This window comes from Camelina sativa, chromosome 5, assembly GCF_030686135.1.
Source record: "Camelina sativa cultivar CO46 ecotype springtype chromosome 5, ASM3068613v1".
NCBI classification, from domain to species: Eukaryota; Viridiplantae; Streptophyta; class Magnoliopsida; order Brassicales; family Brassicaceae; genus Camelina; species Camelina sativa.
Window position 1 is genome coordinate 32,523,743 of NC_141884.1, and position 71,421 is coordinate 32,595,163.

Sequence of the window (71,421 nt, forward strand, 5' to 3'; positions counted from 1 at the left end):
ATTGGCATGTCACCATTTGAAGCGATGTACGGAAGGCCGTGTCGAACGCCTTTATGTTGGACCGAAGTTGGGGAGAGGACAAGTTTCAATCGCAAACTGATTGATGAGACGACGGAGAAGATCAAGTTCATACAGGAAAGTATGAAGAAGGCACAAGACCGCCAGAAGAAGTACGCAGACCGTAAAAGGCGGGAAGTGGAGTTTAAAGTTGGGGACATGGTGTACTTGAAGGTGGTACCACAAAAAGGAAAGGATTGATTTGGTAAAGTGGGAAAGCTCGCGGTAAGGTTAATCGGACCATACCCGATTGAGCAAAGAGTTGGAGAAGTAGCCTACCGGCTAGCTATGCCAGAGATTATACGATTGCATAAAGTCTTCCATGTTTCACAACTACGGAAGCACGTACCAGATCTTAACATGATTGTGCCCGAGCCTATCGAGGAGTTGGAGTCAATCTTACTTATCCCGAAGGACCGTTTGGGATAGGACAAATAAGGACTCGGAAGTTGAAGAATAGGAGCATTCCTCAAATCCAAGTATTTTGGGGAAAGCAGAACCGTAAGGTCACCACTTGGGAAGACGAGGATAGAATTCGTGCCAAGTATCCTCAGTTGTTTGCCGAAGAAGATGAGGCAGGACCGTCGGAACCCTATAGAATTCGGGACAAATTCAATTAAGGGGGGGAGAATGTAATGACCCTCACCAAGAGGTAAATTACAAAATAAAATCCCAAGGCCAAAAGGTGAGAAAGAGAAGCCAACAAGGAAAGAAGGAAGTTTAATGAAGAAAAGTCCGAGAAATTCTGTATGGATCGAGAGTTGGCCGAGTTGACCAAGACGTGTCGCCCGTATCGTCCGGAACGTACCGAAGTGTATCGTCAGAGACGTATTGTCCGGGAATGCCAAGACGGACCGAGTATTGCCGAGAGTCGACGAGGATCGACCGAGACACTAACCGATTCCACCAAAAATCATCTAAGTCAAGAAAAGTTAGTGGAATGATTATTTTAATCATGAAAAGTTAGTGGAAGTTAGTGGAAGATTATTTTAATTTTGAAGGAGTTAGTGGGAGTTAGTGGAGGAATTAAATAATTCAAGGTGGATTAGTGGAGCTTAGTGGTGATTAAAGAATTCAAGGAGGAATTTAGTGGAATTCAAGGTGGCTGATCGACATCCTCACAAGTGTTGCTCCTCATCTCTCTCATTTTCGCTCCTCATCTCTCTCATTTTCGCTCAAGTGATCAAGGATTAGGAGAGAAAAACTTGAGAAAGAAAAGAAAGAAGTGAGAGAGAGAGAAGAGAAAAAGAAGGAGGGTGTTGCCGCAAGTGAAGGAAGAGAAGAAGAGAGACGAGACTATCGACCAAGGTTAGATCGATAAGGAAATCGATTCTAACCAAAGAGAAGATCCAAGTGTGCCGCGAGAGAAGCTTCACCAAAGGAGACCAGTCATTGACGGTTTACAGTGAGTTCAGGCACATACTTTGCCGGCTTAGATGGAGAGTTAAAGACATCCATCTAGTGCGCGGTTGGCATGAATCATGTAGATGCATTTACTTGAAATTCTTTTATGTTTTCTTGTTAAGTTGCATGCGAGGTGAGGTTATGCCGGTTGCTAGATCGGAATGATCTAGTAACAGGGGCGATAACTAGTAAAATACTTGAAAGCTTATGAGCGTAAAATCATATAAACTCAAGTATAAATTTCGATGAGGTTAAAACGCGTATTAGTCCGCGAGAAATTCCGGCTATGCGTAATATAACTTGGTATTGTCATCTTTCCCATTCCGTATCACATACAGCCGCGACATGCAACCCATGTTCGTGTGTGTTTAGGATTGGTTACGAAGAGCTCGGAGGTTACTGGGCTCGCTACCCTGGCCGAGGCTGTCTACACGACGGTGTGGCTTTGAGCAAGAACTTGTTAAAAACTTATGTTTTATTTCAAGTTTAAATTGTTGCATTTTGTGTGTTCATGCTTGCATGTTGTTGCATGTCATTGCATGTAGTTGTGATTGCTTGTAGAATAATGTTGCTTAGCTTATCAGCTTCCGCAGGTTATCTCTGATGGTTGTTGCGTTGTGTACTTGCTTGGAAAATGTTTATTTCGCTTGCATGATAGTTCTTATGCTCGCATGTTGATTAAACTTGCTTGCATGTTGATTGTCTATATCCGCAAGTTGATATTCATGTTTGCATATTATTCTATATGCTTGCATGTTGTTTATTGATGGGGTTTGGGATTAGGATTCTTTGCAGGAACCCTGAGCTCACTAAGTAATCTTAGATTACTTATGATAATATTTTGTTCTGCAGGTAACCCAAGAGGGAACTAGAGGACGTGGTGAACGATAGGGCTCCAGAGTAGTTTTATTTTGGTGTCTATTGTAAAATTAAAGTATGTTTTATTTCGAACCAAACTTTGGCACTAAGCCTTGTCAATCTTTTGTGTAATCGTTTAAAGTAAAACTCTCTTAAGTATTAATGCATGCGGCTTTCTTTAAGTCGAGCGAGTCGTACTGATATAGACTTTGTCCGAGTCGGCTCAACACACGGCGTGACTGTAGGGTTGCAAAGCCTTAAGGACGTGTCCTGTGGTCGGGAACCTCACCGATGGACTGGCCGAAGGGTCTTGATTTGTTCTTGTACTCGGCTGGATCGTCAGTGGACGTTTCCATAGTGGCGTCTCGGTGCCGTCCGAAGGCCTTCGTGGTCCTAGTACGGTTCAGGGGCGTTACAGCCGGTGTTATTTATTAAGAAGAAGGATAGGAGTTTCCGCTTGTGTATTGATTACAGGGGCTTGAACCGGGTCACTGTGAAGAACAAGTACCCTCTTCCCAGGATCAATGAGTTGTTGGATCAGCTGAGAGGTGCCACTTGGTTCTCCAAGATAGATCTGGTTTCGGGTTATCATCAGATTCCGATAGATGAGGTAGATGTGAGGAAGACTGCATTCATGACGAGGTATGGGCATTATGAGTTTGTGGTGATGTCTTTTGGGTTGACTAACGCGCCATCAGTGTTTATGAGATTGATGAACAACGTGTTTCAGGAGTTTCTGGACGTGTCTATCATCATTTTTATCGACGACATCCTGATTTATTTTAAGAGTCCTGAGGAGCATTCAGTGCATTTGAAGGCAGTTCTGGAGAAGCTGCGGGAGCAGAAGTTGTTTGCCAAGTTGAGCAAGTGTAGTTTCTGGCAGCGTGAGATAGGTTTTCTGGGTCACATTGTTTCTGCAGAGGGAGTTTCTGTAGATCCTAAGAAGATTCAGGCTATCAGAGATTGGCCTAGACCGCAGAATGCCACATAGATCAATAGTTTCCTTGGTTTGGCAGGTTATTACAGGAGGTTTGTTCAGGTGTTTGCGAGCAGAGGATGTCCGATGACTAAGCTGATGGGGAAGGATGTTCCTTTTGTCTGAACACAGGAGTGTAAAGAGGGCTTTCCAAGCCTAAAGGAGATGTTGACTACTATGCCAGTATTGGCTTTGCCTGAGCAGGGAGAACCCTATGTGGTTTATACAGATGCATCCAGAGTTGGTTTGGAGTGTGTGTTGATGCAGCAAGAGAAGGTGATTGCCTACGCTTCGCGACAGTTGCAAAAGCATGAGGACAACTATCCTACTCATGATTTGGAAATGGCTGTTGTAGTTTTTGCCCTGAATATTTGGAGATCTTATCTTTATAGTGCAAAAGTGCACGTATTTACAGATCATAAGAGCCTGAAGTATATATTCACTCAGCCCGAGCTGAATTTGAGGCAGAGGCGGTGGATGGAACTGTGGTGGCAGATTATGATCTGGAGATAGCCTATCACTATGGTAAGGCTAACTTGGTTGCAGATGCTCTGAATCGGAGTCGGAAGAAGGCGTATTCGGTTCAGGAGCAGGATATGAAGTCTCTGGTAGGAGAGATCAGTGCATTGAGGTTGTGTGTGGTTTTGCATAATCCGTTGGGTTTGGAGGCGGCTGATAAAGCAGATCTTTTGAGCAGGGTGCGGTTAGCTCAAGAGAAGGATTTGGAACTGGTGAATGCATTTAAGGATGTTGATTCAGAGTACCAGGTCTTAGCTAATGGTACTATTTTGGTGCATGGGCGGATTTGTGTGCCCAAGGATGAGGAGTTGACGCAGAAGATTATGAGGGAGGCTCATGCGAGCATGTTTTCCATTCATCCATGAGCGACTAAGATGTACCGTGACCTCAAGAGGTACTATCACTAGGTCGGGATGAAGAAGGATGTAGCTATTTGGTTCGCGAGGTGTGATGTGTGTCAGCTAGTGAAGGCTGAGCATCAGGTTTCAGGCGGGTTGCTGAAGAGTCTGCCCATTCCAGAGTGGAAGTGGGATATATGATCACGATGGATTTCGTGGTAGGATTGCCAGTGTCTCAGACCTTTGATGCTATTTGGGTCATTGTGGACCGGTTGACTAAGTCGGCACATTTTCTGGCCATTAAGAAGCTGATGGAGCAGCGGTCTTGGGTAAGAAGTATGTGAAGGAGATAATCAGGTTGCATGGGGTGCCAACGAGTATTGTGTCTGATAGGTAGCCCTGGACATTCGGGTATCCGATCGGATTCGGGTTCGGATGTTCGGGTTTTTGGATTTTCGGATGTAGAGATATAAAACCCGATCGGGTATTTTATAATATCGGGTCGGTTTTGGGTAATTTGGCTTTGGGTTCAGGTAATTTTGGGTTACCCAAATTCATTAAAAAAAAAAAATCTTTTTTCTTCTGCCGTGAAAAAAAAAAATTACTTTCTGCCTCTCTCTTCTTGTCTCCTTCTTCTTCATCTCTCTTTTCTTCAGCCAAAAACCCTAGTTTTGTTTATCCATGGCCACCACTTCAAGAATCAAATCCTTCAAATTCTCTACTAAATCTAACAATATCTATAGAAAATTTTATTATATGATTCATATTTATCTTCCAATCTCGCTCACTCCTCAAACCCCACAAAGTATCACTTTTTTTTTTGTAGATTTGCTTGTCAAGTTTCTAGTAAAATTGATTTGGGTATTGAAAAAATACAATTTTGGATTCTATTGATTGAGAAAGAAAAATACAAGTCAATTTTAGAATATATATATATATATATATATATATATATATATAAATAAATACTTAATGTTTTTATATTATGACAAAATAATCAAGGTGGCAAAATGGTTTATGATAAATCAATTAATGTCAAACCAACTTAGATGCATTTTTGTATTTATTTTGGGTTGATTCGGATCTACTTTGGATATTGGGTAATACCCAAACCCGAACGGGTATCCGAATTTCAAGAAAACTAAATCTGATCGGGTATTTAATACCACCCGAATCCGAACCAAACTGCCCATTTCGGGTCGGGTTCGGATTCGGGTTTCGGATTCGGTTAAAATGCCAACAACAATTACCAAGAGAGTATCAAGATGGCTCCATATGAGGCATTGTATGGGAAGCCATGTCGTCCACCGTTATGCTGGACTCAGGTGGGGGAGAGAAGCATGTATGGTGCTAGTTTTGTTCAGGAGACCTCAGAGAAGATTCAGGTTCTCAAGCTGAACATGAAGGAAGGTCAGGATAGATAGAGGAGCTATGCCGATAAGAGGAGAAGAGATCTTGAGTTTTAGGTGGGAGATAGAGTGTACCTTAAGATGGCAATGTTGCGGGATCCGAACAGGTCATTGACAGAGACTAAGTTGAGTTTGAGGTATATGGGTCTGTTCAGAGTGATTGAGCAGGTGGGACTGGTAGCATATAGGCTGGAGTTTTCTGAGGTTATACACGCGTTCTACAAGGTTTTTTATGTGTCGATGTTGCGGAAGTGTCTCCATGAGGATGATCGGTGGTTGGTTAAGACTCCTGAGGATTTTCAGCCTAACATGTTGGAGGTGGGACCAGTGAGGGTTCTCGGAAGGAGGATTAAGGAACTTCGGAAGAAGAAGATTCCTTAGATGAGAGTCCTTTGGGACTGTGATGGTGTTGAGCAGCAGACTTGGGAGCCAGAGGCAAGGATGAAGGCAAGGTTTAAGAAGTGGTATGAGAAGCAGACCGCGACTTGAGCTTGTCTAGCCTGGTCCCAGCTGTAGTCCGTGGCTGGAGCGGGAATGGAGTATTTCAGCCCATATCTCTTGTTACTTTGTCACTTAGGGGTGGTTGGTTGTGCGACAAAGTAACAAGATGAGGTGGTGTGTGGTGTACAAAATTTTCGTGAGTCCGTGGTTTTGAGGGAAGTTCCCTGAAATAGAAGTTTCTAAAAGTGGGAAGTTTCCAAAAGTGGAAAGTTCTAAAAATGGAAAGTTTATGGGATTTAGAACTTGTCCTTTTTAGTGGTTGTGAGCCTTGGAGGGGCTTGTGTGGCCTTCGTGGTGGACTTTTGAGTTAGTGTGTGCCTGTGGTGGCGGTCTTTTGAGACATTGTGTGGCCTTTGTGGCGGGCTGTTTAGCCAATTGTGTGGCCTTTGTGGTGGGCTGTTTAGCCAATGTGCCTGTTTAGGCGGTCCTTCGGGATGTGTGGTCTTCGTGACGGTCCTTTGGGACGTGTGGCCAGTTTAGGCACTCCTTCGGGATGAGAGGTCTTTGTGACGGTCCTTCGGGATGCATGGTCGTCGTGACGGTCCTTCGGGACGAGTGGTCTTCGTGATGGTCCTTTGGGACAAGTGGCCTTTGTGGTGGTCCTGTTTAGGACATTTGTGTGGCCTTGGTGGCGGTCCTGTTTAGGACATTTGTGTGGCCTTGGTGGCGGTCCTGTTTAGGACATTTGTTTGGCCTTGGTGGCGGTCCTGTTTAGGACAGTTTTTTGGTCTTTGTGGCGGCCCTAGTGGCATATAGATGATCCTTGTGTGGCCATGAGGTATTCCAGTGAGGGGATATGTGGTTGGTAGGACATGGTGTTGTTTTACGCAAGCCACGAGAAGGAAACCTGATTAGGGGTAATGCTCAGACGTGATCAGAATTGTTTGATCGCGACTCTTGGGAGACTTTAGTTCTCCTAGTACTGCCAGATTCTGAGACTTAGTGTCTTGAGAGTATATCGACTTTGGATGACGATTCGGGGGCGCGCTGTAGGGTGGCATTCCAAGAGATAAATATTGGACTTCCTTATATATTATGGCATGCGGGCTTGGGCCTGATGAGGAGCCAATATTATGGCATGCAGGTTTCTGCCTGATGAGGAGCCAATAAAAACTCAAGGTTAAGGTCTATGAGTAAAGGAAAGTCCAAAAGTCAAGAGCAAATAATGCCTGGAACGTGAGTCTATCGACTAGACGTAACCTTCGTAGAACGGTCGGACGAAGTGCGAGCCGGGGAGACGGTTGCACGAGAGTCCTTGGCTGATGGTTATTCGAGTTTCAAGGACGAATCTATGTTGGTGGGGGATAATTGTAACAACCGCGTACCGAATTCCCGGTTTAAGGGATGCATAGGTCGATGCACTATTTACATCGATCGATGCAAGGTTGGTTCTGTGTGGACGAGTTTAAGTTAACCGCTGCGATTTGGGTTAGGAAAACCCTTAAGTCGTGTTTAATAGGGAATTTTGTCGTCACTAGCGAGTTTAGCCGCTTTTGACAGAAAAGAAGGAGGGAAAAGAAGTTGTTGCTGTTCTTGAGGATTTGGGGATTTTGAGGCTGTTCCTATAGAGATCTATAGCTCGGATCGTTGTAGGATCTTCCTAGGAGCGCTTTTTTTGCTTGTTCAAGGTTCAGAATCTTCTTAGCAAAGGTGAGTGAATGCCCATGGCTTATCTAAGCTTGAGATTTCTCGGATCTGCTTGTTGTTGTGTTGTTTGGCTTGTTAGAACGTTATTTGAGGCTTTGTGAAGCTTTCTTGTTGCTTGGGATCGAGTTTGATGATTTCAGGAATGAAGATCTGGCGAGAAGCTTCGAGGAAAACGATGTTCAGCATGTGCGTCAGTCGATGCAAATGCAAGGACGGCGCGATTTGACCTAGGAACATCGGTCGATGCCATTTGGAGGCATCGGTCGATGCAACTAGGGTTTTTCGTGAAATGTCGAGCATGCGTCGGTCGATGCAAGTGAACATTGCATCGGTCGATGCAGATCAAGCGTCGGTCGATGCAACCCCCATGTTGGTGTCGGTCGATGCAAGGTTGGCGTCGGTTGATGCAGTGCCTGGTTTGTTTGTTGTTTGGTGGTTAGAGTATCTCAATTGCTTGTGTGTATAGCCTAGTAGATGGGAGAGTTGCCTCACTAAGTGTTTAAAAAATACTCATGCATCTCAATTTGTGTTTTTGGTGCAGGTAAAGACAAAGTGTGATCGTTGAATCAAGGCAATGAAGAGGAGGATGTTCTAGTGACTTGCTTGGTTGTTGTCTGGCTTCTGTTAGGTTGCTATAGTTGAGTTCTAGAATGTTGTTTAAGATTGCTGGTTCTCTGATTTATGTTGATTGGAACTTTTAGTTTATGGTTTTGGAATTAATTTGATATTAGTTATTGGTTTATTGGTTATTTATACTTTTATTTCCGTTGTTTGATGTGTTTGTGGTTAGGTGGCTAGTGGGTATGAGACCACTAGCTTAGTTATTTATTATATTTATTATTATTGTTTATTATTTATTATTATTATTTTTTTAAAACGGGTCGGATCGTTTCAAAAATCACTTTAAAATAAGATTTAACTTTAAACAAATTTAGATTTTTTTGCCTCCTCACAAAAAACTCTTAGTTTTGTGTGTTAATAAATAATTTTAAATCTTTCAAATGTGAAAATATAAGAAGCAAAGAAGGTATTGCAATAATTGTATATATATATATATACTCATCTAGTTAAAGGAAAGATTGATGACCACAAGTAAAATAAAATGCAATTTTCACAGAAATTATAAAAGTAATTTTTATTTGTATATTTGGCACATTTTCTATTAAATTTCAATAATAGAACTATGTTTTGAAAGCTCATTGGTCCAATAGTTAACCAAGGATTAACAAATACTTATACACTAGGAGGTATGACGTTCATGTTCCATGTGATGCAATTGATTAACAACTATGCAGATTAATGGAAACAATTTTACATAAAATCTTCATCGATGTGCAATTAGAACCGTTAGCCGTGATCCAAGGTGTCCATCATGAGCATGGAAAAGAAGGAGTGTCTGTAGTGAATCTAATAGGGTCGGAAGAAATTGTTTGTGGTAGAATCGTCTATGTAACAGTTCTCATAATTTACGATAAATAATAAATCGAGACGTTTTAAAAAATCTTACCCCTTAAAAACTATATCCAAAGTGTAAAATAGGCAACTCAAACCTAAAAAAACAATTCTAAAAACATATCAGAACACCGCAGTTAAGCATGCTTGGACGAGAGTAGTATTAGGATAGGTGACCTCCCGGGAAGTCCTCGTGTTGCATCTCTCCCTTAAAGTTGACAAAAAAAATATATTTAAAATATTATAATTGTGTCAACTAATGCTATTTTTGAAAGTTTGTAAAGTGTGGACTATAATTCTCAATAAAATCTTGTTTATTGATATTTTAGTGTATTTATCTAAAAAAATAATTAAAAAAAAACATAAAACTTAAGCTAGATTCAATTTTTAAGGATTTGTTTTTATATATTTCAGTTTGAAAATGTTTTTAATGCTCATCCATATACAGTAGGCTATCTAAACATATTTATTCTTCTTCTTTATTCTTCTATTACGCTGGTTTTTCTTTCTTTTTCTTCTTTTTCTTTTTTTTTCTCTTTCTTTTTCTCTCTATGTCTAATCCTTTCTTTGTTTCATTTTTTTTCCCAGATCTCGCTGTTCGAACCTCCACCACTGCTTTTTTGAGCCACCGTTCACCACCACCACATAGTGAGACGTTCAGCGGCGTCGTGATGGAGTCCGATCCAAGTTCCGCTTGCTGCAATTTCTTTAACGACAATGGTGAAACCATCACCATCTAGCCACTACCATTTTAGAAGGAAGAACAAGAAAGTTTCAGATCCTAGTTTTGTTTCCCAACAAAATCCTCACCCTCCAGCCACCACCACCATAGAAAAGAAGAACAAGAAAGCTTCACGTTCTGGATCCGTTGCCCAACGAAACCCTCACCCTCCAGTCACCACCAGATCCGACGCCACAAAACCACCGGAGAGACTTGAAGGAAGAAGCGCTGCTACTTCTGTTGAAACCTTTTTTATTTAATTATGTTTTAGTGAAAATCAATTTTGTAAATAAATTATTTTGTTTTATAAATAAATCATTTTTTAGATTTTAATAAATAATTATGGTTTTTTTTGTTAAATAAAAAATTATATAACAAAGTCACAAATATTTATGTGACAAAACCGTGGTAAATCAGCTACAAATATGCGTGATAAAACCGTGACTAAGTAGATAGCTACGAAAAAGTTGCAAAATAAATTGGCTACGACGCTATACCAACAATTTTTTTTGGTGACCAGTCGTGACTATTTCATCATATAGACACAAATGTTTTACCTCAGGCACTAAAATATTTGTGGCTATACATATTATTTTTTACTAGTGACTAAAATTCTCAATAAAATATTGTTTATTGATATTTTAGTGTGTTTATCTAAAAAAATTAATTAAAAAAAAACAGAAAACTTAAGCTAGATTCGATTTTCAGGGATTTTTTTTTTTATATACATATTTCAGTTTGAAAATGTTTTTAATGCTCATCCATATACAGTAGGCTATCTAAACATATTTACCTTTTAAATTTAAATCAAATATATTAGTGGAAGAATTATACAAACTCAAGTTTATTTGTTTTATTTATTATTTTCAAGTAATCATCTATGTAGTTTTGCAAAATATAGTTTCTGTAGAGTAAAATATCTATATAGAGAAATATGTTTTGAAAAAGAATCTGTGCATAGTTGTTCTTGTTTTAGCATAGCGGATTGTCTAAATTTAGTTTTGTTAATACCTAGGGGTCTGCAGTTTTATATTCCGTAGGAAATGTTAAAGTTGTTTTTAGATATTTTTGAAAGATAAGACTTTGTGTAAGAATTTTTGAAAATTGTATACTTGTAAATAATTGTAAGATATTTTCCTGTCTTTAGCACCAGAAGAAAACTAAATTTGGCAAAAAAAAAAAAAATAATTTGAAATTTGGATATCAAACACGCACGTCACTTCCCTTAGCCCCTCACACTCACACTCATACATTTATTACATAATTTGGTTAGATATATACTTTTAAACTTGATACATGGAAGCTCCGTCCGAAGGGTTAAGAAAAGGTGCATGGACTGCTGAAGAAGACAGTCTCTTGAGGCAATGTATTGATAAGTATGGAGTTGGAAAATGGCATCAAGTTCCTTTCAGAGCTGATATATATATATATATATATATATATATATATATATAATTTAACTAATCACTTATATGTATTCTTATATACGTATTGATCTAAAAGGTTTTCAAATTAATTAACAAATGGTGCACAATCAGTTTGTTCATGCTTTAAGGTAAAATCCCTTTTGTTGCCCACATAATTGGAAAACTTATATGACAGTGTATTATTTATATTTTACGTTGGTTAATACTTAATAGCATCTTAGACATTGTATTATTTTTATTTTTATTAATTTACCTTTTATAGTAAATTTTGTGTACAAGCATTAGAGGTTTCGTCTCGGAAAAAAAATAAATTCTCTCCCGACAAAAGACGATGACAGGAGCGGCGGATCTAGGGTTCTAAATGGGTTTGACTGGTTCTGCTTCTGGTTGATACTGATTTATTGAGGTTTTTGGTTTCACGGATTGTTCTCTTGATTTCCGCTACGGTGCAAAGGAAAGAAAGGGATCGGGTGTTTATTGCAGATACATCTTGCGATTGTCATGGGGATATGGTTTTGATTTGGTAGATTGGGTTTGTCTGGGATAGTGGTATCATCTATGGAAGATTTTCTCCGATATGGTGGTGGCTCGATTCTCAGATTTTGGGATCTCTCTTCCTCAGGGATTTATTTGGTTGCGCGATTTGGATATAACAGGTGATACCATAGGTTTATTTACGGAAGGGTTTTGCTTGGTTATGCTAATTAGATCACATTCGATTGATTCTAATTGCTGGAGGTTTCGAATTTGGTTTCCTCTTTTGGGCGATTTACCGGTACCAGATGCTGAGATTCTAGGCAATGAAGACTCGAAAATACCTAGTGATGGTCTTGCTTGGGCTACTGCGGTTCCTGATGGGGAATCAGTTGAGACAGAGGAGGATCCTATGGACACATCTGTTCACGTCGATAACCCATCCCTTGCTGATCCGGGTGTGGATAAGGTTCGTAAGTCTAAGCCTTCTTTGGCCCTTAAAGAGATAGCTTCCAAGAAGATCAATGTGTATCTGCACAACACGCAAGGAAACGTCCTGCACCTAACTCTTATGATTTGGTTGGTGAGGGGCCTAACCCGAAGAACCAGGAACTGGAGAAGGGAGCAGCTAGTGGGTCAAAGCCACCTAAACCACATTTTAATAAATGAGGATTTTAAGTTGGAATTGCAAGAAGCTTGGGAATAAAGCGATTATTGGATATCTTAGGGACTTATGGAGGAAACATAAACCAGATTTCTTATTTCTTTCTGAAACTAGGCAATATTTTTCTATTTTAGAACCTTTTGTTGGTCATTTTGGTTATTTGGATTTAAAAACGGTTGAACCTATTGGTTGTAGTGGTGGTCTTGTACTTTTTTACAATAATAATAATAATAATAATAATAATAATAATAATAATAATAATAATAATAATAATAATGTTACCATTTTATTTGCATCCAACAAACTTATTGATGTAGAATTTTTTTTACAAAGGAAAAATAATTTACTTTTCTTTTTTCTATGGTGATCCAGTTCCAAAGAACCGGGATTTGGTGTGGGAGCGGTTAACAAGAATTGGTTTAAGCAAGGATTCTCCTTGGTTTTTAATTGGGGATTTTAATGAACTGAAAGGAAATCATGAGAAGAGGGGTGGTAAATTACGCCATGCTTCCTCCTTTGTACCTTTTAATTCAATGATTCGACATTGTGGCTTACTTGAATTTTCGTTCCTCGGGGATTAGTCTTTCCTGGAGAGGATGGCGAGATAAGAAGCCAATACGCTGTCGTTTAGACCGGGCTCTAGCGAATGAGGCGTGGCATGATTTGTTTAAAGATTCTTTTATAGAATATTTAACAATGATCGCGTCGGATCATAAACCCCTTATAGCGGTTATTGAGGATAAGGCCCGATGGGGAAAGAGTGGCTTCCGATTTGATAGACGGTGGTTTGATAAGGAGGGTTTCTATGGTGCGGTGGCTGAGGGTTGGGATTCTATGGTGGGCCCAGCAGTCACTAATTCTCTGGTGGATAAAATCACCACATGTCGGCGTGCTATTTCTCGCTGTAGGAAGGCGCAATCCCCTTATGGGCGGGAGACAATTGAGGATTTAAAATCCAAATTAGCTGCGACTCAAGAGAATGATGCTACTTCGGTTGAGGAACTCACGGAGCTTACTTGGCGGCTCCAGGAGGCCTATCGGGATGAGGAGGTTTATTGGTATCAAAAAAGCATGAGTCGGTGGATGAGGTTTGGTGACCATAATACCAGCTACTTCCATGCACAGACAAAGCAGCAATGAGCTCGGAATCGCATTGTTGGTCTGCATGACCAGCAGGGTATTTGGAAGATGGAGGAAAGTGATATTCAGAATATAGCAGTGTCTTATTTCCAGGATTTATTTACCTCTTCGGACCCTTCGGATTTTGAAGAGATGTTAGCCGAGTTCAGCTCACTATTACTCAGGAAACAAATGAATTTTTAACGCGCGGGGTTACTGAACAGGAAATTAAAAATTCTTTGTTTATGATGCATCCGGATAAGGCCCCGGGTCCGGATGGGATGACAGCTCTGTTTTACCAAAAAGCATGGAATACGGTTAAAGCGGATCTGGTACTTTTGGTCAATTCCTTTTTGCAGGATGGAGATTTTGACAGAAGGCTAAATGTGACAAATATTTGTCTTATCCCGATGGTGGATAAGCCGACCAGGATGACGGAGTTACGCCCTATAAGTCTCTGTAATGTTGGGTATAAAATTATCTCTAAGGTTTTGTGTCAGAGATTGCGTACTATCTTACCATCTCTTGTCTCAGAAACGCAATCGGCTTTTGTGGAGAGTCGTTTAATTTCAGATAACATCTTGATAGCTCAGGAGATGTTTCATGGACTACGCACCAACCCTTCTTGTAAAGGGAAGTTTATGGCTATCAAAACGGATATGAGCAAGGCCTATGACCGGGTGGAATGGCCTTTCGTCGAAATTTTGCTCAGGCAGTTTGGTTTTTGCCAGAAATGGATATCTTGGATTATGTATTGTGTGAAGTCGGTTCAATATAAGGTTCTTATTAATGGCCAAGCACATGGCTCTATTATTCCTTGTCGGTTCAATATAAGGTTCTTATTAATGACAGGGAGATCCTTTGTCACCCTATCTTTTTATTTTATGCACGGAGGTACTTATTGCACATTTTCGGAAGGCTGAGCAGATGAAGCTGCTTACCGGTATTAGGTTCTCGACTGCTAGTCCTGCCATTTCTCATCTCTTATTTGCGGACGACAGTCTTTTTTTCTGTCGGGCCACGAAAGAGCAATGTGAGGTGGTATTAGGGATCCTCAGGAAGTATGAACGGGCCTCTGGCCAACAAATCAATTTTCAGAAATCTTCGATCCATTTTGGACATACGGTGGATAATGATCTTCGGGAGGAGTTAAAAGGAATCCTGGGGATCACAAATTTGGGTGGTATGGGATCTTACTTAGGTATTCCGGAAAGTCTAGGTGGGGCTAAGACGAAAAATTTTTCGTTCGTTCAAGGCAGGCTGCAATCTTAGGCAAGTGGGTGGCCAGCAAGACTTTTATCAAAAGGTGGCAAGAAGGTAATGATAAAGTCCATTGCTACGGCTGTTCCTACTTTTGTGATGTCATGTTTTCGGTTACCTAAGACGGTTACAAGGAAGTTAACTAGTGCAATTTCTAATTTTTGGTGGAGCTCGTCGGGTCAATCAAGAGGGTTACATTGGATGGGGTGGGATAAACTATGTAGTGGTAAAGATGCGGGGGGTTTGGGTTTCCGGTGCTTGGATGATTTTAACACCGCTGCTGGCGAAGCAGTTTTGGCGTTTGATCACCGTACCGGATTCACTTTTTACACGGGTGTTTAAAGGCCGCTACTATCGGCATTTCGATCCTTTGGATCCAATTAAATCTTACTCGCCGTCTTATGGGTGACGGAGTATAGTTTCTGCTCGCTTTCTAGTTAATAAAGGACTCATTAAACGGGTAGGATCTAGTGCTTCCATTTCTGTATGGAATGACCCATGGATCCCTGCTCAATCCCCGAGACCAGCAATGAGCACAGGATTGCCTTCTGATCCTCTGCTCCGAGTTACAAACCTTATTGACAGGAGTTCTAATTCCTGGGATATGGCTCAGCTTACCGCTACTTTTGTAACGGAAGATGTAGCTATGATTTCTGCCTTACCGTTGCGACAACTGGATAAACCGAATCTGCTGGGATGGCATTTTACTAAGTCTGGTAAATATTCGATTAAATCAGGGTACCATGTGCTTCGTTCAAATGTGACGGCTACTGCTGAGCCGAAAGTATTTGGGCCGGACATTGTACCTCTCCAGGCCTTTGTGTGGAAAATTAGGTGTCCACCGAAGCTTCGTCACTTCCTGTGGCAAGTACTTTCGGGTTGTGTGGCGGTTACAACTAATCTACGGAAATGCGGAATAAGTTGTGATGCCACTTGTGGCCTTTGTGGTTTTCACGAGGAGACGATTAATCATACCCTCTTCGAATGTCCGACAGGTTTGGGCTTTGTCGCAATTCCCGACGGCCATGGGTGTATTTCCTTCGGAGTCAGTTTTCACAAATATGGATTTTCTATTTTGGCGATTTCTTGATGTTCCAACACAGGAATTCTTCCCTTGGATTCTGTGGTATATCTGGAAAGCACGCAATGACAAACTTTACAGTAATTTGGATTCCAATCCCCTTGCTATTCTGCGGTTAGCGGAGGATGAGGCAAAAGCATGGGCTCTGGCTCATACAGAGGATATGGTTTTAGCACCGGATATTAACAAACACCGGCGCCAAATTGAAACAAGGATTTTTTATGGGTGATGGATGTGATGGAATGAGATATGAATGATGATGAATGAATGGAGTGCAGGGTGTTTCAATTCCCCTTATGATGTTGCAGTATAAGAGGTGTCAGTCCAATCTGAGTGTTTGCAAGCAATCAGGATGTGCATATATGTCTAAGTCAAGCCAAATATGAAGGATGTTTGTCACTAACAACCTATTGATGAAATGTAAAATGCAGAAAATAAAAGCTACTAAGATAGATGCTAAATGTAAAGAGAACAGACTAATCAAAGCTATGATGAAGCAAGAACAGAAATAGAAACGATAGTAATGCAAGTAATGAACTAATGCAAGGCAAGTAATGAACAGGATACTAAGTGAATACAACAGAAATGCAACTAAAATGAAACAGGAATTGAGACAGGACAAACACAAAGCATAAACAAGAATTATGGGGATGAGCTCGAGCAAGCACTCGATCGAGTGTAGATCGCGAACAGGGTCGAGCTGGACAAACGCGAGAAACAGAGCAATGCAAGCAAAACAGAGCAATAGAAAAGCGAATCAAACAACGATAAAAAAACATGATTTAAGCTAGGAAATCATCTTACAAGGAAGGTCTTAGGGATGGATTCATGGGTTGGACTTTATATTGTGGTTATCTAACTTAATCAACAAACCTCAATCAACATGAGCTAATCTCTTGACAATGATCTCCAAGAACATGTTAATCCACTCTCATGGCAAAAACAATCAAGCTCATATAATTCTAGATTTGTTCTCACAAAGTAAAGAACCTATACAAGCAAGAATTAAGAAATATGTCAAAAATCAAACAAGACCTCTAATCTCTTAGCAAGCCTAATGATAGTCTCTAGATCTAGCCTTATCTATGCACCTTAAACATTGGTGTGATGCTAAGGAGCTTGAGATCATACCCTACCCCTCTTGGTTATAGGATCAGCATTAAGAATATCAACCCTAGAAGAGATCTACAACAATCAATCTTGACCAAATCAAATAACCACAACATCCATCCAACCTAAACCATCCTTAAGTGCTAAGGAAACTACTCACAATCACACATGATTAACAATAAAGTCATAAACCCAAAAAATACCGAAACTTGCATCAATAGAAAGATAAATCAAAGATCTACAATATTGAAGAAGGAATCAAACTCGAATTCTCAATATTTTGAAAGTTATGAAACCAACAAATATGAGGAATCTCTTGTTTTTCTCCTTCAAGGAGGTACAAGATCTAAGAAAATAAAAGTGCAAAAAGAAATAATTCCCAAAAGGGTAAATACTAGGTTTAAGAATATCTAAAAAGCTGGACTCCTTGATGGCTGCAGGGTACAAGGCCTTATATATGAAAAGTAGTGGAAGCCCTAAAAATGCTAAAAGACAAAATAGCCAGGCGGCTCGGCCAGCTCGACCTGGTGCTCGGTCGAGTGACCGGTCGAGTTGGCTCCTCTTGTGCATCTTCCACTCGGTCGAGTCCATCTCCGCATACTGTCAAGTGTCTGGTCGAGTGGGCGGTCGAGTGGAACTATGGACCTTGTTTCTTCAGCCCTAACTCCCTTGCTTTCCTCTCTTGATAGCTTCATTCTTCTTTAGCATTGCTTCCATGCTCCTTAGGCTCAAAAATCACCTGTTTATGCATGAAAAGATGCAAATGCAATGCAACTATACTCTAATGCATGAACAATCCTAAACCTATGCAATAATGGTCAAAATGGATAGCAAAATATGCAAAAGATGTGAATATACTAAGGGAAAAAAGGGTAAAATATATGAACATCAACACCTCCAAACTTAGTCTTCGCTTGCCCTCAAGCAAATAAACAAGACATAAGAAGGTAGGTGAGGTTTGAAAGTGGGATCTCAGCTCCTAAAGCTTGCCAATAGACCAGCTATAATCAATGTCCAAGTTACTAGTACTATGATGCAAGTTGAATGAGCTGTACTTAAAGATTTTAGACAAGCCTATCGCAACCTTTACTGATTTAAGCCTTAGATGTCCACATGCATTCAAATCAACCATTTCCTTTAACATTCATTAATCAAGAACATGAATCAATTCTATGCAATGCTTAAACTCATTTGGCTTGGAGATAAAGGTTTTGAGACAATGGTGGTCTCTTTTTAGAGTGGGGCTTATCAATATCAAGGTTTTTCTCATAAAAAATGGATTGAGCTTTAGAAGAATGCTAAAGGTAAGAACACTTAGACACATACAAGAACAAAACCTTGTCTACCCAAAGGCACCCAAAGTGTTTGATCCTAACAATCTACACCCAAATGGTATTAGTGCTAACCTTTAACTTCTTCACTTCTCTTTCACCCTTTTCTCTTTTGATTTTAAAGTCTTAGGAGAGGTTTCTTATTTGATATATCTAGTGGAATGGGGGATTCTTACTTATTTGCTATGGTTCTCTTTTCTTCTTATTCTTAAGACATACAAGCATTTTGCTAAACTCTTCTTTTCTTTCTTTTCTTTTCTTTAACTAGAACCAAGTTAAACATTTTTTTACTTCCCATCCTTTCACTAGACTTTGATTTTGCTTAAACACATTTCCCTCCTAAGGACTCTACCTTTTTCTTTCTCTTTTTCTTCTTTTCTTTTCAAAACAGCCAAGTCCCAAACCCAACAAGTGAACCACCTAGTCCTATCTAGTTTGAAAAATGCAAACTAGAACTACACAAGGCTTTACTCTTGTCAGTTCAAACCTAACACTTTATACCAAGCTCAATCCCAAAAATAGACCTCACATACACAAGAATAAACATGGCTTGAAAGAAGGGTTGGTTATGGGTAGGGGAAGCTGATTTTAATGGTTTAATCAGCTACTTGGATCAACAAGAGTGATGAAAAGGAGAAAGATGATCTAAATATGTATATGGTATCCATGAGTTTAAAGCAATGCACACATTGATGATTGAAAGTCAATATTAGGTTCTTATAAATAGGAAATGGTATCAAATCACAACATGCTTCAATTTAGACCAAATTCAATGCAGGAATTCAAGGCTTGGTTCAATCTTATGCTTCTAACTACTCAACTAGCATCAAAGTACTATTAACTTGGGCATTGATCCTAGTTTGGTGAATCTAGCAAGCTAACAAGGCAAAACTCATCATAGATCCCTAATGCAAATATTTAACAGTCCTACATGAAACATGCTAAACAAGATCCTAATATACAATGCAAACTACATGAACACTCTTTTTTTTATATAAAGATTTTTGCAAAAAAATTTCAAATTTTTAGGGTTTTTCTATGCCTTAGATGCTATGCAAATACTAACATGATTATGCTAAAAATTTGAAATAAGAAAACAAAACACAATGTCAAATGCTAACTCAAACCCTCCCCCAAACTTAAATCACACAGTCCTCTGTGTGAAAGAAATTTGTAAGAGGATTCAAGACTTAAAACAAAACACAATATGAAATGCTATGGTATTTACAAGGAAGGTGATAGTGGTACCTCAAGGATTGTGGAAGAAGCTGTCCACATCCTCATTCATGCTGTCAAATGTGTAGTTGGGGTCTTGTTGATGACTTGGAGAAGGAGACTGGGGCAACTCGACGATAGCAATCGACTGGCACTCGGTCGAGTGCCCGGTCGAGGGGGGGGGGGGTCGAGTTGGACTGCGAGTGCCAAAATTCTGACCTTGCTTCTGGTAGAACTGGTGCAAGAGTGTTGGATCCATGAAGTATTGGGGTGGGAAGGGAGGGTAACCTGGATATCCTGGATAAGTAGCTGGAGCTGGGAAGCCAAAAGGTGTTCTGGGCTGGAACTCGGCCGAGTGCATCTGGGGTGCTCGGTCGAGTGGGTGCTCGGTCGAGTTGGTGCTCGAGTGACCCGGTCGAGTGCCTCTAAAGTTGTTGTTCTCGGCTACTTGAACTCCTCTTCCTCTGAATTGGCTCGTACATTGAAGCTCTAGCTGGTTCCACAGGATTCTCAGCTCTTGAAAGTACTCTAGTTGAGCTACTACTCCTCAAAGGGCTAGATGGTGTTGGTGAATAATTTCCACTCTTCAACTCAGCAACCTCCTTCTTTAAGCCCTTGTTCGACTTTGCTATATTGCCCACCTTCTTCTTTAGCTTATCAAAATTCTTCCCATGCCACTTGTTCCACTTTTGTAGGAGTGTCAACCTCTTGCTAGTCTCCCTCACTCCTCTACTATCTCTTGGGTTGGGCTCATAATCTTCAAAGTAAAACTGCTCCTCCCCATCAGCCATTTGCACATCTCCAACTTCATCAACTCTAACTTGAACTATCCCATCAAACAAGAACTCATCAGCTGGCCAAAAGTCAATGTTTGCTCCTTCTTGAATGGCGGTGAGCTCTTGGTTAGGTAAGATAAACTGTTTTTTCCCAACTGTTGGAAGCTCAAAGTTGAAAATGTGATTTCCTTGGTGCATCTCCTTGGCTAGTATGAGAGTAGAGGTGAGATAGCTTGAATCAATCCATCTTGGCAAGACCTTTTCTCCTCTAAGTGGGACCTTAGCAGCTTGTAGAATTGGAGTGATGATGCCTCCAATGGTTAGGGCTCCTCTTGAACCTTTGTTTTGTAGCTTGCCTACCCAACTTTTCAAATATATCATGTTGTCAATGAGCACCATTGCAAGTTCAGTCTCTACAGTGCTCCTAAGAATGATGGTTCCATCTCTTGCGTTAAGGATGATTCCATTGAGAGCCACATCAATCATCTTCAGCTTACCCTCATTGAGATTTCCAGTTTCCTTCCTAGCAAAGAAGGTGTTTGCTAAGGCCTTGTGGAAGTACCTTAGGAATGAGCTCCTTATCTTGGAACTCTTGGTCTTGGAGGATGAGTAAATGATGTTGTCTCGAATGGTTTCCCAAACAGCAAAGAGTTCTTCTCTTGGTATCATTAAGCTCCTATTACTCCCAACTTCAAAGCCAAAGATATTGGCTATCTTCTTCATTGGAAGCTTATACTTCTTCCCCTTGATAGTAAAGGCAATATGGCCAGCTCCCAACTCATCATCCTTCCTTATGTAGGTGTGCAACTTGACTGTGGCTAGAAACTCACAACTTTCTTCCTTATAACCCTCCATGCAAAGCCCCATGAACTTGGTTAGGCAGCTCTTCTCAAACAGATATTCCACATCTTCATCAATACCTAGCTTCTCCATGGTTTCCTTGTGTGGATATCTAGTCCCCAAGAAGTACATCCTCATGAAGGCTTCGTAAAGTTGCCTTTTGGTCAAACCACAAGATTCTGCTTCTCCATCATCTTCTCCCTCTTCTTCTTCATCTTCTTCCTCACTCTCACTTTCAACCTCCTCTTGTGGAGTTTCAACTGCTGGCCTCTTGCCTTTGGCTTTGTTTCTCCTCATGAACTCCCTAAGAGTTGGCTCCCTTTCTTCTTCACTTTCAGTTCTCTCAGGATCTTCCTCAGCTGACTGATTTCTTGAACTTGGCATCCGACTCGATCGGCTACTCGGACGACCACTCGGTCGAGTGCTTGCTCGAGTGGGGCGTCGAGTGGTTCTTTCAGTTTCTCCTCTTGATTCAAGACGAGCATCACGACGATCCAGGGAGCTTTCAGCCGCTTGTTGAGACTACCTAGTAATCCTTGAAGACATTTTCGAATAGAACTGAGAGGAATAGACTCAAAGCTTAAAGTTAATAGGTGAGTGACCCAAAAACTAAAAGAGCTAAGCTTGAGCAAAAAGATGAACTTTGAGAGAGATTTTGAACTTGAGTTTGATTGTTTTGAGCAAATGAGAGTGTGTGAGAGGTATATGATCGAATCAAGCTCTATTTAAAGAAGCAGAGACGAGAGTGGAGCATCCATACCATTAAAATTTAAATTGGGAATCTTTGACCTGCTTTTTTGCTGCCACTCAACCCCACACTCGACCAGCACGTGGTCGAGCTCCTTGACCAAAGTTTGAAAATTCAAAATTTTCTTCTTTTTCTTCCCTCCACTCGATCATTCTAGAGAAATGGGAATCGAGTGGGCCTTAGTTCTTTGCCAACTCGGTCGAGTACCTCTCGTGGGCCTGTCGAGTGGGCTTGAGAATCTACTTCTCCAAGTCCAAATCTCTTCATACCCATCTACACTTTCATTGAAAGGCCTATCCAACACAAACATAGAAGAAAACACATCAAAACTACAAGCAAAATAAAGCATATATACAAAGATACCTTAGGGACTTCCTCCCTAGTGAGCTTGTTTAGAGTCACTGAGCTTGACTTTGGTTGCCTTCTTAGGCTTGTTCTAGATACCAAGGAAGTGATGAAATCCTCCCTGGCACCTCTTGATAACTGTGAAGTTGATCCTTGATCACTTCACCCTTAACACACAAACCATATTTCTTCTTGATTTTGAGCCTTGGTCTTGCCTTCTTCAAAGACCTCTTGCTTAGCTTAACTTGGAGATCCCTCACCAACTCAGTCAACTCTTGAACTGAACCCTTAAGATTTTCCACTGAATCCTCTTGAAGAGAGAGCTTATCCTTTGGAGTTGCCACTTCACTTAAGCCTTAATGACCACCTTTGTCCTTGATAGTAAAAGGTTGATCATCAATGGTAGGAAGGTTGGTTGGGTTATAGATGTCAAACTTCATGACTATACCCTCAGCAATGTTCAAGGTCACAAGACCTTCCTTGACATCAATAACTGTTCCAACAGTGGCTAAGAATGGCCTCCCTAGAATGATAGGATCTTCAGGTTCCTTGTCCATCTCTAGAACCACAAAGTCTGTATGAATCCTTGCTCTTCCTATCTTGACTGGAATGTTTTCTAACTTACCAACCACATCTCTGTTTGACCCATCAGCTAGGCATATGGGAAGGTTGGTGGCCTTGAAAAGTGTGCCCAAGCTTTTGTGCTATAGAATAGGGCATCACACTGATAGATGCTCCCAAGTCACATAAGCACTGGTTGTAGTGAAGATAGCTAAGTGTGCAAGGCAGATAGAATGGACCTGGATCCTTAAGCTTAATTGGGATGATAACTCCTCCAAGGTCTTCAAGATCCTTCTCATCTTGAGCTTGAGCCTTCTTCTTTGACAAATCAAGCAAAAAATCCCTATAGAGAGGATATGGATCATACTGTTCCAAGGCAGGTCCTCTCTCTTCTTCTTGGTGAGCAATGATAATCTCTTGTATGGCCATCACTTCCTCTTGTTTCTCAATCACAACCTCTTCCCTCAAAGCTTTCTCATCCTCTTGTTGCAAAGCCAACATTTCTTTCTTCTCAATGATTTCCCTTAGTTCCTTAAGTTTCTGTGCTTTGAAACGTCCTGGGAATGGTAGAGGCAGTTTGTAAGCAGGAGGAATGTACTTAGCAGGCTTGACAGCTTCTGACCCTTCAGCTCGATCGGCCACTCGATCAGGCACTCGGTCGAGTGCTGGCTCGAGCACCTGGTCGAGTGCAATACCGGATTCAGTCTGCTTTGCACAAATTTCACTCTGAACTTCAAGAAATGACCAATCCTCCCCATCTTGAACATCACTGTCCTCAGTGACTTCTTCATCAAAGATATGAATGGCTTTGGCAGTGAACTCCTTGGGTTTTGGACAGCTTTTCCAGGGAGTTGGTTGGGCTTAGGAGCTGAAGTAGAGGCAAGGTTGCTCTCCATAAACTTCACTCTAGAGTCGAGACCTTCAAACTTCATGTTAAGGTCATTATACTGGGATGTGAGCCTTTGATTCAACTCATCAAACTGTTTCGTTTCCTCAATCTTTCATTAGTTTGCCCAATCAACAGTTGTTGCATCATGGCTCTTAAGTCTTGTTCCTGGCCTTGGTTAGTCTGAAACCCTGGTGGGGGACACAATTGGGGCTGGAACACTTGATGCTGCTGCTTGGGTGCATAGTTGGTTTGCTGTTGAGGCTGTTGAGGTGGATAGACTTGATCTTGGGGATTAGCTACATTGGTGCTTCTATAGGAGAGGTTCTTGTTCTTGAACCCCCCTCCTTGGTTGTAGCCTTTAAATCCACCCTGGTTTTGCATATAACAGAGCTCAGCAAATTCCCTCTCCCCCTCTTGAACTAATACCTCTTCTTCACCAATGAAGTGAATCGAATTTTGTTGGCTAAAGAGGATCTTGTCAAGCTTCTCATTGACCATCTTCAAATCTTTCTTGTCCTTGTCCTCTTGATCAGTGGAGGTGGACCTTATTGTTCTGTCATAGTCCTCATTGTAGTTTCCATCTGACTGAGCAAGATTTTCAACCAGTTCCCATCCTTCTTCCACATTCTTGTTGAGGAAGTTGCCATTAGAGGCTGTATCAAGAAGCATTCTGATCTTGGGGAGCACTCCTCTATACAAAGTACTTAGGAGGGACTCATTGCTGAAGCCATGGTGAGGGCACTGAGTTTGGAATCCTTTAAACCTCTCCCAAGCTTCACAAAAGCTCTCATTGTTTCTTTGAGCAAATCCAGAGATTTCATTCCTCAATCTAGCAGTCCTTGCATTGGAGAAGAATTTGGCCAAGAAAGCCTTCTTGCAAGCATCCCATGTGGTTATTACTCCAGTTGGAAGTGTCTTCTCCCAGAGGTGAGCCTTGTCTCCAAGTGAGAAGGGGAATAGCCTTAACTTGAATCCATCTTCACTCACTCCATTAATCTTTGTGAGACCACATATCCTATCAAACTCATCAAGGTGGTCTAGGGGATCTTACATTGGCAACCCATGGAACTTGTTGGCTTGAATCATGGAGATCAGTCCACTTTTGATCTCATAATTATTGTTTGCTACTGTAGGAGGCACAATACCAGCTCTCTGGTTATGTGTGTTTGGTGCATCTCCAGCACCAATGTTTCTTGCCCTTGGAGCTTGTTGATATTGTTGCTCCATTAGCACTTGTTGTTCTTGTTCCTCACAGATCCTTGTTCTCTGCTGTCTTAAGTCCCTTGGTGGTCTGTTGATGTGATCTAGGAGTCTCTGAAGATTGTGATGACCCTTGGACCTTGTTTGCATCAACAGGCGCGAGTACAGACTCAGACAGGCACTCGATCGAGCACAGGCTCGAGTGGGTGGTCGAGTCGACTGGGAAGTGATGTCTATTTGTATCCGGCTTCTGACTCGATCGGGTACTCGATCACTCACTCGGTCAAGTGGTGGTCGAGTTGATGGTCGAGCTGGTACCTGAAAATCAATCACAGACAAACAGGAGAAGAAGCGAGATCAGTAGCGAACAAGTGCAAACTTAATCTTAGACTTCTATTGATCCTAATTGTCACAAAACACACTCAAATGGGCAACGGCGCCCATTGATGGGTGATGGATGTGATGGAATGAGATATGAATGATGATGAATGAATGGAGTGCAGGGTGTTTCAATTCCCCTTATGATGTTGCAGTATAAGAGGTGTCAATCTAATCTGAGTGTTTGCAAGCAATTAGGATGTGCATATATGTCTAAGTCAAGCCAAATATGAAGGATGTTTATCACTAACAACCTATTGATGAAATGTAAAATGCAGAAAGTAAAAGCTACTAAGATAGATGCTAAATGTAAAGAGAACAGACTAATCAAAGCTATGATGAAGCAAGAACATAAATAGAAACTATAGTAATGCAAGTAATGAACTAATGCAAGGCAAGTAATGAATAGGATACTAAGTGAATGCAACAGAAATGCAACTAAAATGAAACAGGAATTGAGACAGGATAAACACAAAGCATAAACAAGAATTCTGGGGATGAGCTCGAGCAAGCACTCGATCGAGTGTAGATCGAGTACAGGGTCGAGCTGGACAAACGCGAGAAACAGAGCAATGCAAGCAAAACAGAGCAATACAAAAGCGAATCAAACAACGATCAAACAACATGATTTAAGCTAGGAAATCAATAAACAAGGAAGGTCTTAGGGATGGATTCATGGGTTGGACTTTATATTGTGGTTATCTAACTTAATCAACAAACCTCAATCAACATGAGCTAATCTCTAGACAATGATCTCCAAGAACATGTTAATCCACTCTCATGGCAAAAACAACCAAGCTCATATAATTCTAGACTTGTTCTCACAAAGTAAAGAACCTATACAAGCAAGCATTAAGCAATATGTCAAAAATCAAACAAGACCTCTAATCTCTTAGCAAGCCTAATGATAGTCTCTAGATCTAGCCTTATCTATGCACCTTAGACATTGGTGTGATGCTAAGGAGCTTGAGATCAAACCCTACCCTCTCGGTTATAGGATCAGCATTAAGAATATCTACCCTAGAAGAGATCTACAACAATCAATCTTGACCAAATCAAATAACCACAACATCCATCCAACCTAGATGATATGATCGTGGCAAGCAAGGAGCCAGAGGCTGCAGAGCAACCGGAGGTGGTGGGAAGGATCACTCGTTCAAGAGCTAGGGAGATGGCCAAGGAAGCTCATTCACTCATAGTTGACGGGTCATTCAACCTACCAAGGATCCAAGTCTTCAACATATCCACCTTGAAGACTTCACCCGGTAATGAGGACTAGGTAACTTAGGTGTGAAGTTTGTACTCTTTTTCCCATAGCTGAGTTTTGTCCCAATGGGTTTTCTCAGCATGGTTTTTAATGAGGCAAATGGATCACTACGTCGAGTTATCTATAAATCACTACCAAAGGGGGAATAATGTACTTCTGTACTAGTTCAGCCGACTTCTGTACTACTACAGGTTGCCTAGACGTTTTGCTGTTTTTCTTATTTCCTTAAAACGTCTTGTTGTTTTGGTTTTGCACTTCTTGTTGTTTGGAGTGTCGAGCCCTAGGGTGTTTAAAACCCAAAGCTACGCCTCTTTTGTTCTTTAGCGAAGAAGTTGTATGAACAAGTATTGTCAAACTTTTTCCTCACTTTGAATTCTTGAATGTGTTCTTGATTTCTGGGTTTCTATACACTTTGTGATTCAGAAACGCTTCACTTGTTACAATCCATATCACCATCTAAGCAATCTATCCCCATCGAATCATTGTTCTGTCATCCGATCATCACCATATCCATCCATATCCACGATCTCGCATCACCAGCTCCACCGTATTAGCCACTTTTCCACCATCACCATCACATCTCATCATCATTCATCAGCCTACAGCCTTCATCAGAGTTGCTATCCAAGGGAGATCCTATCATGTGGTATCAGAGCCAACTCTGTGCCAAGGCTAAGCGATTCTAAGAACCCTAATCTCTTGAGTTTTTGCTTAATTTTGTTTGTTTAGTTTTAGGGTTTAGTTTTTGTTGATTCGTTTGAGTTTAGGAGTTAGCTTTGTGTTGTTTCGAAATTAGACTGCAATTAGGGTTTAATTATTTCGAGTTTGTTCGTTATAGGGTTGGGTGTCGATCGATTCTCTTGTGGTGTCGCTCGATACTAGGTCTGCAGTCGTGTGTTTTTCTTGTTTAAAATTCAGAGTCTTAGAGTTTATTTCCGTTTTACTCATTCAAAAAACAAGTAACTGCGAGTTTCTTCTTTGGATTGCAGGTACAATGGAGCTATCTCCAGAAGCTATGGAAGCTTTGAATCAAGCCATGTCTAAGCAAATAGCAGAAGCAAACAAGTTAATGTCTACTCAGTTTCAGCAACAAATGGAGCAGCTCAGTAACAAGTTTGAGAAACAGTTCAAAGACATAGCTCAAGCATCTAGTGCTTCAGAACAGAGTTCTACAGAACCGCCTAGTCCTAATGAAGCCCTTCGTTTAGCTAAAGGAAAGGCTCACGTAGGAACCTCTTCCAAGCACACACAGATTAGAACAGCTAAGTCACCTACTGGGGGAAGAGAGACTTGTTTCAATCAGAGGAGAAGCACTCAGGGTACAGAAAGAGAACAACGCAGAACCGGCAGAGATCATATACACCCACGACGAGCTGAACAAGTAACTGGGCACCGGATATACATTAAATCAGATAGAGAGTATTCCGAAGAAGATGAAGTTTCGGATCACAGTCAAGAGACAATGAGGAGAAACAGAAACAGAGATCATGGCAGGGATTATGATCCTTTGAGGCAGCAGCTGAAGCACCTTAAAATTCAGTATCCTTCTTTCCATGGAACCAATGATCCAGAAACTTATCTAGACTGGGAAAGGAAGATGGAGTCCAACTTTCAGGTTCAAGGTACTTTTGAGTTGAACAAGGTGAAGATAGCCATATCCCAATTCAATGGCTATGCTTTGTTGTGGTGGGAGCAGTTGGGGCTTACTAGACATCGACAAGAGAGCCTGCTATCACTACATGGGAACAGTTAGTCACGCAGATGAGAAAGAAGTTTGTGCCTACACACTATCAGAGGAAGATTCTTAACAAGCTTAGGCGTCTCATTCAAGGCACTAAGTCTGTTAGAGACTACTATCAGGAGCTGGAAACACTTATGATCAGGGCTAATCTAAGGGAAAGTGAAGACATGGTTATGTCGAGGTTTCTTGGGGGTTTAAACAGAGAGATTCAAGACAAGGTAGAGTTGCAGGACTATGAGGATGTGCAAGAAATGGTACATAAGGCAGAGTTGATTGAATCGCAGATCAAGAGAAAGGGAGTAAGGTCTACATTCACGCCTAACATGTCCAAGCCAAGGGAGTTCAGCAAACCCGCCTTCACCAAGGACAGCAAACCTGTGACAGCCACAGTCAAAGAGGAGGTTAAAATCGACTTCAAGCCCAAGAGTAGTACCTTTACAAGTCATATTAGGTGTTTCAAATGCCAAGGAATGGGGCATTATTCCAGAGACTGTCCAAACAAGAAGATGTTTCTTCTTCAAGAAGGAGGAGAGATTGTGCCAGTAGACAGTTCAGAGAGTGAATCAGAGTCTGAACTCTGTGAAGAAGGAGAACCAGCAGTCATGGGAGAGATGTTGGTAGCACGCAGAGCTTTAAGTGTTCAGGTTCACCCAGATGATAGAGGACAGCGTGAGAACCTATTTCACACACGGTGTATGGTTCAAGACAAGGTCTGCACCTTGATCGTTGATGGTGGTAGCTAGTGAAGAGATGGTACAGAAGCTTAATCTCAAGACTACTTCACATCCAAGGCCTTATTAGCTACAATGGTTGAACAACAAGGGAGCTTTAACAGTCACGCAGCAAGTGATGGTGAAACTAGCGATTGGGAAGTATGAGGATGAGCTACTTTGTGATGTTATTCCAATGAAGTCAAGTCATATCCTTTTGGGAAGACCATGGCAGTTCGACAGAAGAGTGTTTCATGATGGTTACACCAACAAGCAAACGTTTGAGTTCAAGGGACGCAAGGTTACTCTTCTACCGCTTACACCCAGTGAAATCTACAAGGACCAACTTCACATGAACCGCAAGGATACAGAAAAAGTGTCACACAGCCTGTACATCAATCACAGCGAGTTCAACAAGCTATTTGATCCAGAGATGACCACATTCATGTTTGTATACAAAGAGACACTCACCAGTACTAAGTCAGCAGGAGAGCTTCCACGCGAGATGATAGAGATTATAGAGGAGTACAAGGATGTGTTTCCAGAAGAGATACCTCCAGGCTTGCCTCCAATACGTGGGATAGAGCATCAGATTGATTTGGTACCAGGTTCAGCTCTACCGAACAGACCAGCTTACAGAACTAACCCAGTAGCAACTAAAGAGCTTCAGAAGCAAGTAGAAGAGCTGATGAGTAAGGGACATATCCGAGAGAGTCTCAGTCCATGTGCAGTACCAGTATTGCTTGTGCCAAAGAAAGATGGTTCATGGAGGATGTGTGTTGACTGCAGAGCTATTAACAATATCACAGTGAAGTACAGACACCCAATTCCGAGATTAGATGACATGTTGGATGAGTTATGTGGATCAACAGTCTTCTCAAAGATAGATTTGAAGAGTGGGTATCATCAGATCAGAATGAAGGAAGGAGATGAATGGAAAACAGCTTTCAAGACCAAGCAAGGGCTCTACGAATGGCTAGTCATGCCGTTTGGTCTCACCAATGCTCCTAGCACCTTCATGCGCTTAATGAATCATGTCCTCAGACCGTTCATAGGCATCTTTGTGGTTGTGTATTTCGACGACATACTCATCTACAGTAAAGGTCTAGAAGAACACTTAGAACACATCCGCCAAGTTCTAGATGTTCTTCGTTCTCAATCCCTCTTTGCTAATTTTTCTAAATGTTCATTCTGTAACTGAGGTTGTTTTTCTAGGTGTTGTTGTCAGTGCAGAAGGAGTTAGAGTGGACGATGAGAAGGTCAAGGCTATCAAGGAGTGGCCAACACCCAAAAACGTGGCAGAAGTCAGGAGCTTTCATGGACTAGCAGGGTTCTACAGGCGATTTGTGCAAGACTTCAGTACTATTGCAGCGCCACTTACAGAAGTTGTCAAGAAGGATGTAGGATTCAGATGGGAGGAAGCACAGGAGCAAGCGTTTTCAACCCTAAAAGAGAAGCTTATTTCTGCCCCTATTCTCTTACTTCCTGATTTTATGAAAACTTTTTAGATTGAATGTGATGCTTCCGGAGTGGGTATAGGTGCTGTTTTGATGCAGGATAGGAAGCCAATAGCTTACTTCAGTGAGAAGCTAGGAGGATCGACATTGAACTATCCTACATATGACAAGGAGTTGTACGCATTAGTTTGGGCTCTTCAAACGTGGCAGCATTACCTGTGGCCCAAGGAGTTCGTTATTCACACTGATCACGAGTCCCTGAAGCATCTCAAAGGACAACAGAAGCTCAACAAGAGACATGCTAGATGGATGGAGTTCATTGAGACTTTTCCCTACACGGTTAAGTACAAGAAAGGTAAAGATAATGTAGTCGCAGATGCATTATCCAGGAGGTACACTCTCATTTCTACTTTGTCTTCTAAGTTAGAAGGTTTTGCTGAAATAGTAGGACTTTATGAGACTGACATTGATTTTGCTGAGAGCTATGGCAAATGCCATAAGTTTGCTTTTGAGAACTATTATAGGCAGGATGGATATCTGTTCTTTAAGGATAGATTGTGTATACCAAGAGGATCCCTGAGAGAGCTGCTGATCAGAGAAGCTCATGGAGGTGGACTAGCTGGACATTTCGGAGTGTCAAAGACTTTACTTGGACTGCAAAAACACTTCCATTGGCCTCAAATGAAGAAAGACGTTGAAAAGGTTTGTTCTAGGTGCCATATCTGCAAAATGGCGAAGGGTAAGGTACAGCCTCACGGCTTGTACACTCCTCTACCGATTCCTTCTCAACCTTGGACTCATATTTCTATGGATTTTGTTCTTGGCTTACCTCGAACCAGAAATGGTAGAGATTCTATTTTTGTTGTGGTTGACAGGTTTAGCAAGATGGCTCACTTCATTGCAAGTCACAAGACGGATGATGCTGTTATTGTAGCTAACTTGTTTTTAGGGAAGTAGTACGCCTACATGGAATGCCTCAAGTAATTGTCTCTGACCGAGATACCAAGTTTCTAGGACACTTCTGGAGGATGTTATGGGCTAAACTAGGAACCAAGCTTTCATTCTCAACCACATGTCACCCGCAAACAGATGGACAAACCGAAGTGGTGAACAGGACGCTATCTACACTCCTCAGAACCTTAGTGAGAAGCAATCTCAAATCATGGGAAGAATGTCTACCACATGTTGAGTTCGCATACAATCACGCTAAGCATTCTGCTACCCTGTTTTCTCCTTTTGAAATTGTTTATGGTTTTAATCCACAATCACCTCTAGATTTGATCCCTTTACCTTTAAGTGTGAAGTGTAGCTTTGATGGCATAGAAAAGGCTGAACAGGTGAGGAGGGTACATGCTAAAGCTAAGGAGAACATAGAGAAAAGAACCAAGCAATATGAGAAGCATGCGAACAAGGGGAGAAAGGAGCTCATTTTCGAAGAAGGAGACTTAGTGTGGATTCATTTACGCAAGGAAAGGTTCCCAGAAGAGAGGAAGAGCAAGCTTCTACCACGAGCTGACGGTCCATTTGAAGTCATCAGGAGGATCAATGACAACGCATATCAGATTGATCTTCAGGGTAAGTACACCATATCATCAACATTCAATGTTTCTGACTTGCTCCCTTATTATGCAGATTCCGATTTGAGGACAAATCCTTTTGAAGAGGGGGAGGATGATATGATCGTGGCAAGCAAGGAGCCAGAGGCTGCAGAGCAACCGGAGGTGGTGGGAAGGATCACTCGTTCAAGAGCTAGGGAGATAGCCAAGGAAGCTCATTCACTCATAGTTGACGGGTCATTCAACCTACCAAGGATCCAAGTCTTCAACATATCCACCTTGAAGACTTCACCCGGTAATGAGGACTAGGTAACTTAGGTGTGAAGTTTGTACTCTTTTTCCCATAGCTGAGTTTTGTCCCAATGGGTTTTCTCAGCATGGTTTGTAATGAGGCAAATGGATCACTACGTCGAGTTATCTAGAAATCATTACCAAAGGGGGAATAATGTACTTCTGTACTAGTTCAGCCGACTTCTGTACTACTACAGGTCGCCTAGACGTTTTGCTGTTTTTCTTATTTCCTTAAAACGTCTTATTGTTTTGGTTTTGAACTTCTTGTTGTTTGGAGTGTCGAGCCCTAGGGTGTTTAAAATCCAAAGCTACGCCTCTTTTGTTCTTTAGCGAAGAAGTTGTATGAACAAGTATTGTCAAACTTTTTCCTCACTTTGAATTCTTGAATGCGTTCTTGATTTCTGGGTTTCTATACACTTTGTGATTCAGAAACTCTTCACTTGTTACAATCCATATCACCATCTAAGCAATCTATCCCCATCGAATCATTGTTCTATCATCCGATCATCACCATATCCATCCATATCCACGATCTCGCATCATCAGCTCCACCGTATTAGCCACTTCCGCACCATCACCATCGCATCTCATCATCATTCATCAGCCTACAGCCTTCATCAGAGTTGCTATCCTAGGGAGATCCTATCACTAAACCATCCCTAAGAGCTAAGGAAACTACTCACAATCACACATGATGAACAATAAAGTCATAAACCCAGAAAATACCGAAACTTGCATCAATTGAAAGATAAAGCAAAGATCTACAATATTGAAGAAGGAATCAAACTCGAATTCTCAATATTTTGAAAGTTATGAAACCAACAAATATGAGGAATCTCTTGTTTTTCTCCTTCAAGGAGGTACAAGATCTAAGAAAATAAAAGTGCAAAAAGAAATAATTCCCAAAAGGGTAAATACTAGGTTTGAGAATATCTAAAAAGCTGGACTCCTTGATGGCTGCAGGGTACAAGACCTTATATAGGAAAAGTAGTGGAAGCCCTAAAAATGCTAAAAGGCAAAATAGCCTAGCGGCTCGTCCAGCTCGACCTGGTGCTCGGTCGAGTGACCGGTCGAGTTGGCTCCTCTTGTGCATCTTCCACTCGTTCGAGTCGATCTCAGCACACGGTTGAGTGTCTGGTCGAGTGGGCGGTCGAGTGGAACTCCAAACCTTGTTTCTTCAGCCCTAACTCCCTTGCTTTCCTCTCTTGATAGCTTCATTCTTCTTTAGCATTGCTTCCATGCTCCTTAGTCTCCAAAATCACATGTTTATGCATGAAAAGATGCAAATGCAATGCAACTATACTCTAATGCATGAACAGTCCTAAACCTATGCAATAATGGTCAATATGGATAGCAAAAGATGCAAAAGATGTGAATATACTAAGGGAAAACAGGGTAATATATATGAATATCAGTTGCTCCCTATGGAAGTGGGGGATTAGGGGTTCCGCGGTTTTTGTCGAGTTAACTTGTTTTGTAGATGATTCTTGGAAAGCTACAGATCGATATGCGGGTAGAGGATGGTTTTGCACGTCGCCCTGGAGTGACGCCCCTACTATGGGAGCTGCCAACATTCGTCGTAGTCTCTCCTCTCTTCATGCCGAGATTGAAGCCCTTATCTGGGCTATGCGCTGCATGATTGGGGCGGATAACCAATCTGTAGTCTTTATCACCGACTGCTCCGACTTAGTGAAGATGGTGTCTTCGCCTTCCGAGTGACCAGCTTTTACGCCCTATTTGGAGGACATACAAGCGGATAAAGAGGAGTTTGCTTCTTTTTCCTTAGTCTACGTTCCTCGCTCTCAGAATGGTAAAGCAGATAATTTAGCGCGACGAGTTCGCACAGTTCTGCACTTAGTTACCTATATAAACAATGTTCCTTCGTATTGGCTTGTTTGAGCCAATTTTGTTCTCTTGTTGTCAAAAAAAAAAAGCAGTAGAGGTTCATTTCCATTTTTTTTTTGAGTTCACAGTAAGCATACCTAATAGATTTGATCTTTATTACTGGTTATGTAGGACTAAACCGATGTTGTAAGAGCTTCAGAGAAAGTTGGTTGAACTACTTGAATCCCAATATCAACAGAGGAGAATTTACTTCTGACGAAGTTGATCTTCTTCTTCGTCTTCATAAGCTTCTGAGAAACAGGTTGATAAATTTCAGAAAGACATCAAAAATATTTAGAGAATGTAAGGGCTTTGATCCAATACTAAGTCGTATAAAATCTGTTCAAATGCATTCTTAGGTGGTCTTTGATTGCTGGTAGATTGCCTGGTCGAACGGCTAATGATGTCAAGAATTACTGGAAAACTCATTTCGGTAAGAAGAAAAAACCATGTTGTACGAGCAGAACGAGGAAGAGATATATCACTTGTTCATCTGCCTCACAGTCTCAAGAGTTTAGCGTTGCAAAGTATCCATCTTATCATACAATGGCTGCAGCCAACTCAGTGACAAAACAGAAGTTGGCCTTTCCGAAGTCAGCAACGTAGATGAGGAGAAATATGAGTTACTAAACAGTGAAATGGATGGAGAGATTACGTGGTGGGAGAGTTTGCTGGAACAGAACCAAGAGGCAAACGCAGAGGATCCCATAGCTACTACAATTAACGAGGAAGACTGTACTTCAATGGACTCAATGTCTCCAATGTTTGACACTGAGCAACTTTGGAGTCTATTTAATGCGGAAGGTTGATCAGGTTACTACTCCATGTTTATGTTAGGTTTGATTTGAGCTGATTTTGTCTGAAAAGAGTGGCAAAAGAGATTTTTTTTCTTTTTTAAAACACAGGAGTTCCCATAATCACTCTTGGTAGTTGGAACCCAGATCCAACTTCTAGTCTATTTCAACTTGAAGATTTTATTCTCTCAAAAGCCTAGAAATCGTTGGTTCGAGTGATTCCCGAGACGAAAACATATAATCAGCTCTGGTTTTGGGTATGAGGGAATGCACATTACCTAGGGTTTGAATCTCTTAGTCATTTAATTTTTTTTTTTATTATTTCAATTTACATTTTAATTATTATACAGATGATGTAATGATCTTTTTCTTCAGAAAATAAAAAGAAATTAAATCAAATGAGAGGTGGAAAACTATATGATATGTTAACAGATTTATTTTCAGATATTATATAACAAAAGTTATTTTGTACTTACCTTAAAATATTATATAGATATATCCTTAAATATTTGGTAGATTTATGGCTATATAGCATAATTCAAATTTCCTAGTTAATCGACAAGGCCAGGTCTATAGATCAATCCTACAATGTAGATAACACAGCTTGGTGGAGTCAAATTCCGGTGGAGAAGTACGCAAAGACAAAGTTAACCATTTGCCCAAAAACACATTCCCAGCTTTTCTAATACATAAAAATTAGTTATCTTTACTCAAAACTCAAAACCAATGTTTTGATATAATCTGGTCACATCAATGTTATTACTGTAGTAGTTGCCATTATTAATATATGCATATATTTGTAACTTGTCAGATATCCTCTAGGCTTAATCATATAATAAACAAAACTAGTGTTGGCAATGGAAAAAAAAAACATGAAATGTGGATATGAAACATGCACGTCACTTGTCTATAACCCCTTTGAATAACACATTTCCGTGCAGACGCACACTCACACTCTCTATAAATATGACTCCCAAGGATTCAATAAGCCACAACACACTCTATACCATTTCTTTTAATTTCTACAGTAATTTGGCTATATACATTTAATTATTTATCTTTGGTCCATGGAGGGTTCGTTCAGAGGGCTGACAAGCGGTGCATGGACTCCTGAGAATATAAACTCTTGAAGGAGTGCATTGATAAGTATGGAGAAGGAAAATGGCACCTAATTCCTTGAGAACTGGTATATTATGTACACACGTACACATATTCTTATTTGTTTCGAATGAAAATATTTATTAACAAGTGACTGCATAATCACTGATCATATCTTAAGGTATGATACAGATGAAATATATTATTTGTTGTCCACATAAATGGCGAACTTATCATATTAAAAAAAAAAATAATAAATAGTGAACAAAATGAGAATAAGTATTGTGTAACTTTTTTTTTTTTTTTTTGGTCAAACAAGTATTGTGTAACTAAATGAGCTAAAACCTTGCTGTATATCTGTGTTCGTACTTTGTATCTGTCTGGTGTTCATAGATTGTTCTTGATAAGTAAGCATATATACTTCATAGATCTGATCCCCTAGTATTGGTTAAATATGGTTAAACCGATGCAGGAAGAGCTGTAGACTAAGATGGGTGAATTACTTGGATCCCAATATCAAAAGAGGAGAATTTAGTTCTGACGAAGTTGATCTTCTCCTTCGTCTTCATAAGCTTTTAGGAAACAGGTTTGTGCTGTTCAGACACATTAATGTAATGATCTAATTGATACTAAAATCATATAAAAATGCCTTAAATGCATTATTAGGTGGTCACTGATTGCTGGTATAGAGTGTGTATCGGAGAAATGGAGAATCACTCACACTACTCTTATATGTTGATGACATTCTTCTTACAGGGAGCAGTCAACACCTCCTGGACAAGCTGCTAGAAGCTCTTAACCAACGCTTCCTCATGAAAGACCTGGTCCTCCGAGATACTTCCTCGGAGAATTTGAAATGCATTCCAATGGTATATTCATCATCAGACAGCCTATGCTTCTGACATCCTACACCAAGCCTCAATGAGCACTTGCAATCCAATGCCTACCCCATTGCTACAGCAACTCCCCAATCTGAGCTCTGAGCTGTTCTCTGAACCTACCTATTTCAGAAGTCTTGTGGGTAAACTTCAATACCTAACCATCACTCGTCTTGAAATCCAATTTGCAGTAAATTTTGTTTGTCAGCAGATGCATGCTCCTACCATATCCGACTTTGGTCTCCTAAAATGGATCATTCGATATCTCAAAAGAACTATTCACATGGGCCTCTGCATCTGGAAAGACAGAAATCTATCCCTATCTGCTTACAGTGACAGTGACTGGGGCGGTTGCAAGAATACTAGACGATCAACCTCTGGTTTCTGCACTCTACTCGGACCTAATCTTGTGTCGTGGTCAGCCAAATGCTAGCAAACAGTGTCGAACTCATCCACTGAAGCCGAATACAGAGCTCTCACATCAACAGCCCAGGAACTCACTTGGCTCTCCTTCCTACTCAGAGATCTAGGAATGTTTCAATCGCATCCCACCGTTCTCCAATGCGACAACCTTTCTGCTGTGTACCTCAGTGCAAACCCAGCTCTCCACAATCGCTCTAAAAGCTTCGATATAGACTACCATTACATCTGAGAGCAAGTAGCCCTTGGATTCATCGAGACAAGGCACATCCCAGCAGCCTTCCAATTAGCTGACATTTTCACCAAATCTCTACCACAAAAGGAGTTCGTCTTCCTCCGGCACAGGCTCGGCGTCGATTGCTCTCCCCCCTCACAATTGAGGGGAAATGTTAGTGAATGTATCAAGACAAGCCCAACAACTATTCAAGGCAAGGCCCAACACAAGGAAAGCCCAGCAACTCAACCACAGAAGAAGACAAATACTTTAGTACCTGCAAAAGACGTTAGAGAAAAGAAGAAGCTGCAACCACAAGAGAACAGATTCAAAGCTCTCCTAACCTTATGTGAAGACTAGGGTTGAGACCAGCTGTCCCTAAAGGATAAGGATAGAAAAAACCCTAGAGAAGTCTAGATCATTCTATAGTCTATATAAAGACTACCAAAACCATTGTAAACATTATTGAGAAATAATATCATTTTACCAAAGTATCATAGTTTCTTTCAGATCAGCTTTGGAATCCGTTCAATGTAAATAGTGAAGAGGTTTGATTTGAACTATTTGAGAGTTTATAGATTGAAACTCTATGTGTGTACGTGCTTAGACATTTACTCTATCCTCCGTTTAAGACGATGTTGACAACACTGCAGGAATGTAATTTGTACGCGTAAGAATAGAGCACAAGGCTAAAATGCCACTAATTGAAAAAAATTAATCTGACGTACCACTCTGTAATCTGGGTGCCACTCTAATTGTGTTATTCCTATTTTACTTTTAATGAAATTTTTTTCTTTTACGTTTGTTTTAAAAAAGAAAATCGATCATTAGTACAAATGATACAACTGATAACTTAGTTGTACTTTCATCTTCGTAGTTGTACTTTGACAAATTTTGTGTATTTGTAGTTGGACACTGATACAAGGTTTTATGTTGTAGTTGGCCACATGTTTTTCACTATTAATTATTGTTTTGAAGGTTCTAATAATATAATTTAAAACAAAATCATAGTTTTCAGCTATTTTTTCATCATTGTAAATCTACAGACACATGAAAACTGGCACAAATGGAACAACTAAGAGATGTTACTAGGACAACCTATGTAATTTGTAATTGTTTTATATTTTATTATATTTTCTAGAGGTAATGAATAACAACCCCACAAACTTACATTTTAACTATGGAGGGTAATATTTAGGTAACATAAATAGTATTTTGAACTATTAAAGAACTTTATTTAATAAATAATACAAGAATTTATCATTTTCTAATATATACTATTATTTTCACATAAAACACTCCTTATAATATAAAGAAGACTTAATAAGTAATCACCTCATATGAAACAAAAGAGGTAAAACCCAGGTTTTTCTGGACATTGTATTATAAAAACCTTGTATATGCTAATTAATAATGATAAATTTTGTGGCCAATTACTAATTAGTACTTTATATTATAGTCCAACTAAAAATACTAAAAAAAATGCAAAAGTTCAACTATGAATATAAGAGTACAACTGGACAACTATATATAACTATGTGTATACCAAATAAATTTTTACTAATATTTTACCGTCTTTGGTCCATTTTACTACACATATAATAATTTAAAATAAATACCACCTAAAGTCTTTTTTTTTAATTTGTTTTCACATGATTCATATATTAATTTATTTTAATAGCTATAGGACAGTTGCACCAAGTAATTCAAGTTATACTGAAATTATTTCAGTTGTAACTAAGTGATCTAGTTGTACATAAAACCTCACATTCACCATAAAATTATATTAATTACAACCAAACAAATCTTTGTTCCTCAGTTGCAACTCTTTTTATCTTATGCAAAAGCTCCATCTTCAGCTGCTTATAGCTCCTAAGTAGATATTCTTTCTCACTTCTTTTCTAAACATGAAAAATAAAATCCATTTCTAACTTCTTAAGAAGCCAATTAAGTAAGCCGATCTCCACCCACCAAAGCGATGTCTCATTTACCAATAGCAAGCGACATGACCACCGTTGATGAGAGCTCGTGTGTGTCCAGTAATGAACCTTTACCCATCGGGATTGGTAAAAAGGGTATACAATTAATCTCAAGAAGCTTCTTCATCTAATCAAAAGGAAGGCGACAGGATCGACAAAATCGAGGATTCCTCCACCAGGAAAGAGGAAGGCAACAACACCAATGGAGAAGCAGCAAGGAGAAATCAGAACAGCTAGAACAACTGGAACAACAAGAACAACCAGAATGTTATGAGAAATTTTACGAAGAAGATGAATCGAGGGTTTGATGGCAAAGGGTTGGCGTCGGAAAGAGACACGAGGAAAGAGGGAGTCGAGGTTATTCCCCGTTGGAAACCTCAACATTAGCTTCGTACAATACAGAGACTCAACATCTCGTTATCGCTACTGCCGACTGCCGAGACTCACGGCGGCAAGATGTTATTCCCGTTGGTCTTGGATTTTATAGAGAATATAAACAGAAGAAGAAGAAGAAGATCTGGTTTGAAAAAAAAATATATATATCTGATACAACGGTGGATGATGAAGGTCTTCTTCAGTTCGTGAATAAATTGGGATCCGAATAGATGACCCATATTTTAGTTGGTTTAGGTGGATACTTGGATAGATGATGGTCTGCAAAGTCTCTAAATCTAAAACCAAAATCTCAAAACTCCCCTTAATAAAATGAATTTCTTAAACAAATTATTTTTAACACGAAAATAAGTCATTTACAATTTTACCCTAACAAAATTTGAAAAATTACATATCATATTTTGCCTATATTTAATTTTAAAGGACCCACTCGATTTCTCAAATAAAAATAAATCTAAAATCTCTAAAAACTAGAATAAAACTATCTTTCTCCTTTCTAATTCCTCCTTTCTCACTCCTCTCTCTCTCCTTTTATTTTTTTCGATAGCAAAATCGTGAATTTGTACATTCTGGGTTTGTGTTCGTGTTTGAATTTCTGGATAGTAATACTAGTATAACTAGGTAAAACTAGTACGATTTTGTAATAGCATTCGCAGTGAACGACTTAATGGTTTTAACAGCATTCACAGTGAACGACTTAATGGTATGTGGAAACAACGGCGGCGATGAACAACTTAACAACGAGCAATCTCTGTAGCCAATCCCGGAAGAAGAAACGACGACGAAAGACTCAACAATGGTATGAAGAAACTCCGAAATGACAGTGGTGATGAACAACTCAATGTAAGTAGAAACAACAGCAGCGATGAACAACACTTGAGTAATGGCGGTGATGAACAAACGATCTCTAAAACCACCTCAATAAGAAGAAAAAGAAGGAGATAATGATACGGTAAGTACAGACACGAGAACCAACTCGGAAAGAAGTACAAGCCAACCGTAACCGACTTTATTGACTCAATGATAAATAGTTGGATTTGATTGAACAAGTAAAACTAGATAAAATTAATTTGTTTTGGTTACGAAGAGAATCGTGATATGTTTGTTTTGGATCTCATTCAGAATTGAATTTCTGGGTTTAGAGTAATACTGGTAATACTAGGGGTAAAACTAATTAGATTTTATTTGTAATTATCCGTTTGTTGCAAAGATAAAAAAGAAAAAACACACGCACAGCTGAAAAACAAAAGTAAAAAAGATCTGAATTGTATTGCCACGTAAGCAATATGTGTGTTCATACTTAGTGTTCACATATAGTTATACCAAGTATAGTAGTTGTACCAAAATTGCAAATAGTTGTACTTTTGGGGTATTTCCATTTAATCAGTTTTACCCACTCTTAAAATTATATTTTTTAGTTTTACAGTTGATTGAAGTCTATTAATATGTAATTATGAGCTTTTTATGTATTCATATCTTTAAAATCTACAATTATATAACTTTGTCATTCTAATTTAGTTATTATTTACTAAGTAACCTTAAAAGTGTAAGAAACTACTTGTTTAGGTTCTTTCATAACAATCCAAAAATTATATTTTTCAAACGTTATTTTTAACATTTACTAGTACACACATTCTTAGGTTTTCTTTAAAAATTATTTTATGGATATTCAATTTTTTAATACCAGTTATACCAATTATACCAGTTTTACTAGTTATACTAGTTATACTAGTTATACTACCTAGTTTTCTTATCGCAAGATTTCAGATTGGATGGTTTTGGGTTCTAATCTACAGTTCAATATGATTCAACAATTGAAATTTATTTGTTAGCAATTAAAAGTCCTAATTGGCCCATAAACCATGGGCAAACACCTAAAGTATTGTGCATAATCAAATCTTCAATTTGCAAATCTAAAATCAAATTTTGGAGGTAAAGAACTCAGATCTTGAAGTTCAGAGGAAGTAATGTTGCGACGAGGTGAAGACGAGACAAAGTAACAACCAGTTATGTCTCGCTGGTGATGTAAAGCTTGATGGCGGCGGAGAAAGTTTAACGGCAGCGGAGAAAGTTTGACGGCAGCAGAAAAAAGCTCGAACGTTTTTTTTTATTTTTTTTTTTCCTTTTTTCTTTTTGATTTAATTATATCTGATAATTAAAAAATGGCAAAATCGTCAGATCACATTTCATTAAACTTGTAAAGGGCATATATATTAAAAAGGGAGATAAGAGATTTGTTTTACTTCAGGAAGAAAGTAGGTTTCCAGCAATTGATTCGTAAGAGTATTGTAATGTACGTTCTTAATTACTGTATTTACAAATCGTAATTACCAAAATTGAAGGCTCCAGAAAACTAGACATTTTTTTCTCTTTTTAAAATTTTAATAAATGAAAAAAATGAAAAATTATTCACCAAGCACTAAATATAATTTTTGTGTCCACCGAATGCCCTTTTAAAAATCAAGTTGATGTGCGAATCACATTTTAAATCGATTAACTCTCTCAATTGACTCGAATCATATATACTTGCAAATAAAGCACCAAGTGTTAAAGTAAGAGATTTTAGGGGAAAAGCTTATCTTATTCCTTAGACATAATCGAGTATATATAGGGGATACAACTTGGTGAACAAGCATTAGGTTATAACCTAATGGATTTTTAATGAGCCTTAATAGGCACTCACTAAATCATAAATAACACTCTCCTTTGGATGTCTATTGTAATTAAATATATGTAAATGCGTGTAAGATACTGCCTTATTAAAAACTTTACCAGGAAAATTCAGTGGGAAAAACCTTGGTTAAGGGAAGAAGAGTGCAGCGCGCTTTTACTCTCCCCTCTTGAGTACATCACTTGAAATCTTTGAGATGACCGAACCAATATGATGAAGTAGCTTCTTGAAAGTAGTGGTTGGAAAAGCCTTCGTAAATGGTTCGCCAAATCTTCACTTGAACAAATGTATAGGAGATGTACATCATTGTACATCACCATTCTTCTGTAGGCTATTGGTCTCTTAAATGACTTATCTTGAACATTATCTTCATTTCTCATGATCTAATCAATGTATGTCAGAGACTTTGAAGATGATGGTCTTTCACCATTTGGAATTATAATATTCCTCTCAAAACGTTTATCTTTTGCGTGTTCTTTGTTGTCTCGTTAAAAACCTTTCATTATGTTTCTCAGGTACTTGAATCTCTTTCTTACTCATGTCTATATCTCATCTAGAGATTTTTCATAACTCTTTGCTTACTCGGTGTCATATTAATTTATGCTCCTTTTGTAACAACCCGTCCCAACGGACTCCAAGCTGGCCCTGCAGAGCATCGATCCTAACCCATCACTGTAGATATCCAAATCCACCAGTAGGTTATTGGTGCGCTAGGCGTTCCTCGAACCCTGGTCCCCACCCTTTAACACAAGCTGTCACCAATTGATCTGATTTTTATGTGACAACCCGTCCCACGGACCCCACTAGCCGCCCGCTAGCTGCCCCAACGGACCATCCATGGACCCTGCTAGCCCCCGTTAGCCATCCTAACGGACCCCAAGCTGGCCCTGCAGGGCATCGATCCTAACCCATCACTGTGGATATCCAAATCCACCAGTAAGTTATTGGTGCGCCATGCGTTCCTCGAACCCTGGTCCCCACCTTTTAACAACCTTCCCACAGGACAAGTTGTCACCAATTGACTTGTCATGTGATCTTTAGATTTACTAGCAGTTGATCTTATCCCTTTCTAGCATATTAATTTCAACTGGAGCACAACTGGTATATATGACTTTGTCACTCAAGGTCAGAAAATGCCTTCTAGCATATTTGCTAAACTTTGCAAATAAATTATCTTTTTCAATTTCTAGTGCACATTTCAAAGTACGAGGATTCAGATAATTTCTTCCAATATATTTATTTCCAGCTGTTTATTTTCTCCCCCTCATGTTGGAAAGACTGACTCACTAAAACAACAGTCTCTGCATCCCGTGACTCAATTTCTCGAGATATTCAATCTTCAAAAGATATTCATATCCAACATATTTCCAACATTCTTTCAAATTCCATCTTATATCACTGTGGTGGAGCAACCAACATGTATAACACATTTAGATGAATTATATATGGTTTCTGACCCAAACAATTGTAATGGGGAGTACTCATGATAATTCATTGGCCCGATGCGAACTTATTGACATATAGAGTCATTTTTGTCAATCACATAGCATGGTTTCACCACCATTGTCAATTAACCAAATACTCTTGCAAACTCGAATATATAGTGGATGATCAGTCCACAATATCTCTTTGTATACGTACCAGAAAATTGACATTATCCAAATTCATGGGATCGGTGAAAGCCATATAATCGGCTTGCTTTGTAAAGCAGCAAACATAAGAAATCACTAGGAAATCTCTTAAGGTTCTCTAATGAATCTTTTCAGAAATTTCTGATTATTCTTTCGCATCATTACCGAACCGGAATGGTTTAACCGGTCATGCCAGACAGTAAGATTTTCACAAAGCATTTTATCTTTTGGATAATACATGTAATCTCTAAAATATTTTTATTGCCTTGGGTAATAATACTTATGATTTCAAAGTATTTTCTTTGCTTATTGTCTCAACATGATTACTTTTCAAATCCTCAAGATTTGAACTATAACATAAACTCATGTCTATCAATCTCGATTTGAATCCCACTCTGTAATCAATAACATTCTCAAATTGGAATCGTCTATTATATTTAGACCTTTTTAACTTGGGGTGCTTGCAAAACTAGACCCCTAACTTGAGTCAATTGCAAAACTGACTATCTCTTTTTCTCTCTCCAACATTTTCCACTTTCTCCCAATTAAATCCTTATGTGTTCCCTGTATTCACAAAAATGCCATTATTTCTAATTTATTTGAATTTCTTGCGAATATGTTTATTACATTCATATCCTCATCTTCTTCTTTTATTTACGGGTGTGCCACCGCCATCCATTTTCCAACAACCATGAACAACCAAATTTGAAGCTCTTAATGCTTCAACAACCTGAATTTGTGAGCTTAAATAACACACAATGCTATGAGAACTTCATTTTCTTCCATCTCCTCTTTATTTTAATCCAAGAAAATTTGCAAGTGCGTTCATCTTGTTATATGTCGTGATTCTTGGATAGTGATTAAATTGGTGCTGGGTTTCTTCCTTGGTGACTAAAGACAACGTCCTCGGCTGCTTGACATTGCGAAACAACCACCCATAAGGTTATTTTCCGGTAGATTTCGTGATTTTTCTTGATTTTTTTTTTGCAAAATTAGACTTCATTTGTTTGTCTAACCGTCATAATATCATGTAAAGTCTACTAAGTGGTTAGTTTTGCATTTAAAATTTTATCGGGTTTCAAGTCGTAGACTAAAATTTCTGTCTCCTTAATTTCATTTGAAAACAAAAAATATGGTTTAAACTACATTATAATATTTCCAACGGATACTTCGTTTGCAGTCTACTAAGGCGTATTTTTGCAATTGACCAAATTCTTGACTTTTTAGTTATGACTACTGGATGAAGTCTTCTTCCGATAATAAAAGAGTAGACTTCTATAGTGGCTATTTTTGGGTTTGACCAAAATATAAAAGCATTGACCGTAATATTATTGAAATAAAATTAATTAGTTGACTGCAAAAGAAGTCTACTAATTAAAAAATTATAATGTTGGTCAACCCCAAAAATGACCACAGCAGACTGCAAACGAAGTCAACATTCCTGGAGACTTCGTACGTAGTCTACTTGGCGAAAGTCAAACTTGGTCAATTGCAAAACTAACCACAACAAAGTTTACTTTTTCTAGTTGACGGATAGATGAAGTCTACTTGTTAGCTAGAAGTCTACTACAAAGTCAATGGTTTGGTCAATTGCAAAAATAACCAGAGTAGACTGTAATCAAAGTTAACTTGTTGAAACTGTCTAAGAAATCTACTCTATTCTATGTTTTTAATTGCAAAACTGACAAAAAAATTAACAAAGGAAGACAACAAAAAAAGTCAACTATCCTAGTAGACTTCATCTGGTGTCTGCTTTATTAAAATGTAATTGCAAAAATAGACCACACAAAATAGACTTCAAGGGAAGTATGTTCATAGAGGCTAGTTTATGTCTACAAGGTTGACATCAACATGAAGTCTTCATAATTTGAAAACCAATTTATTGCAAATTGGTGAATAACTTTAAAGATTTTCTTATTGTATTCTTTGATATATGATATCTACTTGCCTCTGTATGTTTTTGAAATGAATATATATTATACATATGGAGAAATCAAGTTTTTGGTTTTCTTAGGCAGTTAGGTCATTAACTTAGACTTATTTTGGAAGTCAACGTGTTGGAGTTCTGTGTGAAGTCTGTATAATTGAAAAAGTCTTTAATTGAAAATATAAAGATTTTTTTATTTATTTTTTAGTTCGAAGATGAAACGGTGGCGAAGATGAAGCGGCGAGGTTGAAGAATATAAAGTTCGGCGAGATATGATACAAATTATAATAATTATAATAATTATAATAATTATAATAATCCTGGTTTTAGAATACCAATTCCGGTTTATTTGTAATGATTATGTCGACGACTTCTATGGCAGACTTCTGCACGAGAAACTGAATCGTCTGCAAATCAATCAAATAAATTAAATATTTGTAATGATTATGTTGAAGACTTATCCGAAATACTTCTTCTAAGAATATAGAATTCTACAATTATAAGTATGAAATGAAGTGATATATAAACTTTCTAAGAATTACCCAACTGTGAATGATTTCAGTCTCCAACACTACAATGAAGTGTATTCTTAGTTATTAGTTGTTACACTAATAAATCTTATTGAAATTACAAATTTCTAGGATTTTTTTTTTTTTTCAGTTTTTGGATAATTTGACAAATTAAGTGTAACATCCACGAACCGAAATCCCAGTTTAGAGATTGCATCGGTCAATGCACTATATGCATCGGTCGATGCAAGGTTGGTTTTTCTGCGGACGAGTTAAAGTTAAACGCTGCATTCTGGGTTAGAAAAACCCTTAACACGAGTTCTGTCTCATTCGACTTGTTTTGGCCATTTTTGAGAAATAGAAAGAGAGAAAGAGTTTTGTGAGAGTTCTTGAGCGTTTTGGGAGAGTCTTGGAGGTTTGTGGCGTTTTCTGGTGAGATATGAGGCTTAGAACGTTGTAGGAGCTTGCTAGGAGTGTTTTCATGCTTGTTTGAGGTTCAAAATCGTCTTGGCAAAGGTAAGTGCATGACCATGGCTTATCTAAGCTAGAGATATCTCTGATTTGCTGGTTAGGTGTTGTTAGGCTTGTTAGATTTGTATTTGGGACGTTAGGAAGCTTTCTTGTGGGTTGGGATCGAGTTTGTGGTTGTAGCAACGAAGATCCGGCGAGAAGCTTCGTCGAAACACGATGCTCGGCATTGCATCAGTCGATGCACTTTGTGCGTTGGTCGATGCAAGTGCGAGGACGACGCATAAAACCTAGGGTTTTCGTGTTATGTCGAGCATGCATCGGTCGATGCAGTGCGAGTGTCGATCGAAGCAAGTGCATCTAGCATCGGTCGATGCAACCTTCTGTCGGTCGATGCATCCCCATCTGGTGTTGGTTGATGCATGTTGGTGCCGGTCGATGCAGAGTCTTGGTTTGTTACTATTGATTGTTGATTGTTGGTTGATGGTTAGAGATGTCTCTATTACTTGTGTGTATAGCCCAGTAGATGGGAGGATTGCCTTACTGAGTGTTTATAAAATAGTCATGCATTGCAATTTGTGTTTGTGGTGCAGGTAAAGGCAAAGTGTGATCGTGGAATCAAGGCAATGAAGAGGAGGATGTTCTAGTGGTTCGCTTGGTTGTCTGGCTTCTGTTAGGTTGTTAGAGTTGAGTCATAGAATGTTGTTTAGGATTTCTGGTTCTTTGGTTTATGTTGTTCGGATCATTAGTTTATGATTTGGAATTAACGTTGGTTATTAGATTATTATTGTTTATTTATTGGATAATGATATTGGTTATTTCCGCTATTGATGGTGATTGTGGCTAGGTGGCTAGTGGGTATGGGACCACTAGTTAGAGTTTATTTATTATATTATATTAATATATTTATTATTTATTATTTATTATTTTTAAAAAAAGTTGGGTCATTTCATTTTGGTATCAGAGCCCTTACGGTTCTAGGTTTGGGTTCACTAGGTTTTGTGCTGTAGATGATTGGGATTTGCATGCTTTGAATGATTATGTAAGTTAGTCAATAGTGTGTGGCATGGAGTCCTATAACATCCTCTTCGAGCCTACAGTGTGATTCCATGGTGAGTTTGTGTTTTTGTGTTTTTGTGTTATGTTAAGATTGCTTGTTAGCCTCTGTTCTTGGAAGTGCAATGGTTAAAGGTGTTTGAATTGTTGGTCGTGGACGGGGACGTGGTCGTGGTCATGGTCGGGCGGATCCCGAGGCCAGCGAGTGTGTGGTCCAGAATTCCACGAGGAGGTACGTTACAGGGTGGCAAGCGTATCAAGAGGGACCAGAGAGGGTGAGCTGGTGAGAATGCTGGGGGTGCTGGGAACCTAGGTATGGGGTTGCAGAAGGTGGAGCTCAGGGTCGAAATGATTGCTTGGTGGATCTGTTGGCATGCTGTTAGAGCGGTTACCGAGAGGGGTACCAGTAACGCCCCCGAACCGTCCTATGACCACGAAGGCCATCGGACAGCCACGGGACGCCACTTGCAGAATTGCACCGAGGTTATCCGGTCGAGGGACGAAAGCTGCAGACTTCCCGACCGGTCCTCCCTGGCACAACTCCACCCGCAACCGAGGTTACTTAGGCTTTGCAACCCTCGCGGCCTGGTGCGTTGTGTTAGCCCGGACAAGGCCGAGTATCATTTGCAACTTGCCATGTTTTCCTGAAAACTGAATATATTACTTTAACAAAATATTACATTGTAAATAAGTCATTAAAGCGATATATAAAGATAGTCGGAAAACTTTACATTAATCGTTTAAGAAAATACATAGGGTTTTACAAAGAACACAAGAAAAACCCTATCCGGTGCCCTAACGTTTGCTCCAGCTCTAGACTCACTTAGGCTTCCCTGCAGTACCAAAAATAATATCATGAGTAATCTAAGATTACTCAGTGAGTCTGGGTACCCCTTTCTCTTAAACGAGATTCTACTTTTCCCCAACCCGACTACCCCGTCAAACCAAGAAAACAAGCAAGTCAACAAACTTAGGAAGTTATCAAAGCTACGCAACGAAAACTATAGCGGAAGCAACTTAAACCACTCACAAGCGAGAGAGGTTAGATCCATACGACTCGACTCGATGATCTAGACTCGCTATACACATTACAAGACGACTAAAGAACACTTTAGACTCTTGACCCATACGCGACTCATAAGGACAATCTAGGGTAAAACAAGGGACACTCGAATTACCTAGACTCCTTCGCCTACCAAACCAACATAGACATCTAGAATATTACAAGGATCGCTTGGAATACTCTAGACTCTTTCCACCTAAGGGCCCTCGATAATCTGTTCCGTTCCATACCATCCCCCATGCCGAGACCACAAAGGTCACCAGCAATGAGCCCGCAACTTAGCTACATCGTCATGTAGCGGTCACGCTAGTAGCTAGCTAGCCGTGACAGTGTCCCCGCATGAGTGGTCGTCGGGAACTCACACGTGACAACCGCTTATGGAACAGAAAAATCGACTCACTATTCTAGCTAGACTCGAGAACCAATTTCAAGAGGCTAAGCTAAAATAAAACACACAACACCAATTCGAACATTGATAAATCAAGCACATAGCAAGAAATCAATCAAGAATACCACATGAATTAATCAACAAGAAGCAAGAAATATATTTCAAGCAACTTAAGATTATTCTACATGCATGCAACCAATTAAGCAACTTAAGCAATATCAATGCAACAAGTCCTAATATGCATGCAACCGTTTGATTTGACCGTTTAAATCCTTAAGTCCAATTATGCATGCAAGGCCATTTGATTTAACTCTTAAATCCTCTTAGTCCAATTAAGCATGCAAGTTCATTTGAGTTAACCGTTTAACTCCTTTAAAATTTGTTTAAGCATTCACGCTAACCTCACATGAATTTATGCAATAAACTTTCAATGAACTTAGCCAATTTAATCACGCATGCAACCAATTTTAAGCAAGATATATTGCTAGTAAATTCACTAAGTCTCGTCATGCATGCAATCCTCTTAACCAAATTTTAGGTGAGTCCAAATTACTTAACATGCAACTTGTCCATTTTCACATGGTGATTCTAACTAGAATCCTACCATATTTGCATGCATAAACTTTTAACCGAAACTACATGCATCTACTCTGCATGCCTTACCGTAGACTCACCTTTTCACGCATTCGTCGATGATTACCGGACTTCATCGTACCACTCGATCAGACAGTCTTCACGTCGTCAGCTTCCCGCTTCTTCGACCGTTCTCTTTCTCAACTTTACTCGATCAAAATCCGCGTCTCGCCTCTTGGTTTTTCTCCCGATCGCAACCGCTTCTTTTCTCGACCGTTTCAACACAACACCTTCGCTTCTCAATCTTCAACACAAACACCTTCTCTTCTCGATCTCTCTATCGAACTCTTTCTCGATCACTCTCGATCTCTCTCTTGCTTTTCTCTCCTTACCCCTTTGTGCCTTGTGCGAAAATGAGAAGAGTGAAGCCTTATTTATAGAGAGTTTGGGCAGTGGGATTGGCCAATGCATGAAGAGTTATCACTCTTCCTTAGTTGCTATTAGAGCATGGCTTAACACTTGTGAGGATCTCAACCTAGCCACCTTGATTTCCACTAACTTTTTCTTGAACTTTTTAATCCTCCACTAAGCTCCACTATCTCCTCTTGATTAAATAATTCCCACTAAGTCCACTTGATTAATTTAATCTCCACTATCTCCATATTATTTGTGCATGAAATCTGATTGGTCAGATTTTTGAGAAAATAAAAATTTTATTTTTCTCGGCCAAACTCGTCTCTCGGTCGACATTCCTCGGCATCCCTCGTCTCTTGTCCGACGTTTCTCGGTAAAACCCGTCTCTCGGTCGACGTTTCTCGACAGAACCCGTCTCTCGGCATTCTTCGGTCTCACCCGGACATTCCTCTCGGCATTTCCCGGACCGTATCGGTTCTCCCGATAGTTCTCTGACACTCTATTCTCGGTCTCTCGGACTACCGGTATTCCCCGGACTACTTTTTTTTGGCTTCTCGGACAATTTTCTCGACCCTTCGGACAATTTTCTCGACCATCCCCAACCTTCTCGATTTTCTTCGGTCATCTTGATATTTTCTCGGACATTACCCGAACATCCCGTGGACGTCTCGGTATTCTTCCTTGGTACTTACTCGACTTTCCCGCGGATGCCGTTTCCGCATAAACCATTAATTTTTAGTCGATCTTAAGGCCTCGATCTCACCTCCGGTCACTCCAGTCTTGGCCGAGCCATTTCTCGACTCACGAATATTTTCTCGGACTTCTTCTGGTCGTTCTTCCTTGTTTTACATCTTCTTTCTTTTTGAGTCTTTCTCGAGTCATTTCTTTGAATTTTTATTTTGGGATTTTTACCCTTGGTGAGGGTCATTACATTCTCCCCCCCTTATAAGAACTCGTCCCCGAATTCTCACGCCTTCTCCTTCTCTCCCTGTGATGTCGTTACTCCTTAACCTGAGTATTATTGTCTTGCGATTATCATCACGTCAATATCTTTATTGGAACCTCCCTTCCTTGGTTGTTTCGTCTCCATAATCTCTCTTCACACTTATACCACCGTTCGATGATGTTTTTGGAAAGCTTCTTCATCTTCAGCATTCACTTGGCTCCTCATATATAACTTTTACGTTTCTCAAATACTAAGGCTTTTGCCTTGTTGCACCATGACTTATCCACTTTTTAACTTCTTTGATTCTATGCTTCTCTTTCTTCAGCTTGTTCCTGACTCTTCTCTCCTCCTCCATTTCCCGCTTAATTCACTCCAACATCTTGATATGTTCATCATAGGATTTGTATTTTCTCCATAATACTTTGCTTCTTCGGTTCCTCCGACTCCTTTATCTTTACCCACCTTAAAATTTCATCTCCTTTCGATTTCTTCGGCTTCGGATAGCTTCTCTCGAAATTACTTTGAATTTGTTCTTCAACTTCCATACCAATGGAATTCATCAAACCCAATTTTCCCAATTCTTGCCTTTTAGCATATTAATGCTTCTCCGTTGCCGCTCATTATTTTCTTGCACCCTCTTTGTCTATTCATAGACTATTTTCTTCTCTTATGCATTATCTTCTTGCATCCTCTTTGTCCTACTCCTCGGACCATGCATTATTATCCGCACCTCTTTGGTCATGTTCGGTTTGACCTTGATTTGCCACTGTCATTTGATTTGCACTACTTTTTCGTTTTTTCGATATTCTTAGAGTTTGCCTCAACCTTTTCCATCTTTCTTCTTCTTTTCTCTTCTCCTTCTTTCAATTATTAACCCAAACTGACTGCTCCGTCCTGATCGAACTCTCTTGGACTTTCTTGAGCTTCTTCTCTTTTGTCTGATCGCGCTTTGTGGTGTCTTACGTGAATCCTCATCGATTGCGTGAGAGTTAATTAAGCGAATAATTAACTATGCATCCTATAAAACTCAAGCAACAGTAAAAGCAAGTAATTAAAACAAGCAAAGATTAGCAAGGAGTTAAATAGCAAACAAACAACACCAACACGGCTAAAGAACGCAAGGTACTTTTCCAAAAGACACAAAGGTTCTACACCAACTAGCCGCTATTTCTAAGGGTTCGGATCCTAGACAAAACAACAAAGGTTAGGTCTAGAAACAACAAAAAGAATACTATCCGACCCTTACACATAATCCCCCAAAAAGAACTTCCCTTACTCCCCAAGAGTTCTACTGGTTCCAGAGCCTAGTACACGCTTCACACATGCACACGCACTCCCTAGCTGGCTCATCAGGTGGCGGTTCTGCGGGAGACTCGGTTGAGGTAGAGGCAGCAGACATCGAGGTTCCAGCTTGATCTGTCGGGCTCACTTCCACCCGTTCAATTCGACCCACCGGGTTCTCTCCCGTTTCCTCGAATTGATTGGTTGGGTTCAATCTCTCGCGTACAATCCGATACGGACAACTATGGAGATAGTGTCCACTTCCACCACATTCGGTACACACAACTCGCTCCGGGTCCGGAAAATGTTGAGGTCTTGTCCTCCAGCAATGGTTGTTCAAGTGCCCCGGTTCTCCACACGTCTCACACCGCCTCCCATATCTCATGCGGTCCGGGTTCGGGCAACGGTAAGAAAAGTGCCCCCGCATACCACACCAATCGCATTTCGCGTTCTCTGGTGCGATCATACGTCTCAGCGACGTCCTCCAGCAATTCCTTGTCCAGTGTCCAATGCCCTCACATAGCTCGCAATAAGGCTTGTTCCTCATTTGGACTTGGCTTGGGTAGACCACCCTCTTCCCGGCAGTGGCTCTCACTCTCAGCCTGCCTCTTGGTTGAAAGGTCACTGGCCACGTCTCTGGCTGCTCCCTTGCCTGAAACTCTCGATATAACATCCTCGGCCTCTTTGATCTCGAACTACCTTCACCTCTCTCGAATCTTATTTGTTCCCGGTTCAACTTCCTTAACTCATACGTTCTCGCGATACTTTCCAAATCTCAATCCATTGGTTCCTCCTCTTGTCCCGGTAACACCATCCGTAATGGCACAGCTCGAATGGGACTATCACGCCTCAGCACAATCAGATTTGGTTCCGCTTGGTCCGGTACCACTTGGTCTCGATCACCTTGATCTCTCGCAACTCGACTTGATTCTCCTCGTTTTCTTACCACACGACTTGGATCTCCTTGGTCTCTCACCATACGAATTGCGCTAGGCCTCAACCTCGCGTCTTCTCTAAGCTCCACACTCGTATCAGCTTCTTGTTCTCGGTCTCTTGGTATCGGGTCTTGCTCATCTCTTGACGCCACCACAAAAGTTGGAATCTCTTCATCATCACTTGACAATAGATCGATCACCTCCACAACTCTCTCCCTTCTGGTCGTTGGTTCTTCGGACTTAGAATCCTCATTGGTTGGATTCTCTTCTTTCTTGATTTCTGGTAAAACGACTTCCTCATTACCTTCGTCCGCTCTCTCCTGTGAACGCATCTCGTTTAGCATCAAAAAAATTCTTGCAACCGTTTCTGGACTCTCCTCTGCCGGGTGCTCTCCGCTAGGGCCTCCGGTAGGGCCTCCTTCTTCCTCCGGCACGTATACGTCCGTCAAGAAATCCAAAATCTTATCAATCGCCTTCGGGTACTCCCTCATATAGTTCTCAGGGCTGATATCCTTGCCCTGATCCTCCACAAGATCCAACAATAACTTTTGTAATCTGTCGGCGAGCTCCACCTCCGCCTCTCCATAATCTCCAACTGAGACAGTTTCAAACTTCCCTTGTGCGTCCATTCGCACTTGTAGACGACTTGGCTCTCCAACCTCCAACACTATCATCTGGATCAGCTTCCAACTCCTCCGTTTCCTCTAAACACTCGGACGGATCGGTCTTGACAGACCAGTTGGTGTCGTCAGCATCGAACACCCCGTCCTCATCCCAATCATTCGAATCATTTGGCCCTTGGCTATTTTCTGATTCCGTCGACAAGAACCCGTTGTGATGCCCACAATCCTCATGCCTCGGCCCCTCACTCCCTGAACCGTCTCCGCAACCTGAATAACCTGAAGACATCCAACACCCACAAGAAACAAGGTAAGATGCTTAGTCCATTCTAAGGTTCAACTTAAAACTAGACAAGCAAACAACCGGATAAAATCTTTTGTTGCTTTTGCGACACATTTACTCGATAAAACCTTGAAATGCACAAGTGCTCGCGGGTTCGAAAACACCGCTCTGATACCACCGTTGTAACGCCCCCGAACCGTCTTATGACCACGAAGGCCATCGGAGAGCCACGGGACGCCACTTGCAGAATTGCACTGAGGTGATCCGGTCGAGGGACGGAAGCTGCAGACTTCCCGACCGGTCCTCCCTGGCACAACTCCACCCGCAACCGAGGTTACTTTGGCTTTATAACCCTCGCGACCTGGTGCGTTGTGTTAGCTCGGACAAGGCCGAGTATCATTTGCAACTTGCCATGTTTTCCTGAAAACCGAATATATTACTTTAACAAAATATTACATTGTAAATAAGTCATTAAAGCGATATATAAAGATAGTCGGAAAACTTTACAGTAGTCGTTTAAGAAAATACATAGGGTTTTACAAAGAACACAAGAAAAATCCTATCTGGTGCCCTAACGTTTGCTCTAGCTCTAGACTCACTTAGGCTTCCCTGCAATACCAAAAATAATATCATGAGTAATCTAAGATTACTCAGTGAGTCTGGGTACCCCTTTCTCTTAAACAGGATTCTACTTTTCCCCAACCCGACTACCCCGTCAAACCAAGAAAACATGCAAGTCAACAAACTTAGCAAGTTATCAAAGCTACGCAACAAAAACCATAGCGGAAGCAACTTAAACCACACACAAGCGAGAGAGGTTAGATCCATACGACTCGACTCGATGATCTAGACTCGCTATACACATTACAAGACGACTAAAGAACACTTTAGACTCTTGACCCATACGCGAGTCATAAGGACAATCTAGGGTAAAACAAGGGACACTCGAATTACCTAGACTCCTTTGCCTATCAAACCAACATAGACATCTAGAATACTACAAAGATCGCTTGGAATACTCTAGACTCTTTCCACCTAAGGGCCCTCGATAATCTGTTCCGTTCCATACCATCCCCCATGCAGAGACCACAAAGGTCACCAGCAATGAGCCCGCAACTTAGCTACATCGTCATGTAGCGGTCACGCTAGTAGCTAGCTAGCCGTGACAGTGTCCCCGCGTGAGTGGTCGTCGGGAACTCACACGTGACAACCGCTTATGGAACAGAAAAATCGACTCACTATTCTAGCTAGACCCGAGAACCAATTTCAAGATGCTAAGCTAAAATAAAACACACAACACAATTTCAAACATTGATAAATCAAGCACATATCAAGAAATCAATCAAGAATACCACATGAATTAATCAACAAGAAGCAAGAAATATATTTCAAGCAACTTAAGATTATTCTACATGCATGCAACCAATTAAGCAACTTAAGCAATATCAATGCAACAAGTCCTAATATGCATGCAACCGTTTGATTTAACCGTTTAAATCCTTAAGTCCAATTACGCATGCAAGACCATTTGATTTAACTCTTAAATCCTCTTAGTCCAATTAAGCATGCAAGTTCATTTAAGTTAACCGTTTAACTCCTTTAAAATTCATTTAAGCATTCATGCTAACCTCACATGAATTTATGCAATAAACTTTCAAATGAACTTAGCAAATTTAATCACGCATGCAACCAATTTTAAGCAAGAAATATTGCTAGTAAATTCACTAAGTCTCGTCATGCATGCAATCATCTTAACCAAATTTTAGGTGAGTCCAAATTACTTAACATGCAAATTGTTCATTTTCACATGGTGATTATAACTTGAATCCTACCATATTTGCATGCATCAACTTTTAACCGAAACTACATGCATCTACTCTGCATGCCTTACCGCAGATTCACCTTTTCACGCGTTCGTCGATGATTACCGGACTTCACCGCACCACTCGATCAGACAGTCTTCACGTCGATAGCTTCCCGCTTCTTCGACCGTTCTCTTTCTCAACTTTACTCGATCAAAACCCGTGTCTCACCTCTTGGTTTTTCTCCCGATCGCAACCGCTTCTTTTCTCGACCGTTTCAACACAACACCTTCGCTTCTCAATCTTCGACACAAACACTCTCGATCTCTCTCTTGCTTTTCTCTCCTTACCCCTTTTTGCCTTGTGCGGAAATGAGAAGAGTGAAGCCTTATTTATAGAGAGTTTGGGCAGCGGGATTGGCCAATGCATGAAGAGTTATCACTCTTCCTTAGTTGCTATTAGAGCATAGCTTAACACTTGTGAGGATCTCAACCTAGCCACCTTGATTTCCACTAACTCTTACTTGAATTCTTTAATCCTCCACTAAGCTCCACTATCTCCTCTTGATTAAATAATTCCCGCTAACTCCACTTGATTAATTTAATCTCCACTATCTCCATATTATTTGTGCATGAAATCTGATTGGTCAGATTTTTGAGAAAATAAAAATTTTATTTTTCTCGGCCAAACTCGTCTCTCGGTCGACATTCCTCGGCATCCCTCGTCTCTCGTCTGACGTTTCTCGGTAAAACCCGTCTCTTGGTTGACGTTTCTCGACAGAACCCGTCTCTCTGCATTCTTCGGTCTCGCCCAGACGCTCCTCTCGGCAATTCCCGGACCGTATCGGTTCTCCCGATAGTTCTCTGACACTCTATTCTCAGTCTCTCGGACTTCCGGTATTCCCCGGACTACTTTTTTTTCGGCTTCTCGGTCAATTTTCTCGACCCCTCGGACAATTTTCTCGACCATCCCCAACCTTCTCGATTTTCTTCGCTCATCTTGATCTTTTTCCGGACATTACCCGAACATCCCTTGGACGTCTCGGTATTCTTCCTCGGTACTTACTTGACTTTCCCGCGGATGCCGTTTCTGCATAAACCATTAATTTTTTGTCGATCTTCAGGCCTCGATCTCACCTCCGGTCACTCCAGTCTTGGCTCGGCCATTTCTCGACTCACGAATATTTTCTCGGACTTCTTCTGGTCATTCTTCCTTGTTTTACATCTTCTTTCTTTTTGAGTCTTTCTCAAGTCATTTCTTTGAATTTTTATTTTGGGATTTTTACCCTTGGTGAGGGTTGTTACAGTACCAGTGCAGGCTTCAGTTGTACCGCATGTGGCGGGGTGCGGCCGAGGACTGCAGATGTTGACGACTTTCCTTCTTATGTTAGGATGATGGAGCAGTTGTAGATGAGAGATTCTTTCTCTAGTGGTATCGATCCTAGAGAGGTGGATAGGTGGACATATGCAGTTGGAGCAGATATTTCTCTGTTTGGTGGTTAATCCAGTTGGATATTAGAAGTTGAGTGGGCAAGTGTAATATTGCAAAGTTATACTCGGACCACAGGAGGTACTGTTGGTCAGGAGATGTTTATAGTCTTTAAGGATTGTTGCTCCTGAGAGGATGGTGGTTCCTGAGGGGATGAGTAGTTCCCCTGATACCGAGATCTTGAAGATTGTGGTCCAAGAGTGAGACGGTATAACTCGAAGATGCTAGTCTGAGAGTCAGATCAGTAGGGCCCGAAGGTTGCGATCTAAGGGTGGAGGAGTTTGGAGCAAGCAATTCCTAGGACGTGAGTATAAACATAATGACGGGATGTAGACCTCGATAATTGGTGGTGGTTTAATCTTGGATTTTAGTTGTGTTGGCCGGTGGGCCAAGATTTTATGATCGGTGTGGTCATGAATGTGTGGCTGATGCGCCAGGATCGTGTGGCCGGTGGTGCTGGTGTCCCGGGAAGGGGAGCTGCAGTAGGTATGAGCCGGCAAGGGCATGGTTGCCAGGTATATAAGATTTACGAGAAGCCTTCATGGTAGGATAAACTAATCGTTGCGACGAGGGTGGATGGAGTTCATTGGAGATGGACAGGGTTGCGAGATTCAAGGTTTTGGTAAGCTTGCTGGGTGAAAACAAGTTAGGTGGGTTGAGTTGGCGGCTTGCAAAGCATTTGACGCGGAGAATCAGAATATGCGAACGTATGGTACTTGTTTGTTTTATTACGCTCGTATTGATGATTCTCTATGGAGGATTGCCAAGTGGAAAAGCCATTTCTAGAATAAGTTATCTTGTGGAAGTTTCCCTAAGACACAAGTTACAAGAGATTCTTGGACAAACAAGAAGGTTGATTTTCAGGTGGCGGTGAGCTGTTGTCGGCATACATGATTATTTGTTTAGTAGAGCTGAAGACGCAGCTAGAGGAATTGTTGAGCAGGGGACTCTTTTGTCTCATCACTTCACTGTGGGAAGCGTCGGTGTTTGTCAAGAAGAAGGACGAGGTATGAGTTTATGAGTTTGTGGCGATGTCGTTCGGGTTTACTAACGCGCCAGCAGCATTTATGAGATTGATGAACAGCGTGTTTTAGGAGTTTCTAGACGTGTTTGTCATCATTTTCATCGACGATATCTTGGTATATTCTAAGAGTCTTAAGGAGCATGCAGTGCAACTGAGGGCAGTTCTGGAGAAGCTGTGGGAGCAGAAGTTGTTTGCTAAGTTGAACAAGTGCAGTTTTTGGCAGCGTGAGATGGGTTTCTGGGTCACATTGTTTATGCAGAGGGAATTTCTGTAGAACCGAGAAGATTCAGGCTATCAGGGAATGGCCTAGACCGCAGAATGCCACAGAGATCAGGAGTTTCCTTGGTCTGGCAGGTTACCACAGGAGGTTTGTACAGGGGTTTGCGAGCAGAGCACGGCCGTTGACTAAGTTGACAGGGAAGGATGTTCCTTTTGTTTGGTCACAAGAGTGTGAGGAAGGCTTTACAAGCCTTAAGGAGATGTTGACTACTACACCAGTGTTGGTTTTTGCCGGAGCAGGAAGAACCCTATATAGTTTATACTGATGCATCTAGAGTTGGTTTGGGGTGTGTGTTGATGCAGCATGGGAAGGTGATTGCCTATGCTTTGCGGCAGTTGCGGAAGCATGAGGGCAGCTATCCTACTCATGATTTGGAGATGGCTGCTGTAATTTTTGCTTTGAAGATTTGGAGATCTTATCTTTATGGTGCAAAGGTACATGTGTTTACAGGTCATAAGAGCCTGTAGTATATATTCACTCAGCCTTAGCTGAATTTAAGATAGAGGTGGTGGATGGAGCTTGTGGCAGATTATTATTTGGAGATAGCCTATCACCCTGGTAAGGCTAACACGGTTGAAGATGCTCTGAGTCGGAAGAGGGTATCTTCGGCTCAGGAGGAGGAGATGGAGTCTCTGGTAGGAGAGATCAGTGCTTTGAGGTTGGGTGCTGTTTCACAGGAACTGTTGGGTTTGGAAGCAGTTGATGGAGTAGATCTTCTGAGTAGGGTGCGGTTGGCTCAGGAGAAGGATTTGGGGCTGGTGAATGCCTTAAAGGATGCTGATTCAGAGTATAAAGTCTCAGATAATGGTACTATCCTATTGCACGGTCGGGTTTGTGTGCCCAAGGATAAGGAGTTGAGGCAGGAGATCCCGAGAGAAGCTCATGCGAGCAAGTTTTACTATTCATCCAGGAGCGACTAAGATATACCGTGATCTCAAGAGGTACTATCACTGGGTCGGGATGAAGAAGGATGTAGCTAGTTAGGTCGCGAGGTGCGATGTGTGTCAGCTAGTGAAGGCTGAGCATCAGGTTCTTGGCGGGTTACTGAAGAGTCTACCCATTCCTGAGTGGAAGTGGGATATGATCAATATGGATTTTATGGTAGGATTGCCAGTGTCTCGGACTTTTGATGCTATTTGGGTCATTGTGGACCGGTTGACTAAGTCAACACATTTTCTAGCCATTAAGAAGACTGATGGAGCAGCGGTTTTGGCTAAGAAGTATGTGAGAGAGATAGTCAGATTGCATGGGGTGCCAGCGAGTATCGTTTCTGATAGGGATTCTAAGTTCACTTCGGTGTTCTAAAGAAGGCATTTAAGGCAGAGATGGACACTAAGGTGCATATGAGTACAACTTATCATCCCCAGACAGATCGACAATCAGAGAGTACTATCCAGACGCTGGAGGTTTTGCTGAGGATGTGTGTATTGGATTGGGGTAGCCATTGGGTAGATCACCTGAACCTGGTACAGTTTGCTTACAACAACAGTTATCAGGCGAGTATTAAGATGGCTCCTTATGATGCTTTGTATGGGAGCCATGCCGTACACCGTTATACTGGACTCAGGTGGTTGAGAGGAGCATGTTCGGGGCAGATTTTGTTCAGGAGACCTCAGAGAAGATTCAGGTTTTCAAGCTGAACATGAAGGAGGCTTAGGAAAGGCAGAGGAGTTATGCTGATAGGAGGAGGAGAGATCTTGAGTTTCAGGTAGGAGACAGAGTGTACCTCAAGATGGCCATGTTGCAGGGTCCGAATAGGTCATTGACAGAGACTAAGTTGAGTTCGAGGTTTATGGGTCCGTTCAGAATGATTGAGTGGGTGGGACCGGTAGCATATATGATGGAGTTGCCTGAGATTATGCGTGCGTTCCACAAGGTGTTTCATATTTCTATGTTGCGGAAGTGTCTCTGTGAGGATGATCAGTTGTTGGCTAAGATTCCTGAAGATCTTCAGCCTAGCATTACTTTAGAGGCGAGACCAGTGAGGGTTCTCGAGAGGAGGATCAAGGAACTTCGGAAAACGAATGTTCCTTTGATGGGAGTCATTTGAGACTATGATGGTGTGGAGGAGCAGACTTTGGAGCCTGAGGCAAGGAGGAAAGCAAGGTTTAAGAAGTGGTATGAGAAGCAAGCCGCGACTTGAATTTGTCTAGCCTGGTCCCATCTGTAATCCGTGGCTGGAGCGGGAATGGAGTATTCCATCCCACCTCTCTTCTTTACTCGGTCGCTTGGGATGGTTGGTTGTGTGACTCAGTAACAAGATGAGGTGGTGCTCAGGGTACAAATTTTCCGTGAGACGGGGTTTTGGGGAAAGTTTCCTGAAATATAAGTTTTCAAAAGTGGAAAGTTTTCAAAAGTGGAAAGTGCTGAAAATGGAAAGTTTTACGTGAGTTAGAATTTGTCGGTTTTAGTGGTGGAGAGCCTGGGAGAGGCTTGTGTGGCCTTAGTGGCAGACTTTTGAGTCATTGTGCCGTGTCTGACAGTCTTTTGAGACATTGTGTGGCCTTTGTGGCGGGCTGTTTAGCCAGATGTGTGGCCTTTGTGGTGGGCTGTTTAGCATGTGTGGCATTTGTGGCGGGCTGTTTAGCCAGAGTGCCTGTTTAGGCGGTCCTTCGGGACAGATGGTCTTTGTGACGGTCCTTCGGGACAAATGTTTATTGTGACGGTCCTGTTTAGGACAGATTATTTGGCCTTGGTGGCGGTCCTGTTGAGGACATTTGTTTGGCGTTTGTGGCGGTCCAGTTTAGGACAAATTGTTTGGCCGTGGTGGCGGTCTTGTTTACGACATTTGTTTGGCCCTTGTTCCATGTATATGATCGTTGTGTGGTCATGAGGTATTCCAATGAGGGGATATGTGGTTGGTAGGACATTGTGATGTCTTACGCGAGCCACGAGAAGGAAACCTGGATAGGGATAGGACTCAGACATGTTCAGAATTGTTTGCTCGCAACTCTTGGGGGAATTTGGTTCTCCTAGTACCGCCATATTTAGAGACTTTGTGGCTTGGGAGTATGGTTGGTATATTGACTTTGGATGACGATCCGGGGGCGCGCTGTAGGGTGGCAACCAGAGAGACGAGTATTGGATTTTTCTTATACATTATGGTATGCAGACTTAGGTCTGATGAGGAGCCAATAAAAACTCAAGGTTTAGGCCTATGAGTAAAGAAAAGTCCAAAAGTCGAGAGCAAATAACGACTGGAGCGTGAGTCTATCGCCTAGAGGTGACCTTCCGTAGATCGGTCGGAGGAGTTCGGGCCGTGGAGACGGTAGCACGAGAGTCCTTGGCTGATGGTAGTTTGAGATTCGAGGATGAATCCAGATTGGTGGGGGAGAATTGTAACATCCGCAAACCGAAATCGTGGTTTAGAAATTGCATCGGTTTATGCAAGGTTATTTTTCTGCGGACAAGTTAAGTTAAACGCTGCGTTTTGGGTTAGGGAAAACCCTTAACTCGTGTTTTTGTCTCATTCGACGAGATTGGCCATTTTTGAGACAAAACAGAAGAGAGAAAAGTTTCGTAAGTGTTCTTGTTGGTTTCTGGAGATTTAAGGCTGTTCCTGTAGAGATATGTAGCTGGGATCGTTGTAGGAGCTTCCTAGGAGCGTTTTTTTGCTTGTTTAAGGTCAGATCTCCTTGGCAAAGGTAAGTGCATGACCATGGCTTATCTAAGCTAGATATCTCTCTTATTTGCTTGTTATGTGTTGTTAGGGTTGTTAGATTGTTATTTGGGACATTAGGAAGCTTTCTTGTTGCTTGGGATCAAGTTTTGTGATTGTAGGAACGAAGATCCGGCGAGAAGCTTTAGGGAAACACGATGCTCCGCATTGCATCGGTCGATGCACATGGTGCGTCGATCGATGCAAGTGCGAGGATGGCGCGTAAAACCGAAGGATTTTGTGTTATATCTAGCATGTGTCGGTCGATGCAGTGCGAGTGTCAATCGATGCAAGTGTATCTAGCATCGGTCAATGCAACCTTGTGTCGGTCGATGAATCCCCATCTGGTGTCGGTCGATGCATGTTGGTATCGGTCGATGCAGAGTCCTGGTTTGTTATTGTTGATTGTTGATTGTTGTTTGATGGTTAGAGATGTCTCTATTGCTTGTGTGTATAGCCCAATAGATGGAAGGATTGCCTTACTGAGTCTTTATAAAATTTTCATGCATTGCAATTTGTGTTTGTGGTGCGGGTAAAGGCAAAGTGTGACCGTGGAATCAAGGCAATGAAGAGGAGGATGTTCTAGTGATTTGCTTGGTTGTCTGGCTTCTTTTAGGTTGCTAGAGTTGAGTCCTCGAATGTTGTTTAGGATTGTTGGTTCTCTGGTTTATGTTGTTTGGATCATTAGTTTATGATTTGGAATTATTGTTGGTTATTGGATTATTATTCTTTATTTATTGGATATGGATATTGGTTATTTCCGCTGTTGATTGTGGTTGTGGCTAGGTGGCTAGTGGATATGAGACCACTAGTTATAGTTTATTTATTATATTATATTTATATATTTATTATTTATTATTTTAAAAAAAAGTTGGGTCCTTTCAGTTTGGTATCAGAGCCCTTACGGTTCTAGGTTTGGGTTCACTAGACTTTGTGCTGTAGATGTTTGGGATTTTCATGCTTTGATTGATTATGTGAGTTAGTCAATTGTGTGTGGCATGGAGTCCTAGAACATCCTCTTTGAGCCTACAGTGTGATTCCACGGTGAGTTTGTATTTTTTTTGTGTATTTGTGTTATGAAAGAGTTTGCTTGTTAGCCTCTGTTCTTGGAAGTGCAGTGGTTAAAGGTGTTTGAGTTGTGAGTCATGGACGAGGACTTGGTCGTGGTCATGGTTGAGCAGGTTCCGAGGCCAGCGAGTGTGTGGTCCAGAGTTCCACGAGGAGGTACATCAGAGGGTCGCAAGCGTATCAGGAGGGACCAGAGGGGATTAGCCGGTGACCATGCCGGGGGTGTTGGGAACCCAAATGTGGGGTTGTGGCAGGTGTAGCCCAGGGTTGAGATGATCGCTTTGCAGATCTGTTGGCGTGCTGTTGGAGCAGTTTCCGAGAGGGGTACAAGTGCCGCCTCCAGTTGTACCGCATGTGGCGGGGTGCGGCCAAGGGCTGCATATGTTGAGGACTTTCCTTCTTATGTTAGGAGGATGGAGCAGTTGTAGATGAGAGATTCTTTCACAAGTGGTATCAAGCCAAGAGAGGTGGATAGGTGGACATATGCAGTTGGAGCAGATATTTCTCTGTTTGGTGGTTAATCCAAAGGGATATTAGAAGTTGAGTGGGCAGGTGTAACATTGCAAAGTTATACTCGGACCACATGAGGTACTGTTGGTCGGGAGATGTTTATAGTCGTTAAGGATTGTATCCCCTGTGGGGATGGTGATTCCCCTGAATACCGATAGCTCGAGGGGCTATGGGCTCCAAGAGTTGTAGAGGAGAAGATGTTCCCCCTGAGGAGATGAGTAGTTACCCTGATACCAAGATCTCGAAGATTGTGGTCCAAGAGATCGGTATGGCTCAAAGGTTGCGACCTAAGGGTGGAGGAGTTGGGAGCAAGCAATGCCTAGGACGTGAGTATAAACATAATGAAGGGATGTAGACCTCAAGAATTGATGGTGGTTTAATCTTGGATTTTAGTTGTGTTGGCCGGTGGGCCAGGATTTTATGATCGGTGCTGATGTGAGCATGGGACTGGACACGCGACCAGGAACGCTCGTACCAGACTAGGACACCCAGGACGCCTCCGAGACACTTGCATCACCCGCAGGACAACAGCCAGCCAACGCACCGAGGATCACTCCAGGAGCCACTACGCGATCGAAGAGCTCGTCCAAGCCCGCAAGACAGAAGATCAACCGGTTCGTGCAAGCCTTTGTTTAAGGAGACAACCCGGCCAAGGCAGTTCAAGTGGAGACCGTTCGCACGGCCTTCATCCTTACGCAAGGATGAAGGCGTCCAAGTCGTTAGGATCATGAATCGTACACTTTTCCCTTACTCCGGGTTTGTCCCACGAGGTTTATCGGAGAAGGTTTTAATGAGGCGACGAGTCCTAACGCAAACCTCCGCGTTTTGAAGCCAATTATGTGGTTCCCGCGTCAAAGCCTAAGACGCGTTATCTTTTACTTAAAGCTTTGCGTTTTGAACTTTGTCTAGAACTTTCTTTTGTAACGTTAAGTAGTGTGACGTGTGTGGTCCTGTTTAAACCAGTTAGAAGGGCGACGTGTGTGGACCATAGCGAGTCCGCGTATCCCTAGTCTCCTCTAAACCCTCACACTATTTAAACCCTCTCTTACTTTGTAAATGGCAGAATTGAATGAAATATAAACTTTTCCCAAGAGCAAATCTTTGTTTCTTGTCTCACTTCTCTCTTTAGACCTAGTCCGGGACTAATTATCGAGAAACCCTAGCCGATCTCGAACCGGGTTCGCCATCGTCTAGTCCGACTGTATCGCGAGTAGAGCTAACACTTGTGTGTCGTCATTCAATCCATCCTCGCTTCCATTCCTCCTAGAAGAACCATCATTTGGTTTGCTAGCCGTTTCCCAACCTCGACGATCAATCCATACCGCTACCGCAACAGACCGTCCATACGACCAACAATGTGACTATCGTCAATCTCGCGTTCCACTCGTTTTTTTTCCACCAAAACTCGTTTCCACCATTTGTTTATCCTCTATAACCATTCTACAAAGTTTGGCCCGAGGAAAGTTGTCTCCAGCCTAAGCGACCCGAAGATAATATTTCCTTTCTGTACCGCGAGACGACTGGTGCTCCCATCAGCTGGTATCAGAGCTCAATGTTCCTAACCAAAGGTTGTCTCTTTCTGAACCCAGAAACTCTTTTCCATTTGTTTAAAGTTTGAATCATGAGCGTTTCTAGTAGTCTCTCTTTTGCTTTCCCTTGTTTCATTAGATCGTTTGGTTTAAATTGGTGCATGCGTAGTGTTGTTGGTAGATTGTATAGGTTGTTGTTTGTTCATTGTGTTCTTAGTATTGTTCATCCGTGTTCTTGTTTAGAAGCCGATAGATCGAAAAAGTTTAGTATTTGCTTTTGCGTTTGTGTTTTGGTCCCAAAAGTTTGTCGTGTATCGCTTTTGCTTTTGCTTTTGATTAGTCATAGGTTTACTTTTGTATCGCTGTCATCAATCATTGTCTTGGCCAAAGAAAATATATAGTCGTCGTCCATTGAACGTAATATACTCACCAATATTCGTTCTTTTGTTTCAATGAGGTTTGAAATCACTCGGACAGTGCATCGTGTATGGAACGAGCCACATCAACATTGACCGTCCGTACAAGCACCATGGCCGAACAACATCTACCGGAGATCCCTTTACCTCCACCGCAGATTGGCGCCACCTTGACAGCCCTTCGCATGGCATAGAGCACTTGGCCGAGCGAATGACACGTCTTGAATTCGCAAATCCCCCAAGAGAAGACCCATTGCCCATGCGGTGCCAACGACAAGCGCTCAATCCGACGAGGACTATGAACCGCGTCTGAGGCGACGACATCGACGTGATGATCAGTACAAGGACACACCACAGCCTAACAAACCTGGTCACAAGATGACGGCACCAACTTTTGCCGGCAAATCTGACCCGGAGGCCTACCTCGACTAGGAGAGCCGAATGGACCACCTTTACTTCTGTAACAACTATCCGGAGCTTTGCAAAATCACTTATGCTGTGGCCCAGTTCACTGACTACGCACTTACATGGTGGGATAGCTTAGTGGCCGAACGACGCGGTAACCATGACCGACCGATCGCTACATGGGAGGTCATGAAAGCTGTGATGAGGAGACGATACGTTCCGTCGTTCTATCACCGAGAGCTCTAAAAGAAATTTGGGAGACTCACTCAAGGCTCGCGGTCTGTTAAATAGAACTACGAGGAGTTCGAGCACTTAAGCAACCGATTCCAAGTAGAAGACACCAAGGAGTCTGTAACGACCCGGAACCTCGGTAACAGAATTACCAAGTGTTGCCGAGGAATCGGTGCCAAGAGTGCCGAGAAATCAGTGCCGAGAATGCCGAGAGTGCCGAGAAAGACCGAGAAACGGTACCGAGAAAGACCGAGAGTCAGTATCGAGAGTTATCGAGAACTAGAGCCGAGGAATGCCGATACTTGGTATCGAGGATTTGCTGTGAGTTGCCGATACTTGGTATCAAGGATTGCCGAGAGTTGCCGATACTTGGAATCGGGGATGGCCGATAAAATGCGGTAGCCAGCGACGATAGAGTCCGACGTTAGAACCCGATAAGTTATGGGAATTGGGTATGGAAATGGAGAGTCCGAGACTACCGAAGTAGTGAACAGACGTTTAAATTGAAGAAATGGAATCCCATGTTTACAGTGATCAGATCATTCAGGCTTGTAAGTTTCTGGATGAAAATTGGGGATCTTCGGTTCGGATGAAATGAGTCTGTAAATTGTCGAAGAAAGTGGTGAGAGGTTTCGGTACTTAGTCCGAGAGACAGTACGAGTAAAATAGAAATGAAAGTCCTAGTGATAGTGATTGTGATAGTGATAGTATAGTGATAGTATAGTGAAGTGATAGTGATACTGAAGTGAACTATCCGGAAATGGTTGCATCGGCGAACGATGGACCGGGCCGATGGACGAGGTGGCATGGTTTGGCCGATGGGTCGATAGAGGGCTAAAAGGACTCGATATCTCACGGAGATTTAAGCCGACTCACGGGTAAGGAAACACGAGAGAAATGGAAACTCGCGGTAATGGAAAGGTGATCGGATAAGGATAGATGCGAGAATTATGGGAAGTTATGGGCAGTGAGACTTATCGTTCTAAGGCAACTTAGGGCGGTTCGTGGATCCTATATAAGGGATAAAAACCCTTAGGAATTTCCCTAGTTTCGCATAAGAATCCGAGAGCCGCCGTAAGAGAGAAAGAGGAGAGTTTCCATCAAGCTTAAACCGAGAGAGATCCTAAAGTCCAGAGTCGAGAAGAACGGTAAGTGTTCTTCCACCTTGATCCGTCGATGGTTAGGGAATATATCTCGGATACTAATGGTATCGATCTGTCCGTGTAGAAGCGGGGTCAGATCCGAGCATAGAAACCGAGAGATCAACACCTTAGGTCGATACCGAAGGTGAGTGCGTGACTGTGGCCGAGTTCCATGGTTGATTCTCTTGACCCGTGGTTTATTTAGTCTTGTTGATTGCTTGTCTTTATGGTTATGGTTTCTATTGCAATATGAATGATGATTGGTCTAAGCGATTTAGGCGACTATCCATGGTATTTGATATACTTGCGTGACTTGATTGGAATATACCCTGTGTTAGTTTGAGATCGTTGAACTGAGCCTAGTGAGACGGGATGACCGCTCCACTAAGTAAACTTTGTTTGCTTACGCCTCCTTTTATGGATGCAGGAAAAGATAGGTCCGATGATCGGGACTTTAGTGGCTGACCAGCTCGTGTGACGAAGGCAAGGGAGGAAGGAGGATGGTGGCTTTGGGTAGAAATATTCATGGCGTTATTTTCATTAGTTTTCGTTATTCCTCATGCATGAGACAGTTGTTATTTCACTTGAATTGAACCTCTTTTATTTAATGAATTCGCAAGTTTTAAGTGATATTACCCGTTATTCATATTCGCTGTTGTACTTGTTAAATATTGCATAGAATTCGTCGGCCCTAGAAAAATTTTTATCGGCCTGTTTTGGTCCGAGTATGGGTTTTTAGGGTCGGGGTCTTACATTTGGTATCAGAGCACGGTTATAGTTCTAGGACATGTTCATATAGCGGGTGCATGGGTTATTGTTACTAAAGCCATCCTTCCTTGCCAAGAACGTCTCACGGTAAGACTGGTCATGTATAGATTATAGGGTGTGATAGGCTAAGTTGGTTTGGACGCTAACTTAGAATCGGTTATGGTATTTCAGATGGCACCCAACACTCGTAACTCAGCTAATACCTCGGCTAGACCAGGAGTCGGAGGGAACGTTGAGGATGCACCGAACACTACCGCGGTGAACGCTGGGCTAGTAGGTGCGAGGACCGGTACGGAAACCGGAGAACATGGACCCCATGTAGTCGGTACAGGAGCGACGGCAACAGTGGGTGCAGGTACGAATGTGAATGCGAATGTGGGGATGGGGCAAGTATTGGAGACCTTGGTCCAGATACTGAACCAAGTGACACCACCGCAGGTCGCAAACCCGCCTGTACCTAACGTGGTGCCAGTGGTGGCAGCTCCTTCGTACTTGACTATCATGGATCACATGCTCAAGTTGGGTACGCAGTATTTTAGTGGAGTAGCGAACCCTACCGAGGCTGATGATTGGAGAAGTTGCCTCGAAAGGAACTTTGACTCGGTGCGTTGTCCGATGGAGTATCGGAAGGACATCGCCACCCACTACCTGTCCGGAGAAGCCCATGCGTGGGGGACAGGCATGGCAAACCGTATGGTTAACCCGAATTATTCGTGGGAGACTTTTCGTGGGCTGTTCCTTGCGAAGTATTTTCCGCAAGAAGCTATCGACCATCTTGAGTCGGAATTCCTGGATTTGAGACATGGGGACCGGTCCATGCGAGAGTATGAGACCGAGTTCAACCGACTCAAGAGGTACGCTGGAAATGAGATGGTAGAGGAGCAAGTTCAGATACGTCGGTTCTTGCGAGGCATGAGGGTGGATGTCCGCAACCGGTGTATGATTCGAAACTTCGGGAGTCTTGCTGAGCTGGTGGAGAAGGCGGGCATGTTGGAGGACGGACTGGCTGAGGAAGCTCGGCAGAACCCTGGAGGAATCGCGGTGCAGCAGGCGCCGATATTGAAAACTGAACCGGGAAATGGGAGTAAGAACACTGGGAGTCGGAAACCTACGGGTAAGGGCAGTGTGCGCCTTTGTCTGACTTGCCGTAAGAGACACTCGGGGCAGTGCCGATAGTTGATGGGCACTTGTTTCAATTGCGGTGAGAAGGGTCACATGGAAAGCAGCTGTCCGAAGAAGGGGAGCGACACACGAGTGTGTTACCAATGTGGGCAGCCGGGTCACATTAGGCCAGACTGTCCGCAATTGGGAACGCAAGGCCAGAAACGGGCCAGCGAGGTGCTGCCGCCACCAACGCCGAAATAGCCGGTGATTATGCCTAGGGTGTATTCGATCGCGGACGGGCAGGTGGAAGCGAGCACTTCACAGCAGATCACTGGTAAGTTAAATACTCACCTTAGTGAATTTCTTGCATGAATATTGTGTGTGTGTGTGTGCGTGTGTTTGTTTGTGTGTGGGTAGGTTTTTAGCAAGTAGAATTGTGTAGGGACTTTACTCATGGGCGGCGTGAAACTCATGTGATGTTTGAACCCGGGGCTACGCATTGTTTTGTGAGTCCGGATATGATTGGGAAAGGTGGTTTTCGGAAGGAACCCGGAGATCATTTTGGTTTAGTACAGGCAGTGGGCGGTCAAGTGATGTTTACGTACGGAGTGGTGCGTAACATCTCTGTCATGGTATGCGGTATGGATATGCCGGCAGACTTAGTCATATGTCGAGTAATGGCACACGACGTGATATTGGGCATGGACTGGCTAAGCAAGCACCGAGCTCACTTGGACTGCTATCACGGGCGAGTATTGTTTGAAACTGGTAGTATATCAGGGCATCAGGCCATTGCCGGGGAACTTGTTAGTCTCGGCGACGCAGGCCAAACAGTTGATCAGTAATGGGTGTGAAGCTAACTTGGCTTCGATCATGATAGAGGAAGCAGGTACGGGTGCAGAACTATCAGAGATACCAGTGGTACGGGAGTTTGGGAGCGTATTCGAACCCTTGTCCGGGTTACCACCATCACGGTCAGATCCGTTCACTATTGAGTTAGAACCTGGTACGGCTCCGATATCGAAAGCTCCGTATCGTATGGCACCGGCGGAAATGGCCGAGTTAAAGAAGCAACTAGGAGAGTTGATGGAGAAGGGATTTGTGAGACCGAGTAGCTCACCATGGGGTGCGCCGGTACTCTTTGTAAAGAAGAAGGACGGTACCTTTCGACTTTGCATCGACTACCGAGGATTGAATAAGGTTACGGTGAAGAACCGGTATCCTTTACCGAGGATCGACGAGTTGTTAG

At 41.5% G+C, this 71,421-nt stretch overlaps 1 non-coding gene and 1 pseudogene across 1 annotated transcript; both read left to right on the forward strand.

Annotated features, from left to right (window-relative positions):
* Positions 1-11,178: 11,178 nt before the first annotated feature.
* Positions 11,179-35,015, forward strand: LOC147944629 (transcription factor MYB114 pseudogene; annotated as a pseudogene).
* Positions 24,447-24,553, forward strand: LOC147944630 (small nucleolar RNA R71). Its single transcript, XR_015558709.1, has one exon. It is a non-coding gene; the product is annotated as a small nucleolar RNA R71 (small nucleolar RNA).
* Positions 35,016-71,421: the final 36,406 nt, after the last annotated feature.